The sequence below is a fragment of the Cricetulus griseus genome, unplaced genomic scaffold, assembly GCF_003668045.3.
Source record: "Cricetulus griseus strain 17A/GY unplaced genomic scaffold, alternate assembly CriGri-PICRH-1.0 unplaced_scaffold_198, whole genome shotgun sequence".
Classification (NCBI taxonomy): Eukaryota; Metazoa; Chordata; class Mammalia; order Rodentia; family Cricetidae; genus Cricetulus; species Cricetulus griseus.
Window position 1 is genome coordinate 1 of NW_023276917.1, and position 60,315 is coordinate 60,315.

The 60,315-nt window shown below is 40.9% G+C and overlaps 1 protein-coding gene across 1 annotated transcript; it reads right to left on the reverse strand.

The window, feature by feature from the left end:
• Positions 1-24,539: 24,539 nt before the first annotated feature.
• Positions 24,540-25,057, reverse strand: LOC100768500 (centrin-1). Its single transcript, XM_027397977.1, is given in 2 exon segments — positions 24,540-24,802; positions 24,805-25,057. Coding segments are annotated over 2 exon segments (516 nt in total).
• Positions 25,058-60,315: the final 35,258 nt, after the last annotated feature.

The window sequence follows — 60,315 nt, forward strand, 5'->3', positions numbered from 1 at the left end:
ACCATAGAGCAATGCCCAGATTTTTATACGGGGAACAGATCCAAACTCAGGGCCTGATGTTTGTGCAACAAGTTCTGTTCCCTACTGAGCCATCTCCCTATCCACACCTTCACTCTTTTTAACTCAAAAATTGCATATGTTTGGTATTTGTGTGTAGGCACTTGAGTGTTGTGGGGTGTCTGTGGAGGTCATAGGACTTGTGGGAGTCAGTTCTCTTATTCCATTATGTGAGATTCGGGGATTGAACTCAAGTCATAAGCCTTGGTGGTAAGTTTCCTTACCCACAGAGCAATCTCACTGACCTCTTATTATCTCTTAACCAGCAAAATACAGTGAAATTATATAGAGAAAATTAACACAGTTATCAAATTTGCTTTTAAATGCCTCTAAGTGTTTTTTGTGTTTAAGGTAAGAATGCGATGTGATAGAAGTAGCAGAGAGTTCAGAGTTAGGTAGGGTTCTGTGTCTCATCCTTAACAGCTTTGTCATATTGGACATATTAACTTCCTTGGTCCTTGGTGATTTATTACATTGTTGTTTATTTTTATTTTACTCCATTCTGGAGAACAGGATGCTGGAGGTCAAATCCAAGCCTTTGAGTGTATTTTAAACATTTAGGAAAATTAGTGGCAGCAAGATGGCCTAATATGTAAAAGTGCTTGCCATCAAGCCTGATGATCTCAGTTTGAGTACTCCGACCCACATACTGGAAGGAGAGAGAACACCAACTCCTTCAAGTTGTTCCCTGTCTTCCACATGGGTACTATGGCATGCAGGGAATGTAGTTCAGGGATAAGTGCTTGCCTGGCATACATAAGGCTGTTGCTCTGATCTCTTACTGCAGCAAACAAACACCCCTAAATAACTATGTATTATCATGATTTCATGACCAACTTCTGTTTCTATCACAGTACATTCAAGTATCGTAAATGTGCATGAAAAGTGACAGAACATGACGCTTTTATCTGCAAATGAGAGGGATCTCTCTCCAATAAATTAAATACATCCATAGAAAGTGATTTGTGTTTTCCTAGTCTCCTGTGTTGAAAGCTCAGTTTCTAGTTGGTGGTACTGTTTAGGGAGGTTGTTAGACTTTGAAGCTTAAAAAAGTGAATGACTGACAGACAGGCCTTGAGATTTATACTGTAGCCTTGCATCTGACTCTCTCCCTGCTTCCTAGTATCCCCAGATGTGAGCAAGCTCTGGCTGTCATGCCTTCCGTGGTGGTTTGAAAGAAAATGGTGCCTAAAGGGAGTGGCACTATTAGGGAGTGTGGCATTGTTGGAGGAAGTATATCGCTGTGACAGTGGGCTTTAAGGTCTCTTTTCTCAAGCTTCATTCAGTGTGACAGTCAGCTGGCTTTCTGATGCCTTCTAGCCAAGATGTAGGGCTCTGAGCTCCAGCCCCACATCTGCCTGCAGGCCTCCATGCTCCCCGTCATGATGACAATGGACTGAACCTCTGAAAGTGTAAGTGAGCCAACCCCAATTAAATGTTTTCTTTAAGAGTTGTCCACACTCTTCACAGTATCTCTTCACAGCAAGAAAAATCTGAACTAAGAGGTAACCCATGTTTGGTATCGGGCTTTTTAATAGCCTATGATGTCTTGGGGAAATCTTGTCCCCTGTTATAGGGGGACTCTCTTTATAGATGTGTATCACATATCACACCACTCCCCCCAGGCTCATTGATCATTGTGGAAGAAGGGTGGAAAGATTGTAAGAGCCGGAAGTAGTGGACATCTGTAGCAAAACATTTTCTGAACACTAAGCTCAGCCAGTCACAAAACAAAGAAAAAGATATGAAAATCAGTGGGGAACTCTTGGGGAGGAAATAATCATCCAGTAGGACTGGAAAGGTGGTGAAGAAGGTAATGAGGATGGAAACTAGCAAATACCTTATGTACACATGTGACACTCACAATGACTAAAGAATCTCTGATATGATTAAATAAATATCTTGTTTATATTTTCTCAACTATTGAATTTAAATATAGTAGCTGCTCAAGGGATTTTTTTATGGTTATACAAAGATGCATTGGATCAAAACTCTTCTAGGTGCTGGAGCACCAAGGATACAGAAGAAATGGGCCTGCTCCAGCAACCTCCTACCTATAGAAATATGTGTGTGCTGGTTTGCCTCTTTGCCACCTTCCCCCAGATCAGCTATTTACATTTCTCTGCCCTGGTGCCTGCCTCAAGGACTGGAACCTTGTAAGCTGCATGACTGAATCCTTACTCTGTGGTTTTTGAGTGAGTTCAGCCAACACAAAGCATTATTTTAATATGTCAGCTCCTCTACCACTACAGTACCTTCCTCGAAGGTTCCTGCACTCATTGGGATCCCGTATCTAAATAACTGATATTAATTCCACCCATCACTGACAATAGTCTCTTTATAAAATTATTTGCCTAATTTTCTCTGAATGTATCTTCTGTTTCCTGCACAGAAGGCTCTGACAGTTTCAGTAGGAAAATAAATTAGGTAAGTATGAGAGTGAAAGTGTATACAAGTAGAGTGATGCAATAAACTAACACTATTAAGACTGCCCAGAGAATGCAGATACATAGGTTCTTCTTGAGTTGCACACTGAAGGAAAAATGACTTGGAGAAGGCTTGGAAGGGGGAGTGCTTAGCACAGAGAGGGAGTGAGCCTTGCAACTGCCAGAGGTTTGGATCTGAAGCATCAAGTATAGATGCTCCTTGACTTATGATGGGTTAGATTCTAATAAGCCCATTATCAGTTGAAAATATTAGGAAGAAGATGTAGTGAAAGCACCTACCCAACATCCAAGCTTAACTTAGCCTTCCTAGAATGTTCTCAGAATACTTTCATTGGCCTGCTGTGTAATAAAGCCGATGACTGTCTCGTGTATTTTGTAGAATTAATTGAATGTGAAAGATAATTTCATATAGGTGAACTTCTGCATCATTGTAAAATCAAAACACAAGGCCAGGCATAATAGTGCAAGATGGTAATCCTAATGCTTGTGTGGTAGGAGCAGGAGTAGGATCAGGAATTCAAAGTCATTGTCAGCTATATAGTGAGTTGTAGGCCAGCCTGTGGGAAATGAAATCCTATTTCAAGAAACAAAATCTGAAATAAACAAAAAGTAAAGAAGTAGCTATTTTGGGAAGTATAAATTAGGAACTTAGTTTTTGTCACTGTGACAAAACACCTGAACAGAACAACTTAAGAGAGGTCAACTTTATTTGGGGGTCATGGTTTCAGAATCTTCAGTCAATCTTGGTGAAGAGATGTTCACTTTACCATGCTAGGAAGTGGAGACAGAGAGAAAGATGGGACAATAAGTTTTTTCCTTTTCACATTGTATCCATCTGAGCTCCCAGGCCTGCTACTCTAGGATACACTAAGCAGTGGGTTTCAGTAGCATTGTTAGGCCTCTATTAATCTAGTCAAGTGGACCAATACAAGAACCACCTATATTTGGAAAAAAGTTGCAGAAGGCAGTGTGAGAGAAGTGGGCCAGTCTCAGGAATGTATGAATCTTGTTCACCTTATGTATATACAGATGAGCATGTGCATACAAACAAAGCATACTGCAGGCCAACCACGTTCTAGGCACTGACAGTCATTAGTTAAGAGTTAAAAAAAACCAAAAAACAAAAAACAACACACCTGTCCTAGGGGTTCTAGAGCTGTGAAGAGATGCCATGACCACAGCAACTTTTATAAAATAAATCATGTATTGGGGCTGGCTTACAGTTTCAGAGGTTTAGTCCATTATGAGAGAAGCATGATGGCATACAGGAAGGCATGGTGCTGGAGAATAAGCTGAGAATTCTGCATCTTGATCTGTAGGCAGCAGGAGACTGCCATACTAGGCCTAGCTTAAGCATATGAGATCTCAAAGCCTGCCACCTACTCCCGACAATAAGGACACCCCTCCTAATAATGCTACTCCTTATGGGCCATGCAAAGGCATGAGTCTATGAGGGTTATTACTATTCAAACCACCACAATGCCCACATGAAAACATAAATAATAATCAATAGATTTAAGACTTAGATGGATTACACATTGTGTAAGAAGGTGGTACACTTATGGTGATGAAAATATTGAGAGTAGAGAAGGGTGATAGAGGGCTGTACTCTTAGAGAAGGAAATGGACCTTACTGTAGAGGTCACATTGAGAATATGACTTGCTCAGAGTCGAAGTAATTGAAGGAGCTAAGGATACAAGCATTCCTGGCAGGAGTTAGCCAGTGTGTAGCCCCCACGAGAAAGCATCTATGGTGAATTTTATGTACATCAATGTAATCTGATAAACTGGAGCTGTCGTGGGAAAGGAGAAAGTAGTAGGAAATGAAATTAGAGTTTCAGGGTAGAAAAGATGTTGATGGTGTTATGATAAAAGCCAGGGGACAGGGGCAAGCCAGCAGAATGCCTGAACCCCTACAGATGGGCCTGTGGGTCCTTATGAAGCCTTTCTCTGAGGTCATGAGAAGCTACAGGAGATTTCTGGCTACACTTTATTCTATGGACAAGGATTAAGTTTGGGTGCAAATAAACAAATAAGAAAGTACTAAGATCTTTGTGTGATATTTTGTTTGCATTGTGACAAATAAAGTTTGCCTGGTGGAATTAGTTACTAGTTAACCATAGAAACCGGTGGTAGTGGCTCATGCCTTTAATCCCAGCACTTGGGAGGTGGAGACAGAAAGTGATAAGATGGGGTGGAGACAGGATCTTGGCCCTTTTGGATGGAGGAGGGAGACAGGTAGGAAGCAACTGGCAGCTGTTCCTGGTTTTCTGATCTTCCAGGTCTTTACCCAATATCTGACTCTTGGTTTTTATAGATTAAGATTAATTAGATTAATGCTTCAGATCCTTGCTAATCAAAATGTAGTTTGGGACCAGTGCCACAGTCATGACTCAAGAACTTTCTCCTAATACAGTAGTTTTCATTTCAATCTTTTAAAATATTTAAGCAAATTTAAAATAACACTTATGATTCCACATTTTAAAATATTTATGTCTTATAGATTTTGTTGTTTCTGCTAAGTTTTGGAGGACAGGGTCTCATGTAACCCAGGCTAACCTTGAACTCAGCTTTGGCTCTCAATCCCCTTGCATCTATTTCCTGAATACTGGTATTATAGATATGCACTACCTAGCTATAATTGTTTTACTTGTTGACTTAATTCATATTGTCTGGTTGTTTTCAGACACAGTCTTATGTAGCCCAGGATAAACTCAAACTTACTTTGTGGTTGAGGATGACCTTGAACTCCTAATCCCCAACTAACCTCCACTTGTACCACCAAGTGCTGGAATTACAGGTATCTACAACAGTGCCCTGCTTCATTTTGTTTCCTAAGGCCAATTCTGTAGCCTTGGGTTGCTGAAACTCTTTATGTGGCAGAGGCTATCTCTGAGAGCTCATAGAAAGCCTCCTGTCTAAGTCACTTAAGTGCTAGGATTACAGGTATGTGTAGCCACAACTAACTTGAACTCTTGTTCTGAAAAGTGCTGTTAAGATCACTTACAATTCCACAACATTTCTAACTACTGTAAGAAAAAAAAAATTATCAAGGTTACGTCAGGAAACAGTCATGATATTTTTATTGTGTACAATTAGAATAATTCTATACCCCTGTGGATGTATCTGATCTTATCTAATCCAACAGTGTCTTGGTTATTATTTTTCTATGTTTAATGTATTTGCATGGCATCCGAATGTTCTCCTGGCTCATACTTCGCTTTAATATTCAAATAAGCATGATTTCAGCCCTTACCTTGTAGATGGCAGAGATGCCAGGTTTTTCCACAGTTGGCATTGTCTTGGACTGTGAACTAATCAGAATCCTCTTGGAAATTATTTGACTTCTACTCTGCTTATGTAGAGGCAGGGAACAGGAACAAAAGAAGGAAGAAAGCCACCACACCCCTTGCCTCTGTTCCAAGGATTCCCACAATCTTACACCCAACCCCATGCTTCTGTGCTTCATTAAGGGTACACATCACAGAAAGGCAATGACTTATAGCATCACTTTTCATGTCTCCTTGTAGGGAACCTGATGATTAACTCTTCTTAGGCCCAGACCACTACTCACGGTACAAGATCGCTTTCAACCAGAGATCTTTCTTCATGATACTCCTTTCTAAGCTCTTAGGGTTCATAGCTCTGAGTCTCTGGCTATCTGCCCAGTCTCTCATTTTTCCCCATCTTCCTCCCCTGGTCAGGAGAAGCCAAGCAGGGTACCCACAAACTGCATAGAAACCCCACTTGATAGCTTTTCATTTCATTTCATTTCTTCCTTTCTTTCTTCCTTTCTTTCCTTTTTTTATACTTTATTTTATTTTATTTTATTATTTTTTTTCAAGACAGGGTTTCTCTGTGTAATAGTGCTGGCTGTCCTGGAACTCACTTTGTAGACAAGGCTGTCCTTGAACTCACTTCCTCTGCCTCCCAAGTGTTGAGACTAAAGCCACAGCCTGGCTTTTTTGTTTGTTTTTAGAGACTACTCTGTAGCTTTTCATCTTGGGATTCTTAACAGACTAGCTGCATGCCTGTTTTTTAAATTGTTGTGTTTTTTGCTTGTATATTTGAAACAGGATCTTGCTCTGTAGCCAGGCTAGCAACCAACTCTTGTTCATCATGCCTTAGTTTTCTGAGTAGAGGGGACTACAAGAATGTGCTATCACAACCAGCTTAGTTTGTTTTGGAAAGAGGGCCCCACTCTTAGGAGCACTTACAGAGGACCTTGGAGATGCTATTAACTATTTAGATTACAAGATCGACTTACAAAGGATAGGACCTCAAAAGGTACAAATTAGAGGGATAGTTATCAAACTTAATTCTCTTCAGAAATTATTAGGGGAAATTACTCAATTACAGACGATTATTTGTGTAGAAGGACATGACTTAAAGCATTTAAAATGGCCCTTAAAGGTGACAAGGACCTAAACAGTCTGAGAATATTATCTGCTGAGGCAGAAAAAAAGGGTTGCAATGGGTAGAAAACAGACTATTGGATGCGCATGTAGATGGGAAAAACCTTAATTTAGACTGTATTCTGGTTATCTTGCCATCCAGAGAATAGTCTTCTGGGATTCTGATGCAGAGGGAAGACACCATATTAGAATGGATATTTCTGCCACATAAACAGAATAAAAACTTAAAGACGTATATAGAAAAGATTTCTGATTTGATTTTAAAGGGAAAATTAAGACTTTGTCAACTGACTGGAAAAGATCCAGCAGAAATTATAGTACCTTTAACTTGTGGAAGGATAATGAATATTGGCAAACAGCTCTTACTGACTTTTTGGGAATGATTAGCAACAATTATCCCAAAACTAACAGAATTAAATTCATAAAAAAAAGACAGTCTGGATTCTTCCACGTATTGTAAGACAAACTCCCATTTCTGGAGTTCTTACCTTCTACACTGATGCCAAAAAATCAGGAAAGGCAGGTTTTAAAGCAGGTGAGGTAAGTAAAGTAGCTCAAAGTCCATATACATCTGTACAGAAGGCAGAATTATATGAAATTCTCATGGTACTTATGGATTTTATGGAACCTCTTAATATAGTTACTGATTCCCAATATGCAGAGAGAGTTGTGTTACACACTGAGACTGCAGAATTCATTCCTGATAACACAGAATTAACTTCTCTGTTTTTACAATTACAGGAAACTATCAGAAACAGAAGTAATCCTACATACATTACACATATCAGATCCCATACGGGTCTGTCTGGCCCACTAGCACAGGGCAACGAGGAGATTGATCATTTATTAATTGGAAGTGTGCTAGAAGCCTCAGAATTTCATAAGAAACATCATGTAAATAGCAAAAGTTTGAAAAAGGCCTCCTCCTTCACTTGGCAACAAGCCAAGGAGATAGTGAGAAACTGTCTTACTTGTTCCTTTTATAATCAAACTCCATTGCCAGCAGGTTGTAATGCTAAGGACATTCGGAGAAACGAGATTTGGCAGGTGGATATCTTTAACTTTGCAGAATTTGGAAATTTGAAATATGTGCATCATACTATAGACACATTCTCAGGGTTCCAATGGGCTTCTGCTCTTAACTTTGAAAAAGCTGATTCTGTTATTACACAGCTGCTAGAGGTGATGGCAGTTATGGGTATACCTGCACAAATAAAAACTGACAATTCTCCAGCATATGTCTCCACAAAATTGGAACAGTTTTTCAAATATTATAACATAAAGCATGTCACCGGTATACCACACAATCCTACTGGATCAGCAGTGGTTGAGAGATGTAATAGAACACTTAAGGAGCTGCTCAACAAACAGGCTTGGAAGACTAAACCCCCCAAACATAGGTTGCATAATGCTTTATTAACACTAAACTTTCTTAAGGCCAATGAAAAAGGACAAACAGCTGCGGAAAGACACTGGACTACAGAAAAAACTGCTGAACTGAATCGCCGGTATACTTCAAAGATGTACTAACCTCTGTATGAAAACCAGGACATGTGTTCCGATGGGGTAGGGGTTTTGCATTGGTTTCCACAGGAGAAGATAAACTTTGGATACCATCAATGTTGATCAATATTCGAGCTGAAAAGGAAAAACCTCTCGACAAGTAGAAATGACGGGTATTCTACTAAGGTATATCTTATAAACTAAATAGAAACCTCCCAAAGGAAAGGAAAGTGTTTTGCTTTTATCTTCACAGGAAAACTCATCTCCAGAAGGCAAAGGACACTCCATGGGTAGACACTTTAGAAGAGAAGGTAGCTACAACCATCAAACAAAAGGAATGTGCCATACGGTAAACTTTACAGCTGTCTCTCAGAGAACTCTATTTCTCTTTTCTAGTTCCTATTCAATTAAACCATTGCTGGATTTAGAGGTGGATTTGGCATTCCTCCTCTAAAATCCAAGCACATTATTTAACTAAACTTTAGAGTTTCTGTATTGTATCAAGAAGCCAATTGAGGTAATACAGAATAAAAGAAGAATTTGGGGACTGTCTTTGTCTTTTCTTGGATCTTTCTTTCAAGGTGTACACCCTCTCATAATTGTTATTCTCCCATGGTTGCCTTTCCCAGTATGTGTACATCATAAACAAACATTTCTCTGCTGTTTATGTTTGAGTCCCACACAGCCAATTAAGACCTGCCTGACAGCAATCCCTGGACACCCCGGAAAGAAAATGGGCCACACCTCCTTGACTGCACTGGATCCAATTTGCTCCATTTCAACTGACCCTCCCCTCAGAGCTTTGGAATATGTCCACAACATGGGTATGGCTAATATAAGGGTGAATCCTCAAGGACTGCTCCTCAACTATTTATGGCGAATGGATGTGACTCACATCACGGAGTTTGGCAAGTTAAAAATGTGCACGTGGCAATTGACACATATTTAGGTTTCTTAATGGCCACTCCACAAACAGGAAAAGCCACCAGACATGTTATAAGTCACTGTTTAAGATGTTTTGCTTACATGGGAATGCCTAAAGTTATAAAAAACAGATAATTGAATAGGAACTAGAAAAGAGAAATAGAGTTCTCTGAGAGACAGCTGTAAAGTTTACCGTATGGCACATTCCTTTTGTTTGATGGTTGTAGCTACCTTCTCTTCTAAAGTGTCTACCCATGGAGTGTCCTTTGCCTTCTGGAGATGAGTTTTCCTGTGAAGATAAAAGCAAAACACTTTCCTTTCCTTTGGGAGGTTTCTATTTAGTTTATAAGATATACCTTAGTAGAATACCCGTCATTTCTACTTGTCGAGAGGTTTTTCCTTTTCAGCTCGAATATTGATCAACATTGATGGTATCCAAAGTTTATCTTCTCCTGTGGAAACCAATGCAAAACCCCTACCCCATCGGAACACATGTCCTGGTTTTCATACAGAGGTTAGTACATCTTTGAAGTATACCGGCGATTCAGTTCAGCAGTTTTTTCTGTAGTCCAGTGTCTTTCCGCAGCTGTTTGTCCTTTTTCATTGGCCTTAAGAAAGTTTAGTGTTAATAAAGCATTATGCAACCTATGTTTGGGGGGTTTAGTCTTCCAAGCCTGTTTGTTGAGCAGCTCCTTAAGTGTTCTATTACATCTCTCAACCACTGCTGATCCAGTAGGATTGTGTGGTATACCGGTGACATGCTTTATGTTATAATATTTGAAAAACTGTTCCAATTTTGTGGAGACATATGCTGGAGAATTGTCAGTTTTTATTTGTGCAGGTATACCCATAACTGCCATCACCTCTAGCAGCTGTGTAATAACAGAATCAGCTTTTTCAAAGTTAAGAGCAGAAGCCCATTGGAACCCTGAGAATGTGTCTATAGTATGATGCACATATTTCAAATTTCCAAATTCTGCAAAGTTAAAGATATCCACCTGCCAAATCTCGTTTCTCCGAATGTCCTTAGCATTACAACCTGCTGGCAATGGAGTTTGATTATAAAAGGAACAAGTAAGACAGTTTCTCACTATCTCCTTGGCTTGTTGCCAAGTGAAGGAGGAGGCCTTTTTCAAACTTTTGCTATTTACATGATGTTTCTTATGAAATTCTGAGGCTTCTAGCACACTTCCAATTAATAAATGATCAATCTCCTCGTTGCCCTGTGCTAGTGGGCCAGACAGACCCGTATGGGATCTGATATGTGTAATGTATGTAGGATTACTTCTGTTTCTGATAGTTTCCTGTAATTGTAAAAACAGAGAAGTTAATTCTGTGTTATCAGGAATGAATTCTGCAGTCTCAGTGTGTAACACAACTCTCTCTGCATATTGGGAATCAGTAACTATATTAAGAGGTTCCATAAAATCCATAAGTACCATGAGAATTTCATATAATTCTGCCTTCTGTACAGATGTATATGGACTTTGAGCTACTTTACTTACCTCACCTGCTTTAAAACCTGCCTTTCCTGATTTTTTGGCATCAGTGTAGAAGGTAAGAACTCCAGAAATGGGAGTTTGTCTTACAATACGTGGAAGAATCCAGACTGTCTTTTTTTTATGAATTTAATTCTGTTAGTTTTGGGATAATTGTTGCTAATCATTCCCAAAAAGTCAGTAAGAGCTGTTTGCCAATATTCATTATCCTTCCACAAGTTAAAGGTACTATAATTTCTGCTGGATCTTTTCCAGTCAGTTGACAAAGTCTTAATTTTCCCTTTAAAATCAAATCAGAAATCTTTTCTATATACGTCTTTAAGTTTTTATTCTGTTTATGTGGCAGAAATATCCATTCTAATATGGTGTCTTCCCTCTGCATCAGAATCCCAGAAGACTATTCTCTGGATGGCAAGATAACCAGAATACAGTCTAAATTAAGGTTTTTCCCATCTACATGCGCATCCAATAGTCTGTTTTCTACCCATTGCAACCCTTTTTTTCTGCCTCAGCAGATAATATTCTCAGACTGTTTAGGTCCTTGTCACCTTTAAGGGCCATTTTAAATGCTTTAAGTCATGTCCTTCTACACAAATAATCGTCTGTAATTGAGTAATTTCCCCTAATAATTTCTGAAGAGAATTAAGTTTGATAACTATCCCTCTAATTTGTACCTTTTGAGGTCCTATCCTTTGTAAGTCGATCTTGTAATCTAAATAGTTAATAGCATCTCCAAGGTCCTCTGTAAGTGCTCCTAAGAGTGGGGCCCTCTTTCCAAAACAAACTAAGCTGGTTGTGATAGCACATTCTTGTAGTCCCCTCTACTCAGAAAACTAAGGCATGATGAACAAGAGTTGGTTGCTAGCCTGGCTACAGAGCAAGATCCTGTTTCAAATATACAAGCAAAAAACACAACAATTTAAAAAACAGGCATGCAGCTAGTCTGTTAAGAATCCCAAGATGAAAAGCTACAGAGTAGTCTCTAAAAACAAACAAAAAAGCCAGGCTGTGGCTTTAGTCTCAACACTTGGGAGGCAGAGGAAGTGAGTTCAAGGACAGCCTTGTCTACAAAGTGAGTTCCAGGACAGCCAGCACTATTACACAGAGAAACCCTGTCTTGAAAAAAAATAATAAAATAAAATAAAATAAAGTATAAAAAAAGGAAAGAAAGGAAGAAAGAAAGGAAGAAATGAAATGAAATGAAAAGCTATCAAGTGGGGTTTCTATGCAGTTTGTGGGTACCCTGCTTGGCTTCTCCTGACCAGGGGAGGAAGATGGGGAAAAATGAGAGACTGGGCAGATAGCCAGAGACTCAGAGCTATGAACCCTAAGAGCTTAGAAAGGAGTATCATGAAGAAAGATCTCTGGTTGAAAGCGATCTTGTACCGTGAGTAGTGGTCTGGGCCTAAGAAGAGTTAATCATCAGGTTCCCTACAAGGAGACATGAAAAGTGATGCTATAAGTCATTGCCTTTCTGTGATGTGTACCCTTAATGAAGCACAGAAGCATGGGGTTGGGTGTAAGATTGTGGGAATCCTTGGAACAGAGGCAAGGGGTGTGGTGGCTTTCTTCCTTCTTTTGTTCCTGTTCCCTGCCTCTACATAAGCAGAGTAGAAGTCAAATAATTTCCAAGAGGATTCTGATTAGTTCACAGTCCAAGACAATGCCAACTGTGGAAAAACCTGGCATCTCTGCCATCTACAAGGTAAGGGCTGAAATCATGCTTATTTGAATATTAAAGCGAAGTATGAGCCAGGAGAACATTCGGATGCCATGCAAATACATTAAACATAGAAAAATAATAACCAAGACACTGTTGGATTAGATAAGATCAGATACATCCACAGGGGTATAGAATTATTCTAATTGTACACAATAAAAATATCATGACTGTTTCCTGACGTAACCTTGATAATTTTTTTTTTCTTACAGTAGTTAGAAATGTTGTGGAATTGTAAGTGATCTTAACAGCACTTTTCAGAACAAGAGTTCAAGTTAGTTGTGGCTACACATACCTGTAATCCTAGCACTTAAGTGACTTAGACAGGAGGCTTTCTATGAGCTCTCAGAGATAGCCTCTGCCACATAAAGAGTTTCAGCAACCCAAGGCTACAGAATTGGCCTTAGGAAACAAAATGAAGCAGGGCACTGTTGTAGATACCTGTAATTCCAGCACTTGGTGGTACAAGTGGAGGTTAGTTGGGGATTAGGAGTTCAAGGTCATCCTCAACCACAAAGTAAGTTTGAGTTTATCCTGGGCTACATAAGACTGTGTCTGAAAACAACCAGACAATATGAATTAAGTCAACAAGTAAAACAATTATAGCTAGGTAGTGCATATCTATAATACCAGTATTCAGGAAATAGATGCAAGGGGATTGAGAGCCAAAGCTGAGTTCAAGGTTAGCCTGGGTTACATGAGACCCTGTCCTCCAAAACTTAGCAGAAACAACAAAATCTATAAGACATAAATATTTTAAAATGTGGAATCATAAGTGTTATTTTAAATTTGCTTAAATATTTTAAAAGATTGAAATGAAAACTACTGTATTAGGAGAAAGTTCTTGAGTCATGACTGTGGCACTGGTCCCAAACTACATTTTGATTAGCAAGGATCTGAAGCATTAATCTAATTAATCTTAATCTATAAAAACCAAGAGTCAGATATTGGGTAAAGACCTGGAAGATCAGAAAACCAGGAACAGCTGCCAGTTGCTTCCTACCTGTCTCCCTCCTCCATCCAAAAGGGCCAAGATCCTGTCTCCACCCCATCTTATCACTTTCTGTCTCCACCTCCCAAGTGCTGGGATTAAAGGCATGAGCCACTACCACCGGTTTCTATGGTTAACTAGTAACTAATTCCACCAGGCAAACTTTATTTGTCACAATGCAAACAAAATATCACACAAAGATCTTAGTACTTTCTTATTTGTTTATTTGCACCCAAACTTAATCCTTGTCCATAGAATAAAGTGTAGCCAGAAATCTCCTGTAGCTTCTCATGACCTCAGAGAAAGGCTTCATAAGGACCCACAGGCCCATCTGTAGGGGTTCAGGCATTCTGCTGGCTTGCCCCTGTCCCCTGGCTTTTATCATAACACCATCAACATCTTTTCTACCCTGAAACTCTAATTTCATTTCCTACTACTTTCTCCTTTCCCACGACAGCTCCAGTTTATCAGATTACATTGATGTACATAAAATTCACCATAGATGCTTTCTCGTGGGGGCTACACACTGGCTAACTCCTGCCAGGAATGCTTGTATCCTTAGCTCCTTCAATTACTTCGACTCTGAGCAAGTCATATTCTCAATGTGACCTCTACAGTAAGGTCCATTTCCTTCTCTAAGAGTACAGCCCTCTATCACCCTTCTCTACTCTCAATATTTTCATCACCATAAGTGTACCACCTTCTTACACAATGTGTAATCCATCTAAGTCTTAAATCTATTGATTATTATTTATGTTTTCATGTGGGCATTGTGGTGGTTTGAATAGTAATAACCCTCATAGACTCATGCCTTTGCATGGCCCATAAGGAGTAGCATTATTAGGAGGGGTGTCCTTATTGTCGGGAGTAGGTGGCAGGCTTTGAGATCTCATATGCTTAAGCTAGGCCTAGTATGGCAGTCTCCTGCTGCCTACAGATCAAGATGCAGAATTCTCAGCTTATTCTCCAGCACCATGCCTTCCTGTATGCCATCATGCTTCTCTCATAATGGACTAAACCTCTGAAACTGTAAGCCAGCCCCAATACATGATTTATTTTATAAAAGTTGCTGTGGTCATGGCATCTCTTCACAGCTCTAGAACCCCTAGGACAGGTGTGTTGTTTTTTGTTTTTTGGTTTTTTTTAACTCTTAACTAATGACTGTCAGTGCCTAGAACGTGGTTGGCCTGCAGTATGCTTTGTTTGTATGCACATGCTCATCTGTATATACATAAGGTGAACAAGATTCATACATTCCTGAGACTGGCCCACTTCTCTCACACTGCCTTCTGCAACTTTTTTCCAAATATAGGTGGTTCTTGTATTGGTCCACTTGACTAGATTAATAGAGGCCTAACAATGCTACTGAAACCCACTGCTTAGTGTATCCTAGAGTAGCAGGCCTGGGAGCTCAGATGGATACAATGTGAAAAGGAAAAAACTTATTGTCCCATCTTTCTCTCTGTCTCCACTTCCTAGCATGGTAAAGTGAACATCTCTTCACCAAGATTGACTGAAGATTCTGAAACCATGACCCCCAAATAAAGTTGACCTCTCTTAAGTTGTTCTGTTCAGGTGTTTTGTCACAGTGACAAAAACTAAGTTCCTAATTTATACTTCCCAAAATAGCTACTTCTTTACTTTTTGTTTATTTCAGATTTTGTTTCTTGAAATAGGATTTCATTTCCCACAGGCTGGCCTACAACTCACTATATAGCTGACAATGACTTTGAATTCCTGATCCTACTCCTGCTCCTACCACACAAGCATTAGGATTACCATCTTGCACTATTATGCCTGGCCTTGTGTTTTGATTTTACAATGATGCAGAAGTTCACCTATATGAAATTATCTTTCACATTCAATTAATTCTACAAAATACACGAGACAGTCATCGGCTTTATTACACAGCAGGCCAATGAAAGTATTCTGAGAACATTCTAGGAAGGCTAAGTTAAGCTTGGATGTTGGGTAGGTGCTTTCACTACATCTTCTTCCTAATATTTTCAACTGATAATGGGCTTATTAGAATCTAACCCATCATAAGTCAAGGAGCATCTATACTTGATGCTTCAGATCCAAACCTCTGGCAGTTGCAAGGCTCACTCCCTCTCTGTGCTAAGCACTCCCCCTTCCAAGCCTTCTCCAAGTCATTTTTCCTTCAGTGTGCAACTCAAGAAGAACCTATGTATCTGCATTCTCTGGGCAGTCTTAATAGTGTTAGTTTATTGCATCACTCTACTTGTATACACTTTCACTCTCATACTTACCTAATTTATTTTCCTACTGAAACTGTCAGAGCCTTCTGTGCAGGAAACAGAAGATACATTCAGAGAAAATTAGGCAAATAATTTTATAAAGAGACTATTGTCAGTGATGGGTGGAATTAATATCAGTTATTTAGATACGGGATCCCAATGAGTGCAGGAACCTTCGAGGAAGGTACTGTAGTGGTAGAGGAGCTGACATATTAAAATAATGCTTTGTGTTGGCTGAACTCACTCAAAAACCACAGAGTAAGGATTCAGTCATGCAGCTTACAAGGTTCCAGTCCTTGAGGCAGGCACCAGGGCAGAGAAATGTAAATAGCTGATCTGGGGGAAGGTGGCAAAGAGGCAAACCAGCACACACATATTTCTATAGGTAGGAGGTTGCTGGAGCAGGCCCATTTCTTCTGTATCCTTGGTGCTCCAGCACCTAGAAGAGTTTTGATCCAATGCATCTTTGTATAACCATAAAAAAATCCCTTGAGCAGCTACTATATTTAAATTCAATAGTTGAGAAAATATAAACAAGATATTTATTTAATCATATCAGAGATTCTTTAGTCATTGTGAGTGTCACATGTGTACATAAGGTATTTGCTAGTTTCCATCCTCATTACCTTCTTCACCACCTTTCCAGTCCTACTGGATGATTATTTCCTCCCCAAGAGTTCCCCACTGATTTTCATATCTTTTTCTTTGTTTTGTGACTGGCTGAGCTTAGTGTTCAGAAAATGTTTTGCTACAGATGTCCACTACTTCCGGCTCTTACAATCTTTCCACCCTTCTTCCACAATGATCAATGAGCCTGGGGGGAGTGGTGTGATATGTGATACACATCTATAAAGAGAGTCCCCCTATAACAGGGGACAAGATTTCCCCAAGACATCATAGGCTATTAAAAAGCCCGATACCAAACATGGGTTACCTCTTAGTTCAGATTTTTCTTGCTGTGAAGAGATACTGTGAAGAGTGTGGACAACTCTTAAAGAAAACATTTAATTGGGGTTGGCTCACTTACACTTTCAGAGGTTCAGTCCATTGTCATCATGACGGGGAGCATGGAGGCCTGCAGGCAGATGTGGGGCTGGAGCTCAGAGCCCTACATCTTGGCTAGAAGGCATCAGAAAGCCAGCTGACTGTCACACTGAATGAAGCTTGAGAAAAGAGACCTTAAAGCCCACTGTCACAGCGATATACTTCCTCCAACAATGCCACACTCCCTAATAGTGCCACTCCCTTTAGGCACCATTTTCTTTCAAACCACCACGGAAGGCATGACAGCCAGAGCTTGCTCACATCTGGGGATACTAGGAAGCAGGGAGAGAGTCAGATGCAAGGCTACAGTATAAATCTCAAGGCCTGTCTGTCAGTCATTCACTTTTTTAAGCTTCAAAGTCTAACAACCTCCCTAAACAGTACCACCAACTAGAAACTGAGCTTTCAACACAGGAGACTAGGAAAACACAAATCACTTTCTATGGATGTATTTAATTTATTGGAGAGAGATCCCTCTCATTTGCAGATAAAAGCGTCATGTTCTGTCACTTTTCATGCACATTTACGATACTTGAATGTACTGTGATAGAAACAGAAGTTGGTCATGAAATCATGATAATACATAGTTATTTAGGGGTGTTTGTTTGCTGCAGTAAGAGATCAGAGCAACAGCCTTATGTATGCCAGGCAAGCACTTATCCCTGAACTACATTCCCTGCATGCCATAGTACCCATGTGGAAGACAGGGAACAACTTGAAGGAGTTGGTGTTCTCTCTCCTTCCAGTATGTGGGTCGGAGTACTCAAACTGAGATCATCAGGCTTGATGGCAAGCACTTTTACATATTAGGCCATCTTGCTGCCACTAATTTTCCTAAATGTTTAAAATACACTCAAAGGCTTGGATTTGACCTCCAGCATCCTGTTCTCCAGAATGGAGTAAAATAAAAATAAACAACAATGTAATAAATCACCAAGGACCAAGGAAGTTAATATGTCCAATATGACAAAGCTGTTAAGGATGAGACACAGAACCCTACCTAACTCTGATCTCTCTGCTACTTCTATCACATCGCATTCTTACCTTAAACACAAAAAACACTTAGAGGCATTTAAAAGCAAATTTGATAACTGTGTTAATTTTCTCTATATAATTTCACTGTATTTTGCTGGTTAAGAGATAATAAGAGGTCAGTGAGATTGCTCTGTGGGTAAGGAAACTTACCACCAAGGCTTATGACTTGAGTTCAATCCCCGAATCTCACATAATGGAATAAGAGAACTGACTCCCACAAGTCCTATGACCTCCACAGACACCCCACAACACTCAAGTGCCTACACACAAATACCAAACATATGCAATTTTTGAGTTAAAAAGAGTGAAGGTGTGGATAGGGAGATGGCTCAGTAGGGAACAGAACTTGTTGCACAAACATCAGGCCCTGAGTTTGGATCTGTTCCCCGTATAAAAATCTGGGCATTGCTCTATGGGCCTGTGACCTCAGCACTGAGGGAGATAGAGAGAGAATTGCTGGAGCTTGCTGAATGCCAGCCTAGCTCCAGGTTCAGCAAATGACCCTGTCTCAAAGGACTAAGGTGGAGAGAAAAAGAAAACAAGACACTAACATTCTCCTCTGATCCTCTCCACAAACAATACCTGGGATTAGACCATATACAGATATACTACACACACACACACACACACACACACACACACACACACACAGACACACACAGAGAGAGAGAGAGAGAGAGAGAGAGAGAGAGAGAGAGAGAGAAATATGAAACTTTATACATCATCACAAAGCATCTCATTTTACTTGTATTTTGTTGAGATACTTATGCCTTTAGCACTTGTTGAATGGCATTTAGTAATTATGCTCACTTTGCTAATGCATTTCAAATTCTGAAACAGTTGCCAAAAGCTGTTAAAAGAGAACGATATATTTTAAAATATAGTAAATTGAAACAACATGGGCACATGCTAAAGATTAATTTGGGGTAATTTACATATGTGGCATTCTGGGGTGGAGTGGGAAAAATAGTTGTTGGGTTTTGTTTTTGTTTTTTGTTTGTTTGCTTGTTTTGTTTCTTGGCTGTTTTGTTTGTTTGTTTGTTTGTTTGTTTGTTTTAGTGTGGAAAAGGGAAAGCAACCTGTTGCTTGCAAGGGCGTAGAAGTGAATCTCGCATTCTCACACATGGCTTTGTTTTCCAATTCTTGAAATTGCAAATATTCTTTTAATTTAAAGGTGAGCCCATGGAAAATTGGGAGCAGCTGTAGAAAACTATTTGGGAATGTAATCACAACCCTGTTTTGGTGACCTGACCCTCTTGCCTACCACTGATTGAAATTATCACAGAGCTGTTTCTGTACCTACCACCACCAAGGAAGTGACTTAATGAAAGGAGTTGCCTTATTAGCTGGTACTCCAGGGAGGGTGCTGAAGGGTCAGGGACCTGGCAGAGAGGCCTAAAGACTCCCAGGAAGGATGACAGCCTTACTTCAGTTCAGCCCACAGAAAGACTTGGGAAATAACCACAGCTCAATTGGTTAGTTGAGGGACCTGGGGAAATAGATCACTCTGACTTTTTCAAGGTCATACAAAGTTGAAGTCAGTTATACTCTTTCACATTCCTGAGTGTCCTTCTCTGTCATTTCCCATGTAGTTCATCATTCTGCACTTACAGCATTTTTATTAGGCAACGATGTCTGTTGGTAACAGTGCTGCCACGTATTTTTGGAAACTTTCCTACTTATCATTGTCAGGGACGAAAAGGCTTTATTACTATTTAGAAAGGAGTTTGAAAATCCTGCAGCAAGACAAGTGAGAATGGCCATTTGTTTGCATTTGTGGTTTCATTGTGGAGACAAAAGTCCCAGGGAGTGAAAAGAAGGAACATCCTTTTTGGGCACAGGTGAGGACTGAGTATGCAAAGTAGGCTAAGCCACTTTGAGTATTCAGAAGTACTATGCATAGATCTCAGCTTCAGTGGCTTGGGTACTCAGGATTCACCAGGATACAAGCAGCAATTGGCAATCTAGTCTCCTGGCTTGAAAAAGGGTGCCAGCTGAGCTGAGAGTTCTGTGTGGTCCACCTTTTTATTTGGACATGCTGTTCATTCTTGACTGTGAGACTTTCAGGAGTAGTTTTGTAGGTATGGTGGGTTCATCTCTTGCGTCAGCCTCTTCTAGCCCCTTTAAAAATGTAAAGATGTGAACAGGGATATCCCAACAGGTCACTTGAAGTTTGTGTGCAGCCCCTGAGGCCACCAACTGTAGTATGGCGTTCCCCAGAATAAAACATGAAGTTCTCTCACCTCCCAGGAAGTGCAGCACCCATGAAGTGTACTTACCTGATCTTTATCTTGGGCACAGTAACAGCAGCAGGAAAAAGACAAATTTCTGTTCCCAAGGATTGTCACTGGGCTGCTGCAGTGGAGTCCTGCCCCCTAGGTATATGTGGTCCTTTGTTGCTAGCTAATAGTGTGGCACATAGGAAACTGGAGGCTATGAATTGCTGTGACCAGAGCAGGAGCAGATTTCCTGTGGTCTGAGTGTGAAGCCAGAAGAGGTCGTGTCTCTCCAGCTAAGTGAAAAACCAGGAGGGACTCCTGATCCATCTGAGGAGAAGTGTCCACTTATTTATTATTTATTTATTTGTTTGCTAGCTTTGTTTCTATGTACACCCACAGGAGTGACTTGTGGAGGTCAGAAGACAACTCAGCAGAATCAGTTCTCTCCCTCTAGACCAAGTGGGAGGTTTTGGGGATTGAACTCAGGTGATCAGCCTTGACTGCAAGCTCCTTTACCTGCTGTGCTCTCTCGACAACCAATACCCAGTTGTTGTTGAACCAGAAATAGAGATATTCATGTAAAATTGGAAGTCTTCTATAATGGAAAGTGGAAGTCTTCTATGATCTGGAGGAGTGTTCCCCAAGCATTCTTGTGTTAAAGGACTGGACTCCATGATAGAGCTATTTGTGGTGAAACACTGGGGATAAAGTCTAGAGAGCTGAAGGATGGGGACCTCAGGTCATTGCCAGAGTCCTCAAATGAGATTGTAGAACTCTACTTCTGTCTGGTCTTGGTCAGAGAAATACTATCTGGCCAGCTCCCATGCTGACACCATTGTTCTTTCCTGTTTTGGTACAACTGAGAATGGAGTCAATGCCAATGACATGCACGTGAACCTCCAACACCGGGCTAAATGAACATTATCTCAGTAACCTACCTCTGGGGTTTCATTGTAGTAACTCAAAGGTGACTGATATGCAACCTAGCTCAATTTAAAGAAAAAAAATGGGTCTTGAGACGAAGTGCAGTGGTAAAGCACTTGCCTAGCATGTGGTTCAATCCCCAGCACCTCAAAATTTAAACAAAAAAGAAAAGAATACTCAACAGTGTCATGGCAAGATCTCCAGAAAGATGAATGGTTAGGGGAAAAATACCTCCATGGGCAGACAGAGCAGGAGGCTGGGAAGCAGTACCAAATAAACATTAGCAGGGCTCTATGCAGGGCCCTGGACTCATGACAGGATTTCACCCTTTTTTTGTGGTTTGGCTGCGCATTTCAGATAGGGACACCTGCTCAGCTGCAGCCCTGATGTAGCTGTCAAGTGGTTCTGTACAAGCCAGATTCTGTCCCTGGACCTCAGGCTCACAAATTTCCCAATGATGCAACTTCAGAGTTGAGAATTTCAGGATAAATTGCAAGCCTACCACTATCGAGCCAAACATTTTAAATATCTCCCTTACTGAAACCTAAATTTTTTTTCTCTTCATTTTGGATGAGTGAAGGTGAGGAAATGTGCTTATTTTGATGTGTTGGTGAATTCAGGTGCAGAGGTGTGCTTATTTTGATCAGTGTCCTGAGCCTGCTGTGTTCTGTGTGGGAGAGGAATGTGCTTGCTCTCACCTTCTCCACTTTGCTACATTTTACTTATTTTAATAGCCCCTTTCCTCATATATTTGTACCAGATTAATTCATATAAGCGTTTACAATTGTGACACTATCTTGACAAAGTAATTTTTTATTTTATAGAAGTAATTTTATTTCAAGAAGTAATTTCCCCAAGTTTAGCCAGAAAAATAGTTGTGGGTAACTTAGCATGGATCTCCACCACTACACAGCAGTAAACAGTTCAGTAGCAAAGTCAGTGGCTTTTCTAAGCAAAGGCTTGTGTTGAGCATTTAATACACAAGAGTATTCTACTGGTTTGCCTTGTCTTTACCTCAGGTAACTTCTTTAGAAATGCAGTTGCAGATCATTACAGTTCTTCTACAAAGCAAATGCTACATTTCTAAAGAATTTCTAAAACGGCATCACAATGCAGGCATGGTGGGACATGTTTGCAGTCTCAGCACATTGAAGGCTGGGACAGAACAATGAGGTGTTCAGAGCTACTCTTGAGTTAGAGATTAGCCTGGGCTACATGAGATCCCATCTCAAAACCAAAACCCCAAACTGCTCTCCCCTCAAAAAAGGACAGAAAGAAAAGAATATCACCAGTTATAAAGTCAGGTAAGTTTCATGCCTTCAAAGCAACTGTTGCCTTAAAGAACAGAGACTTATCCCAAAGAGCCTATTATCAGCTACTCCCTTCCTGGTTCCAAAATTTCTTCGAACATTATAAAGAGACACATGTTTTCCATTGAAACTAGACTTTATTTTTAAAAGACAAACTCTAGTTGTTTGTGGTCAAATCAGATAAAGAGAATGGCGTGAAAAGTTGGAACTTGTCATCTGGTGTGTAAACCAGTTAATGGCCTGACCTGCCTTGCCTATTTCCTCCAATGGTCTGAAGACTGGCGGCATTGGTTAGCCAGTGAGCTTGGGATCTGTCTCTCCCATTCCTTCCCCCAGCTCCTAGCACTGGAGCTACAGAGGCATGCTTGACTTCTTATGTAGATTATGCAGACCCAGACTCAGGTCCTCATGGCTAAGCAGCAAGTAGTCTACCCACTAACCCATGTCCTCAGTCACATGCATCAGATAAAAAACAAAAAACAACAAAAAAACAAAAACCAAAACAAAAAAAACCTGAACTAAGAACATGCATTTGTAAATATTCATTTCATCTAAAAAATCAAACTGAACATGGTGTTGAATGCACATGATCCCCAGTACTAGGAAGGCTAAGGCAGGAGAAATTTGAAGCTAGCCTGGGATACAAATGAAACCTTGTTCAACAAACCCAGACTCAGTTGGTAGAGTGCTTGCCTAGCATGAAGAGGAGGCCCTGAGTTTATCCCCAACACTGCATAAACTGGGTATGGTGGTGGTGAATTCCTTATAACCGCAGCATTTGGGAAGTAGAGGCAGGAAGATTAGAAATTCAAGGTCATCTTTGGCTACATAATGAATATAGGGTCAGTCCAGGACAAAGAAATCCTGTCTCGACAAACTAGGGGAATAGTTAGCTTAATTTCTTTAAAAACTTATACTTTGCTTAGGCCACAATTAAATTCCAATTTTATTCTGTGTTAGCTTTGCATATCCTCTCTCCATACCCCTCAGTAGATAATTTAGGCTTGTTAAAGGAAGACTGGCATGCAATTAAGCTAGAAAACAGCAACCATTGCAGTTAACCACCTCCCAAAGGGAAGCCTATAGACAAGTAACCTAGTACAGAGAGCTAAAGTCTCAGTTCTGTGTGTATGGACATATATGTTTGTGTGGATATGCGCATGTATGTGAGCAGGTACCATCATGCATGCGTGTGTACCACCTTTTTGATTTTGAGGCAAGTGTCTCACTACACAGCCCAGGCTGGCTTGAAACTCATTATATAAACCAAATTATCCTTGAACTCATAGAAATCCATCTGCATCTGCCTTCCTAGTGCTGGGATTAAAGACAAGTGCCACCACACCCAGCCCACTATACTGAGTCAGGGTTTCTCGCTTAGCCTATGACTCACTGATTAGCGAAAGCTGGATAGCCAATAACTTCTAGACATCTCCAAGCCTTGGAGATAGCACGGGACTTTACATGGATGTTGGGGATTCAATCTCAGGTATTCAAGCTTACACAGCAGACACCTTACCATGTGAGTTATCTCCCCAATACCCTTTTGGTTTTTGAGACGTGATCCCTCTCTATAGTTTTCAGGTGACCTGGAGCTATATAGCCCAGGCAGGCCTTATACATTGATCCCAAGTGCTGGGATTATACCTGTATGTCACCACACTCAGCAAACCTAAAGTTTATATTTTATTTTTGAAGAGAAAGCAAGGTTTTATTGAGGAGTATCTGTCCATAATTTAAATAGTTCTTAAGTAGTTTTTCCTTATTTAAAATAGTTCTACAGTAGCCTCATTATTATCCTTCAGAGCGGTATCCACTTAAGTGAAAAGCAATGGCTTGAATGACCTGAATTCTAACTCACCATACTAGGACACTGACCTGAAGGAATCACCAATGTATTTATGTTATTTAAAATCACAGAAGTGAGCAGAAAGCTAGTTTTGTTTGACCTAGAAAGCTGTCTTGTGTTCAATTTAATGAATGGTTGTGAGCAGGCTCCAGATTGGGCACATTTAATTGAGGATTTTGCTCTTGAAAATTAAACAACAGAACTCACATAGTAAGTATCCTAAAATTATAATTGATCTAGAGGTTTAGAAGCCAACCAAAGACAAATGAGGCAGGAAGAGGAAGCAGACCACACTGTTCTGTTATACTTTCACAGAAGTGGAAGCAGGAACCCCAGGCAGTCACTTAATAAAGATTGGTCTTTTTCATGATCTTAAGAAACTCTTCCTCGTTCACTTCTCCATCGCCGTCACGATCAGCTTCGTCGATCATTTCCTGCAGCTCCTCGTCCGTGAGGTTTTCCCCCAGCTCATTGGCCACACGCTTGAGGTTTCTGAACGAGATTTTCCCGGTTTCATCATCATCAAACAACCTGAAAGCCTTCAGAATTTCTTCTTTGGTATCTTTCTCTGCCATCTTCTGAGTCATTACAGCCAAGAAGTCATTGAGCTGATCTTTCCTGTGGCCTCTTTGTCTACTTCTGAAATCATTTTCGTCATCTCTTCCTTCCTAGGTTCAAAGCCTAGTGCTCTCAGGGCCACCTTCAACTCTTTCACGTCGATGGTTCCGCTCCCATCAGAATCAAAGAGGTCAAAGGCTTCCCGAACTTCTTGCTTCTGGTCTTCAGTGAGCTCAGGCTTAGGACCCACCTTTCTCTTGTAGCTGGTGGAGGCCACATTTGGCTTCCTTAAGTTGGACGCCATCTTCCACCACGATTGGGTCCTTAACGGCGCCCTGCCACCCGCGTGTGTGCTAGGTACCCCCGCTATTGCGCCTGCGCCAGCCCCTATGCACCTAGTGTCTGCACCATAGAGCCCTGCCCCATCTTAGATGTTATTGACATTATAATCCACAGTTTCCTCACTTTGACATTCACTTTCTGCAAGTTGATACCAGCAGGCAAGAACCTTGCTGTAGCTACTGTTGTCTCTACAATGCAGTTCTTTCCAAGGCGTTGGTTTGTGTCTGCAGCACCTTGTGTGTATTTATTTGAAAGTCTGAAGCTCCTTTTTCATACTAATTAAAATAACTTCCTTAATCTGAAGCTACCTAAGGACAAAGGTGGGGTAATCAAGATTGAGTTGATAACTTGGTATTAAATTCTAAAAAGAAGGAGGGAATACTCAGGTCACACCATAAGATGGAAGCAATTACATGGAAAATTTAAAGAAGTTTGTCTCCTGACATTATGTTTAACTGTAGTAAGAGTTTTCTGGCAGTTTCTCAACTCTGAAATGTAATACCCAGTAGGATTCACTTTAGTACCCGGGTTTGAGGTACATGATGCATTTTTGACTCGGACAGACAAGGGCGGAAGTGTTATATTTCTGGTATGCTGGCATGTATTTTAGAAACCCTAGCACTATACTTACTCTCAGAGCTTATCATACAATCTGGCTGTAAAGAATCCACACTCTGGTAATAAAAGTCACTCAGAAGGAAGGTAGATTTAGGGTCAAACTCTCTTTATTAGCAGAAATCTACTGTCCCTTTAGAAGTCTATGAGTGCACTGTCAAAGTTGTTCTTTCTTTTAGGTCCACCTGAACACTCATAGGGAAAATCTTTAAGGAAACAGTCAAGGTAACCTAAAGAGTACTCTACTCTTAAAGTCCTCAACACAAAAGCCTGGAAGTTTCATGCCTATCATCTTTCTTTCCTTTTAATGAGATATATGACCTTAAATCAAATAAACCCAGTGAAAGACATCTTACACCAAGCAAGCTCAGAAGTGCCTCTATTATGTCCTTTCTTATATGTGTAGGCTTCTGAAATAAAACTCCTACACTTTATGGTGAGAGCATTGATTTGTAGATAATGCCAATGCTCTCCTTAGGTACTGCAAGTAATAAGTCTGCATACTTTCATTTGGTCATGCTAGTTGGTTCCACCCTCATCTAGAGGATAGCCCGTTGTATTCAGTTACTGTGATCCCTCTTTGATTGTGGACATGGGAAGTGATTACACAGCACATATGGAGACTTAAACTTGTCTTTTAGAAATAAAGGGATAGTTACTAAGTAATAAAGAAAAAAGTTACTAAGTAAGCGAATACAGGTGATCAACTTTTAATTTTTACCCATCTACATTTACCAGTACTTGATGTGTGCAACAGATTACAGCTGGCAGAAGTTTTGTTGCAAAGCTTCTGTATCCCAGGAACACAGAAGAGTGCTTGACATATTGAAGGAATATTGATATCCATTGACTTCATGCATGACAGTTAATATTGGTCCTCAAATACCTTCTAAGTCATCAAAAGAATGGAGGTATTCAAAAGATCCAAAAATACTAGGAGTATTTTGCAAAATGTCTTTTGTTTTGTTTTTAAATTATGATCCAATATTGATTATATGGAGGGTTTAGAAAATTTGTTTAGTTATTTAGTTTTTTAGAATTAAATCCAGGGTTGCACCCATGCTATGAAAGTACTCTCCACTGAACTAAAACCTAGTCTCTTATGCATGTTGAGTTGGCTAAATCTTAATACCTACCTCAGTGACAATAGACAGAGGGCTTAGGTATAGGCTGTTGAAGGTAAAAAAAAAAAAAAAAAAAAAAAAAAAAAAAGCATGTAAGGTACCCCCCCTCATGTTTCTTGAACTTATTGTATTTACTTTCAATTCTACATCTTACTATTTTCATGAATTTGGGGAAATCAGCTCACCCCTTATTCCCCATGGACATACACACACACACCCTCACATTTGAAGTACCATACTAAAATTCCCTAATGTATTTTTAATTTTCAAAAAATCCCAAAGAGGCCCCAGGGACAGTTCTCTAATAGGACCATACAGAACTAGGTATCAACCAGTCAGACCTCAGTTCCTCCCAGACATGCATTTCCTTTGACAGCCACCCTTCTGATGTGTTGAGGAAAACTAAAGGCTAGAGGCTGCCTTATGTAGAGCAATATTGGGGTCAAGATGAACTGAAAGCAAACTGGTTGTCATAGTTTCCAGATGTGTGCAATCAGCAGTCACAACAAAGGGCCACCAAGAGCTTTCTTTGTAGAAAACAGTGCCCTCAAAGGCAGTTGTTGATGAGCATTCTATGTTTGTCGTCTCAATCCTGACTTCAAAAGGAGGCATTAATTATATTCCGAGTGTTGGGTCTGCGCCTCCCATTGTTGCCTCATTTGATCCCTTCGTTCATTTCCCATCTTGCTTATGGAAAAAAGCAAGGCCTAGAAGATATCTTCAATGTATATTTAGCAGTATACAGCCAATAAATGCATTTTGAGGCTACACCTTGGCCTTACCAGAGCTCAACATTTAGGCCTTGCTCATTACACCATGCTGCCTTCCCCCAAAATTAAAATTATTAGTAAAACATAGGATGGCTAGAAAGAGAGGAAATGATCATCTTCTATGCAGCTAGTAGTAGGTAAGCAACCTCCCTAGAAAGATTCCACAGGAATTTGTGTCATTTATCTGAATCTGGGGCACTCTCCTAGCAGGTAAATGAGGAAGGGACAAAGGGTAGGGGACTTTGGACACTAAATGACTCTTTAGCTGGGCTGCACCTGTGGGGAATGCCTGTAATCCCAGTGTTTTGCAGGTGAAGGCAAGAAAATCAGAAGTTTGGGACCAGCCTGAGCTATATAAAAATAATCCTTTCCACCTCACCCCCAAGTTCTTAAAGTTGTTCTTGTTTCTTTTTTTTTTTCAACTAGAGCTCTTTGGAGAAATTTGAGAGGAAGCAGCAGAGGCCACCAAGTCTCTCTGACTCATTCTTTTAGGTGACCTCAGTCATTACGATATGAAATTCTCTACCCAGAAGTATTAACTTCTGCTTCTTTCTATTTTGAATATGTGCTGAATGGTCATGAGTGGAGCAGGCTCAAAATGTGCATCTAAACTGAGAAAGCCTGGGTGTATGAATGTGCATCACATGCATTCCCAGTGCACAGAGAGGGTGTCAAACACCCTGGAAGTAGGATTACAGGCAGGTATGAGTCACTGTGTGGGTGCTAGGAACTGAACTGGGTTGGAAGAACAACAAATACTCCTTACCACTGAGGTATCTCTCCAGAAATGTGCATTCTTACATGAACATGATGCAGTAAAGTTTCCTGAAAAAAAAATAAAAAAACTGCATCTGCATTTTTTAAAGATTCTACACAGCTGGTTGTCTGACTGGAAGTTTGTGTTGGTAGAGAGCTGGAATATAGCAGACCTAGAGCCAAAGTATTATGTGTTTTTTTTTTTTAAGCATTTATTCTCATTCATATCTGTTGTTGTGATAAAAAATACCTTGACAAAAAGCAAGTTGGAGAGAAATGTTTTAGCTTCTAATTCCAGGTTACAGCCCACCATTTCAAGGAAGTTAAGGCTTCAGGAAGTTGAAACAGCTAGTCACATCCACAGTGAAAAGAGAGGGAGGATGAATACCTGCATACTTACTAGCATTTGTACAGTGCAAGATGCTCACCCAGGAAATGGCTGCCACCCACAATGGCAAGGTCTTTCTACTTCAAATATGGTGTATTAGGCAATCCCCCATAACATGTCAGTTGGCCTACCTTACCTAGACAAACCCTCCATGAGATTCTTCCCAGGTGGCTCTAAATTGTGCCAAGCTGACAGAATTAATCATAGCAATACCTTTAGTAGCCCATCATTGGCCACCTTTGTGTCTGAACTTCCCTGTGACTGTCAGTTAAAACCTTCTGGGATGTATTAACAGACAGCTAACTTCTACCAACCCAAGAGCTAAAAGTGCCACCAGGTGGTGTCTAAAGCCTGAATCCAGATAGTTCCCTGCTGCACTGTAACCTCTACCTGCTTCATTCTGAAGGGACCAGCTCCCCATTTTGGGAGCCATAACAGCCTAACACATGCTTGCCTGACCTTGCCTTGGTCACTAGGAGGACAGATGCCTGCCTTGTGGCAGGAACCAATCAGAAGTTAGCTGGTAGTGCTATGCTTTATGGCTCTGGGTGTGCTTTACAGACAAGTGCACAGCAATGACGTGCAGAGCATAGTAACCACCCTGGGAGGGCCTATGGGCCATAACAACCAGTTGACCAATCAACACAGGGCAAGTCCTCCATGCCTGGAGGCACACCAATCCTGAGCCTGTGCATACCCCTAGACACTCCCTTTATGCTGCCCTATGCAGTGGCTTCTCTGAATCCCCCCCCCCACCATCCGCCCTGGTAGATGGATGAAAGGCCAGAGCTAACAAGGAGTTAGCTCTTTAAACAACTGCAATAAAAGACTCATTGATTTTGCATCGAAATGGGCCTCTTGGTGATTGGGGATTCAGAATTTGGGCACAACACACCTGTATTTGAAAATACCTTGATTTCGGACCTCATTTTGTTCTATAGCTATGGAAATTTCATGATACCATTTCTACACTGGAACATGTCATTTAGATCAATCTAAACTCATGGTCACCTGTTTCTTGTTCAGGAATCAATTCTTATTCCCTTTGAGGTGAGAGCTGTGTTTTGCATGTATCATATGGATAGTTTTCCCTGTGAAAATACCCTCTCAATATTTATTTAAGAACACCATGCTTTCTAGACTACCCCACTGCCAGTAATAGATGCCTCTCCATTCTTTTATGTCCTGGTTGGTTTGTTCTTGTTTTGGCTTTATACTCACCAAGATGCGAAACCATTGGGTTCAATTGCACAATCACTAGAAGAAAGCAACTTTCTTAGTTGGGTTTTCTATTGCTGGTGTGAAATACCTGACTAAAAAGAAAGTTGGGAAGGAAAGAGTTTATTTGCGTTTCACTTTTACACTGTATTCCATCATTGAAGGAAGTCAGGACAGAAACTCAAAGTAGAAACCTGGAGGTGGGAGCTGATGCAGAAGCCACAGAGATCCCCATAGCTTGCTCAACCTGCTTTATTATAGACCTCAGGACCACCAACCCAGGGATGGCATCACCAAATGGGGCCATCCCACATGATCACTAATTTATAAATGTCTTACAGCTGGATCTTATGGAGCATTTTCTCAATTGAGGTTCCTTTCTTTCAGATAACTCTACCTTGTGTCAAGTTGACATAAAACTAGTCAGAACAGAGCCCATATGTTTGGCATTTACCTTTGTCCTTAGAAAAATATATATATTAGTAGTATATGTGGTATTTTGAAAAGTAATGGCCACTAGAAATTCATGTGTTTGAATTTGTGGCCCTTAGGGAGTGGCACTCTTTGGAGGTGTGGTCTTGTTGGAGGAAGTGTAGGCCTAGTGTTTTGGACTGGTGTTTGTGGGGCTTCCATCAGGACCAGCAGAATAACCCTGGGTCTGGTCCTGAGTGGGGGAGTTCGGATGAGGGAAGGCTAGCTACAGGCGTTAAAAGATGGAGACATAGGATCATATCAGGAGGGCAGTGTCAGTTAATACTGAACGTGCCCAGTTTATTTATGCATCATCTTAAATAACCAACCAAAGTTGGGACAATGGCAGAAGATTTCTATTATGTATAAAGGGCAGATAACAGTTACTTCCCTTAATCCTAAAGGCACTCTGTAGCTGCCCTTTAGCAGCACATACTGTTATTATTTTGTCTGAAGAAGAGGCTCAAGATGATACATGAGACTAAATGACATATTAACCAGTTTGTTATAGGCCTGGCAGAGGAGAGAGACTAAGAGAGAAGAGGAACAGGGTTAATGGGTGACCACCATGACCAGTCTCGAGAGAAAGAGGCAGAGAGAAGAGAGGAGGGGCAGAGAGAGCGTAAGTGGGCAGGGGTCTGTCTTTTAAAGGGGTCCTCTACACCTGCGTGCAGACTTAGTTCCCATGGAACCCTGGTCTGAGCCTGAATGGATTCTGCCATGTAACAGGGGCAGGCCAGCATAATGCCTGAACCTTTCACCTACTATTCGGCCATCAGGTGCTCCATAGCTGCACATATCATCTTGTGTTCAAGATGAGTGTAGGGAGGGGTTGGGGGATCTGGGGGGAACATGGGAGGATGAGCGGGTGAGGGGAAGGGGGTGATGGATATGTAAATATGAGTGGTAATTAAGGAATTTAAATAAAAAATAAATTAAAAAATAAAAGACAAAAAAGATGAGTGTAAACTTGCCTGGGCCTAGGTCTATTGTTATTTAGATAGGAGCCATTTACCACCTAAGACAGAAAGCATAAATAGTAAAGTGCCTAGGGGCTGCTTGCTTGCCTTCCTACAAGTGCAGACCAGAGCTGCTCTGAAAATAAGCAGGATGACTGTACCAGACCCTGAGGGTGCACTCCAAAATCAGCAATATCAAACTAAATTATGTGTTCCTAATATGTGGAGCTATTTACAAGAAATGGATTCAACAGCAAGCATTTACAGTCCCAGTGGTCTCTTGAGTGGGACTATGAAGTCAAGACCACAGACTCAACCTCAATCCTTTTGGCAAGCTCAGGAACAGATTTTAGTGTCCAACCAACAGCTGCATGAGTTCTTCTTCTGTAACCCCAGGAATAAAGAAGTATTCCTTTCAGAAACAGGCTGTATTTTATTTACAAAAAAAAAAAGAATCTGCCAGACTTTCACAGTTCCTGTAACTTTCACCCAAATATTCCCAGTACCAAAGGATAGCTTGAGGCAGTCAGTTCCCTGGGCGCCAAGGAAGCTTGTGGAAGATGCCTACAGCAGCATAAAATGTCTGTTTTGTCTTTTCCAAAAGCAAATTTTACTTTGTGATTCACAGCAAATTTTGCTGGCTTTGTTGTGGCCTCCTTCTGCCCCCTGTCAAGACTGGAGTCACTGATCCCAGATCTTCAGGAATGGTAGGTGAGTATTCTACCATTAAGCTTCACCCCATCCCATTATTATGGCTTTAAGTAACTAACCATTGAGCAAAATAATCCCCTCACAAACAAACAACACATACTCACAAACATATATCCCTCTGAAGGAACCAGTTTCCCTTTCGGCAGCCATAACAGCCGAACATGTGCTTCTATGACCTTGACCTAGTCAATAGAAGGTCAGATGCCTGTCTTGTGACAAGGAGCCAATCAGAAATTAGCTGGTGGCGCTATGCTTTATGGCTCTGGGTGTGCTTTACGGAAAAGCGCACAGCAATGATGTAGAAAGCATAGCAACCACCCTGGGAGGGCCTATGAGCCATAACAACCAGACCTTTAATGCTTCAGAGATCTTCAGAATATGGCATTTAAATTGTTATCTCAGATCTCTGAAATATTACTGGTTGTCAGCTTGACAGCATCAGGCAGTCAGATCCACTATAGACTAGTCAGTGTGTTAGTTGATAAAATAATGACTATATACTGTTCAGGCACAAGTTCAAGGTTTTTAAGTTTATATTGTTGTCATCTAAGTACAAACTTAAAGGGCTTTTCATCAGGCCAAAGGCGGCACCGCTGTCCAATCCATACCTGGCTCTCTGGACAGAAGAAAAATGTACATGCTTATAGCCCAAATCTGTAGTTTTTGCTAGGACTCAAAGTTATAAATATGTTCCTGCTTTTTAAACAGATATCCAAATATCTGCTTTTTCTATAAGTTTTAACCTCTGTTCCTAGTTTAAACATGTCTTAAACAGGTTTCTGCTTCTGGCAGACATCTGAGTATCAGTTGCTGACTACAGGCTGTTCCAAGTAGACTGCGAGCCCTAGACTTGCTGTGGATGTGAACCAGTCCAGCTGATATGGACACCCCTGTCTCTGCAAACCAGAAGCCCCTGATGAATTCCCCATTGCCTAAATTCCTTTTTGCTTTTGACTAGCATTTCAACCTTCTGGGGTCCCTAACTTCGTCCCAAAGTCAGCAGGAAGCAGTTTGGAAAAGAATTTCAGCGTCCATTTTCCCTGGTTAAAATGCTAAGTCAAAAGGAACTCCCTTGCATGGGGATGCCAATATCTATCACTCCGTGATGGGGATACTAGAGAGACAGCAATTCCATGATTGGAGTTTCCAAAAAAGAAAATGGGGGAATGAAGGAAACAGTTTCCCTTTCGGCAGCCATAACAGCCGAACATGTGCTTCTATGACCTTGACCTAGTCAATAGAAGGTCAGATGCCTGTCTTGTGACAAGGAGCCAATCAGAAGTTAGCTGGTGGCGCTATGCTTTATGGCTCTGGGTGTGCTTTACGGACAAGCGCACAGCAATGACGTAGAAAGCATAGCAACCACCCTGGGAGGGCCTATGAGCCATAACAACCAGTTGACCAATCAACACAGGGCAAGCCCTCCAAGCCTGGAGGCACACCAATCGTGAGCCTGTGCGTACCCCTAGACACTCCCCTTACGCTGCCCTATAAAGATCTGTACACAGCGGCTTCAAACCGTCTTTTCTAGCTGTCCGCCATGGCGGGTGGGTGAAAGACCCGAGCTAACATGGGGTTAGCTCATTAAATTACAATAAAGCCTCGTGCAGTTTGCAGCACGCTCTCGAATCTGCCTGGTGATTGGGGTGACCGCGAACGTGGCCTGGGAACCCGGATACTTGAGTTTTCGGGGGTCTAACACCTCCCCCCAAATCAAATCTACAATTAACCCACAAAAAGTATACATCTTCTTTTGCGGCTTTCAAAGGATGGAGTCAAGGCCTGTGGAAATGTGTATGTTTTAGCAAAGAGACAGACATGATATTCATGGTGAAGCCTGGTCTACGATGTAACTCTACTAACCAAGGTTTCTACTTCATACATCATTTGGGTTTGGAGTCAACAAAGCAAGGAAAAGGAGAAATGTGACTGATCATTCAAAGCATTTTGAATGTGGTAGATGAGTATGGGGTGCACGCCTGATAACTCAACATCTGGGAAGCTGAATCGAGGCAGGGGAATTGCAAGTTTCAGCCCAGTTTGGGATATATAATGAGACCCTGTCTCAAAAATAAAAATAAAATCTCAATCTCTCGCTCTCTCTCTCTCTCTCTCTCTCTCTCTTCTCTCTCTCTCTCTCTCTCTCTCTCTCTCTCTCTCTCTCTCTCTCTCTCTTTCTCTTTTCTTCCCTCACTCTCTTCCTTTCTTTTTTCCTGAGACCCACTACATAACCTTGGCTAACCTGGAACTCACTATGTAGATCAAGCAAATATTGAAGTCACCTGGGTGAACAAAAATTCCTAGAAAGAAGCTGTGCTTGCAAGACAGAGCATCTGATTAGAGCTGCAGTTCCATAAAGAGCTTGGGATGGAGCAGGTCTGAGCTTGATTACCTAAACTAGAGCCAGCTTTAGCCCCCTGAAGAGCCATTCCTAGTCAACCTCCCTGTCAGAATTAGCATCCTGTGACCAATACATTAAAAGCCCTTTGTAATCTGTTAACAGACTACTAAGTTCCACCAAACCAAAAGCTAAGAATGTCATTAGAAATCATCTGAGGCCTGTAGGAGAAATTTCTTCATCTTTGTGTGACACACATCTCTGGTATTTTCAGTGTGTGTGTCTGTGTGTGTGTGTCTGTGTGTGTGTGTGTGTGTGTGTGTGTGTGTTTATTTTTTAACTTCCTTGATTAATGACTTTCTTTGCCCTGTTACTATAAAACTCCATGGAATTCTTCCACATTGCAGCCTGGGATGACCTGGCTTCACATTTTCTGGGCCTTGGTCACTAAAATTTGACTCCATAATAAACTCTCTCTTACTCCCTTTGAAGAAAGAGATGTGATTTTTTTGTTGTTTGTTTTTTATTTTGTTTTTGTTTGCATTAAGGCCTGCCTCTGCCTTTGTCTCTTGGGTGCTGAGATTAAAGGCTTGGACCACCACACCCAGCCAGCCCTTCCTCTATGATTCTTGAACAGAATCTCAGTTCTTCCCAAACTAAGATTACTTTGGTGGGAAGACTCTGCAGAAAACAAAACAGGACCAATATTGACACCAACTCAGCACAGACACTTATGGACTATAATTCTACAGTCCACAGAGGCAGGGATCTGACCAGATCAGAAATGAAACGAAAGGCCCAAAAGTGGCTGGGTTGGATTTTTATTTATTTTATTTTATTGAGAGCTGTTGTGATGTACTTGCTTTCGTTCTCCAAGCGCCTTGGAGCTTCAGCTTGAAAGCCTGACTGAGGCTGTTAATAGAAGAGAATTTTCACTCAGCAGAGGTTGAAAGGTCAGAGGTACACTGTGGAATCAGGTAACACAGAAGGAGCCATGTAGTTTGCTGATAAGGACTTTTTTAGGGATTAGCAGTGACCTGGAGAGTATGTGACCTTTTGAAAGACACTGAAAAATCCAAATTAAAAAACTCAAAGGAAATCTCTTTGCAGATGAGAAAACAGGGCAGGCTGAGTTGGGCCTGTGGGTGTGTGCTTGCCCAGTCTTTGTGGTGCTCACTTCTGCTATGGTTCAGTTAGGCTTCTCAGAAACAAGCCTATAGACTGGGAAATCAGCTTAAAGTCTGTGATGCTTAGACCCTTTGTTGCTCAAAAATATCTTCATTAAAAGAGAGACATACTGGGGCCAATTGGATGGGGAAAGTAAACTATGCAGACATAAAATTGCTCTATTTGGTTTTCACCCTTGAAGCAGCTTGAAGAGAGAGACGGACACACCCTGGCTTCTTTGTCCCTGTGTCCTTTCTTCTTGGACCTCTTTGTTCCTGTCAGGCTTGGAAGTAGGGCTGATCTAGGTACAGTCTTCCTGGCCACTCACAAAGACCCATGCATAACACAGTGAAGGGACAGATAGCTAGAGATTAGGACTATTGCTTAATAGTCCTTCTCAACAACATACTCAAGCCTGCTTCCAGCTCCCAGGGAATTGGGAAAAATAAAGAGATTTAGGAAGAACACTGGGAACTTTGACCTTTGGGGAAAAAAAGGTTTTTCAAAAAGAAATTCTGGAACACATTTTGTATAGAAATCAATTCTGTGACTGAGCTGGGCACACGATTTTAATCCTAGAATTTGGAAAGAGAGGAAAGTTAATCTGTGAGTTCTAGGCCAGCCTGGTCTACATAACAGGTTCTAGGCCAGCTAGAGACACACAGTGAGACTCTGTCTGACAAAAAAAAAAAAATGACTTATATATGAGTGACAATAGTCTCATCATATATTCTCATCAAGAATCACGTATATCCTCATAATACATGTGATTCTTGATTCCCATTATATGAGTCCAAGAGACAAAAGTACATTCCCTCTCCCCATCAGTAACTTAAACTTTCAATTGTGTAAAAATAGTTAAGGAATCCTCCAGGGCTAGTATAAAGAGCAAATTTCTTAGTTCTATAGTATCTTGTAATCCTGAGGCATTTAGGGAAACTACATTCTTTGCATTCTGAACCCTAGCTATTTCCTCCCTTTCTGCCAGCAACTTCAAACACTGCAGCTTTTGCTGACAGGACACTTCTTGGGCCAGCACTGTTAAATTATAAGTAAATAAACTCAAGACAAATCTGTGGTTGACACACTGTCACTTTATGTCCCCTGCTCCAGAGACAGGCATTTATTTTAAGAATATTGAAAATTTTTATTGCCATTTGGGGGAAGTTACAATTGGGATCATCCATAAATTAAAATGGTCACTCTCTATATGATAGCTAGGATCATAAACACATGCACATGTCCTCAAGTGTCATATGTGAAAACAATGCTGAATAAAATATATAGCTAGTACTACTATATAAATAAAAACAGACACTGTGAATGGGACAGACATTGAAACTGACACATTTGGTTCTAGCTAGCTTCTTTCTCCTCCCAGGGAAAATAAACATGAGAGCTCTAAACTGGAACAAACACCTAAGCAACCAGACTGTAACCTGTTTTATTTTCATTGTAATATTTATTTTTTCCTGTATTTTCCAGACTGAGTCTCACACTGTAGCTCAAGTTAGCCTATCAATATTTAGCTCAGGCTGGCCTTGAACTCAAGATAATCTTCCTTCCTACTCCAGGCTCTGAGTGCTGGAATTACAGTTATATGCTACCACACCTGGCAAATTTGTTGATAACAAAGTATTATCTAATGAGCCAAATATCTTCTTAAAGATTTGATTATTTTTAATTATGTGTCAGGGCCAGAGGGAGGCATTTGCACATGAGTACTGCTGTTTGTGGAGGTCAGAGGCTTTATATCCCCTTGGAACTGGAGTTGTAGGTTGTAAGCCATGTGATATGGGTGCTGGGAACTGACCCCATATACACAAATAAAAAAGTTTAAACCAGGAGATGGTTGCACACACCTTTCATCCCAACACTCAGGAGGCAGAGGCAGGTATATCTCTGTGAGTTCAAGGGCAGCCTGATCTACAGAGCTAATTCCATGACAGCCAAGTCTATAAACCCTGATTGAAAAAATAAATGTAACAACAACAAAAACATAAGGTGGAGAATGACTGATGGAAGCACTCAATGTCAACCTCTGTGCAGCACAGGTGTGGTCGAGCATGCGTGCACGCTCACGCGAGCGCGCGCGCACGCGCGCGCGCACACACACACTACCACACACACACACACACACACACACACACACACACTTGGTGAACTTGGTGATTATCTGCCCTATGTTCACTACTGGAAATAGTTTGCTATACATTGTTTAGGGTTCTTACATATAAATTCACAGTTCATCTATACTTTTCTTTGAATGTCCTCATCATATTTTGGTATTAACATTGAGCAAGTATTATAATATGAATTCAAGAGTATTCTTTGTATATAATCCAAAAATGTTATTAAATTTGGAGTTATTTAATCCTTGAATGTTTAGTATTCATTATAGTAAAAATATATTTTTGTATTTTTAGAAAAATCTTTAGATTACTTCAGTTTATTTTGTGAATTTAACTTTTATGATTTCCATCTTTAATGTCTTTTAAGATTCAGTTTCTTTAAATAGTTGGGATTTTGTTGTTGTTCTTGTTTTGTCTTTTTTTCTCTGAATAAATAGATCTCACTTTGCAGCCTAGACTAGCCGAGAACTCATTATGTAATCAGGTGGGCCTTGAAATTTTGGCAGTCCTCCTGCCTCAACCTACCCAGTGCTGAGATTACAGATATAACCCACCATGCCTTTCTAATCTGTTAGGATTTCCTGTTCCATTTTGAGACAGTTTTGATCACTTGCATTTGGTAATTTGAATGTTTCACTTAGGAATTGAAATTTACTGTCATAAAATTTTTGCATAGTGCTTTTAAATCATGTTTTTCTACTGAAGGACCAGATCCAATTTATTTTGCTTCTTTCCCACTGGTCCTTCAGTCCTAAACCAAAGTTAAATGTTTTATTTAATGTCTCAGTAAGGTAAGAAGAAAGATTCATAACAGTAGTAACTGTTAAAATTATTAAATGTTTCAAAAAGGTGTAACAGAGATTTATAGCTATAAATGCTCACAGTGATGAAGAATAAAGCTTGAAATTTTGTGAGTTAAAAGGTTTTGCTTAAAACACTAAAATGTCATGGGGACAATATAAAGAAGAAAATAATAAACATAGTAGAAATTAACAAGGGAAAATATGCCAATAAGGATGATCAACAAAAATTAACTGTTTGACAACAATAGAATCATCAAATCTCTGGCAAGACTGACCAAGAAAACAAACTAAGGTATTCATTAACATCAGGAGAGAAGATGAAACATCAGTCATTGCAGAGGGGCTGGGATGTAACTGAGTTGATGAAGTACTTACTTAGTATTCATGAAGTCCTAGGTTGATCCCAGTATCACATAAGCCCATAGTGGGGGCACACATCTGTAATCCCAGCACTGGGGAGGTGGAGGCAGGAGGATCAGAAGTTAAAAGTTATGCTTGGCCTGGCCTGGTGACAGATGCCTTTAAACTGTATGAGAAGTAGAGATGAGGCAGATGTCTACGAATTCAAGGCCAACCTACTCTCTTTTTGAGAGTCCCTATCTCAAAAATAAAAGTAGAAAAATTAAAAACATCATTTAAAAGCACTATGCAAAAATTTTATAAAGTATTTGGTGAGTCTGGTTCTAACCAGTTTATTTTGATACTTGATATAATGGCTAGTATAATAGAAAAACATATACCCCTCAGAAGTAAATAAGAAATGGAAGAGATGGTGACTGGGCATGGTGGTTCAACAACTGTGATTCCAGCATTGGGGAAGCTAAAGTAGGAGGATTCCTGGGAATTGGACTCCTGCCTGGGATGCATAATAATTTCCACACCTGCCCCCCAACAGAAAAACAAACAAACAAACACTATGCTCCACAGCTTTCCATATATACTTAAGACAAATGTGTCAAAATCCACTGAGATTATGCATTCAGAAGAGTTAAAAGAAACTAATCTCCATTTCATGTGTAAGCAGACAAAAACAGGATTTCTAACACAGAAATATTTCTAAATATTCTTGTAGAAAACATTTTTTAATTCTTGTCTTTGATATAAAACATCCCATCCATTCAACTGATAATCTCTAGTGTCCATGCTGGTTGGTTCTAAATGACAATTTGACAATCTATATATTCACCTGAGAAGAGAGCCTCAGTTGCAGAAATACCTCCATCAGTTAGTCTGTAAACTTGTGTAAGGAGGAGAAATTGTCTAATTGATGTAGGAAGACCCAGCCCATTGTGGGCAGCACCATTCTCTAGGCAGGAAGTCCTAAACAATATAAGAAAGGAGAAACAGGTTAAAAGGAAGCAAAGAAGCAATTAATTTTTCTTTTCTTGCTTTTCTTGATGTGATACTTTAAGTTCCTGTCTTGACTTGCCCACAGTAATAGACTGTAACCAGGAATTATAAGCCAAAACAAACTATTGCTACCTAAATTGCTTTGTTCATGATACTTCACAGCAAAATGATAAAAATTAGGACAATGCGTTATGAGCACTTTATTACATTTTATATTTAATCACAAAGGTGACAGAGAATATTAAACATTTTCATTTTCCTTATATATTTCAAATCATAGGCAAGTAGAGAAACAAGAGGACACAAATATCCCTTTTTGTGATTCTAAAAGCTCTTTTATAGCACATATTAATTGTATGCAACAAAAGACTTCATAACATGTATGTTTATAAAATATGTATGTAAGATTTACATACAGGTAACTATAAAATCATATTCTCTATGTACTTTTATATGCATATAAAGCACTTATAGTATTTACTCCTCCTTTTTACTCTCAAGTCTATTTGTTGCTGTTCAATTCCATACATGAGAGATAATATATGGTATTTAATTTCATGAGTCTGGTGTTTCTCACTTAATAGGGTGTTCTCTAACTCCATCCTTTTTTCTGAAGACATGATCTCATTCTTCTTCCACTCATTGGTGGAGTGTGTGCACCAATTTTTTTTTCAAATATCCCTTTTTATTTTTGACCCCACAGTACCAACAAGCACTTGGGGTCCTAGGTAGCTAGGGGTTTATTGTAGTTGCAAGGCAGGACACATGCAGTAAGAACTCCATAGGCTCCATCCACTCAGGGAATGGAATAAGTGATTAATTTCAGTATTTGTCCTTTCCACAAAATGTGGAAACTACCCCAAGTATTTAATATAAATATTGCACATAGTAGATGCTAAATGTTTTGGGCAAGAAGGGAAGAATGGAGAAAAAAACAGGCAAAAAGTAGAAACATAGAGAGTTGTATGTGCTCTTACCCAGAGTCTAAATTGAAAGGAATGCCTGATGAGCTTGGCCAGTTCCACTTTGACCTTATTTTAAGCCTTTGTTTTATCTATCTATCTATCTATCTATCTATCTATCTATCTATCTAAATGAGTGCAGTCCTTAAAAGAATCTTAGAATAGCCATCGCCTGTCTATATGTGAGAATGTTTTCACAAGGGACAGGAGAAATAGTGAATTCTATTTCCATGGAATCTTGAGGCTATTAATTTCTTGTGAGCTGGGAAATATTATTCTTTACTGTCTTTCAAAACTATAAACATTCAGCAGAGGTTTGTGCCTGGTGTATGCACCTCTTACCTTGACCCTGAAAGCCTTGTGGTGGACCTGGGGTGGTGTAAAAGAGCACTTCAGTTTCTCAGAAGTGAAACAGAAAGATGCTTCGAATATTCAGTGTTGCATTCCTAAGTGGGGAACACACATTTTACCTCATACCAGGTTGTTTAATCAATGAAGCCATGGTTACCTGCAGGGACTCCAGTACTATTTTGAGAAACCATCCCACTGGGAGCTCTTGCTGTGAAAATATTTAAATAATTAAAAACATTCCACTATCAAAAGAGACTCCTTCTGACTGTGGAATCCATAACTTCTGTAGCTTTCCTTTCAAAACAAGTAGATGAAAGAGATAGTTGTGTTTGTGTCCATTTTTTTTTTAAATGAGGCTAAACTTGGTTCAAAAGCTTATGTGGTAAGAATTTTAATAATCATAAATTATGGGGCTCAGTGACTAATGGGAATATTCCAACTGTTCTTTCGGAAAGAATGAATGGTATAGGCTATGGGAGATGTTTGTGTTTTTTGCTGGGACTTGGATGAGCTGTTTTTGTTTACACAGGAAATCATTGGGCAGGAAGTCTCAGCAGTTAGTTTCAGGCTCCAACCTCTAGTCATCATACACACACACACACACACACACACACACACACACAAGATCACCATGCCTTCCTCACTGTGGAGGAAATGCAAATAGGCTGTCAAGAGCTCTGGGATGGGACACATCTGGAGAGGAAGCCAAAAGAATATACAGCACCCAAATACAGAAAGGACCAACCCTGAAGATTTTTGTTTTTCCAATGAAAACTTCCACAATATCAGTACTTCTGAAATCAAAGTATTGAAATTCACCCCAACAAGTCCAAAGGTCTGAAGTCCTTTCAGAATGCAAGGGCCCTGCTGTGGGGTTAGAGCACGTCTGATGAGATTACCATGCTTCTGTGGTTATCAAAGCAGTGGATACCTTCTCTGTTAAGGTTTTCTCTCTAGATTTTCACCCATAGTGAAGACTGGATTATATGGAGAAGGGGTGTTGTCATGATAACAGAAAGAAGTATTCCTAGGAAGCCTAAAAAAGGATGTGTGTGGCAAGAGGTTCCTGAGGCAGAGATAAATAAATAAATAATAAATAAATAAATAAATAAATAAATAAATAGTCAAGAAGCAATGACATTCCTTGCAAATCAAGACCAGTTGGCCAAGAGAGGTAATCACAGCAGGCACTTTGGTGATCACAATGGGAAGTACTAACACTTCTAAATTGATTTCCAAGTCAACTTGGAACTTTGAGAACATTACCCCAGGCTCCAACACTCCTGAATGAGTTAATTAAATCTGAAGATAAAATCGTACCCCCTCCCCTTCCAGGACTCTGTGACTCTGTGACCTCAGTTTTGATAAAGCCCCAACTGACTGAGAGGGTCAGGAGGCTGACTTCCATCCTCATCAAACATACAGGGGAGTGTGAGGGTCAGTATGCTAAACTACTATGCTACCGCAGCAGTCAGTTGTGCACTTTCTTTTGTGACATGGCTTCCAGCTTTAGTTAGGCATGGGTTCCATAGACACAACTGATAAAAGGGCATGTCCAGACACCATATGGGGTGCTGTAGCTGGATGTGAAGGTGGAAAAAACTTTGGCAATGGAAAAGATCTCTGAACTCACAACCACCACAAATTAACTCAGAACCAAACGTGTAACACATCCAGGGGGATCTGAATACAGCGTGGGTTAAATGGCTGGACTTCCCAGAAGCCTTGGAACTGCACAATAATGTCCATACTAGGCACCAGGTATGCTGTCACTCAACAATGTCAGCAAATGCAGCCTCAGGGTCAAGACCTCAGTACAGAGTGCATTGCTGGTTTTATTGTACATATGAAATTTTCTGTCCTTAATAAAACAGGATTTCCAATAATTCCTGAAATACTGCAAACATATTTTTTCTGTTTATTTAAGAAAACTGGTGCTTTTCATCACCAATGCTTATAAAAAAATTAAAGTATCAAACCAAGGCTGGGACTCAGGGGCTGAGAATATTTGCCTAACTTGCATGAAGCCCTGGATTTGATACCAGCACCATGTGAAGCAAACATAATGTGGCCCCATTTCATGGTAGAATTTATACATATAACAAAGGATTGTTTGAAGATAAATTTCTTTATGATTTATTCTCAGTTAAATTCTTTTGATTTGTGTATCAATTTTTCCTGCCTGGTACCACACACACTTTTATTAGATGAGAAGAGATTACAAGTGGAAAAAATGAAGGAAACCTATAGCTGACATCTGATCTTTGTGGGTCTGGATTCCTGCTCATCTTCTATTGGCACATTTGGCTGATAGGAGAAGCTTTCCATATTCCTGATGTCACTAGGCCAACAGTGTGAGACTGAGCAGTGATAGCACCACTATCCTCATTTGATGAATGGGAAACCAAAGTTCAGAAAAGGAGGGTGACCTCTGCAAGCTCAGATAAAGGAGATGTTGGTTTCCTGGAGCTGGTCCAGTGCAAAAGCTCTATACACTCTTAACAGCTGAGGCACCTCTCCGGTCCGTATTTTTTTTTCTTTGTTTAGACAAAGTCTCCACACTGTAGCCCACACTGGAATAGGCAGGACTTATTATGTATTACCTAAGCTGTTTTTAGTCTTCATGCTGTTAGTGATAGTATCAAGTTTAGAGTTTTGTAATTCAGTATTTATGACAATGTTGGTTTTTGTTGGCACTCAGAAATCTGAGGCAGGAGGATCAGTGTGGATACATAGTGAGTTCTAGGTCAGCCTGAGCTTCTGGGCAGAGTCTGGCTCAAAAACAAAAATGAGGTTTGGCCCTCAGTTCAATGTACAAGACAAATTGTTTTTAATAGTTTTAGATTTATAAGACACTGCAAAGCAAGCTGGGAGTGACAATGCACTGGGAGGGTAAGGCAGGAGCATCCAGTCTGAGGTTAGCCTCAGCATCATAGGTCCAGCCTAGACAAACCAAGCTATAAAGAAAGTGAAGAACTGGGTCTCCTGCTCATGCAGGTCTCCCCATTGTTAATGTCTTACAAGACTGAGTCATGTTTGGAACCAAGGGATTGACACTGGGGAATTAATGATAACCAAATTCTAGATATATTTTTATTTCTCCATGTTTTCCCATTAGGTTCCCCTCTACTGCCCACCAGGACCTTTACAACTGCTTTTATTTGCCATGCTTGCCTTTGTCTACTCTTTTGTTTTGTTTTGTTTTGTGTATTGAGTCAGGGTTTCTCTGTTTAGCTTTGGAGGTTGTCCTAGCACTCACTCTGTAGACCAGGCTGGCCTGGCACTCACAGAGGCCTGTCGCTGCCTCTCGAGTGATGAGGCTGGGATTAAAGTCCTGCACCACTACTTCCTGGCCACCTTTGTCTACTCTTATATGTCATGGTTTCTCTATTTTTGTTGCTTTTTGTGACTTTGAAAGTCTTGAGAAGGGTTAGCAAAATTGCCTTCGAAACACACTTATGTCTCTTTAATGTTTCTCTCATCTCTAGCCTGGGGTTCTGTCCCTGTGTGGTCCCACAGAGGCTGCATGGTAGTCCCCTGATAGAGTGCAGGACATCAATAACCACACACTGAAGGTAGGGACAGGCTTCTCCACTGTTCTTTGGACTCCAGGGTCCATGTCTAGCCTTTCTCAAGGCAGAGGAGAGGGTTTCAGAATTGAGCTGCAACTTCTGGATAGGACTTGTCTACTTACACTAGGAGCAGAGGTGGCAGTCTGCAGTCCCAACATTCCAAGAACAGAGGCAGGAGGTTTAAGAGTTCAAGACCAGCCTGGGCCACATGAGATACTGTCACAACAAACAACCAACATGAATTATCTGCACGTTGTTTGGCAATCTATAAAGAAAGCTCATTATTGGATAAGGTAGCCCATGGCTGTGATCCCAGCACTTTGCAGGATGAAGCAGGAAGATCAGGAGATCAAGGCCAGCCTCAACTGCATAGTAAAATCAGGGTTAGCCTAGAATACACAAGGCTGTTCTCAGAAAACAAGACAAAATGAAAACAAATTTTATTAACATCAGTTTATGTGTATTAACTTTATAATTTGTTTGTTTTATAATCCAACATTACCCTTTTCCTAAAAATTTTACAGCATTGGCCATTGTGATTTCTTTTTTATTCATCCCCTCTCCCTTTGACAGCCATCACTTTCTATCAGTTCTATTCATCTACCTGTTTCCTTGCTGGAATTACAAAATACTCAAGGCCATACTGTATTTTCAGGTCCTGTATCAGTCATTGCTTATTGGAGTCTTGGGCCCCTTTATTAGACAATAATATTCAGAAGCCATGTTGCCAACACTCGTATGTTCATGGCTATTTGGGTGCCATTGCTTTTAGACTACCTCAGTAGACAGAATTAAGATGCTTTTAGTGCATATACACTAACTCATGATTCACCTGACACTTGGCTTTTAATGGGCAATATTGAAAGATATTGTGAAATTTATTTTTAGTCCTTATTTATGTGCCTGTGTGCCATGTGCACTTTGGTGCTTCTGGAAGCCAGAAAAGAGTATCAAGTGTCCTGGAACCAGAGTTACTTGCTGTTGTGAGTGACCTGGTATGGAATTCGGGAACTGAATTAGAGACCTCTGGAAGAACAGGAAATGCTTTTAACCCCTGAGCCATTTCTCCAGAACCATGAAAATATTTTTTAGAAAAATAATTAGATGAAGCCAGGTATGGTGGTATAGTCGTATAATCCCAGTGTTTGGGAGGCAGAGACCAGAGCATCAGAAGTACACAAGGATTTTTGGCTACATAAGAAATTTGACACCAGCCTGGGCCATGTGATATCTGAAAGATCCCCGAGGCTCAGGCCTTCAGGATCTTCGTTCAGGACCGAGGCCACCCCAATCACCATGTAGTGGCAAAAGCTTGATGCAAACAGCAAGAGGCTTTATTGCAGTTGTTTAACAAGCTAACTCCATGTTAGCTCTGGCCTTTCATCTATCCACCAAGGTGGGTGGCTAGTAAATACGCTGTGAAGCCACTATATAGAGATCTTATAGGGCAGCATAAGGTGAGTGTCTAGGGGTACGCACAGGCTCAGAATTGGTGTGCCTCCAGGCTTGGAGATTTGCCCTGTGTTGATTGCTCAACTGGTTGTTATGGCCCATAGGCCCTCTCAGTGCACTTGTCTGTAAAGCACACCCTGAGCTGTAAAGCATAGCACTACCAGCTAACTTCTGATTGGTTCCTTGCCATGAGGCAGGCATCTGACCTCCTAGTGACCAAGACAAGGTCAGGCAAGTACGTATTCGGCTGTTATGGCTCCCGAAATGGGGAGCTAGTCCCTTCAATCTCCAGTCCACAAAAACCAACAAAACAAAACAACTTGACAGTGGCTGGACAGTCTAGTGAATGATATCTGAGTTTTACTTGTGTCCATTTTAATTGTCAACATGACACAATCCAGAATCGCCCGAGAAGAGAGTCTCAATCAGGAGTCTCACTTTTTATTCCAGTAAGACCTCAAACCTGAAATCCTCCTGCCTCAGCCTTTTAGTTTCCCCCAGAACTAGGATTACAATTGTGAGCCACCAAACTTGGCTTCTAAGTTTTGCCTTAGTTTAAAATTATATTTATTTATTTGTGGACAGGGGAGCTCATGCATACCATAGCACATGTGTGAACATGAAAGAGCAACTTAAAAGAGTTGGTTCATTCCCACCATATAATTCCCAAATCAAACAAGGGTCATGAGGCTTAGCAGCAAGCTCCTTTACCTGATGTGATGATGTGACATTTTACTGGCTTCAGGTTTTTATTTTTTGTTTCTTTTCCTTTTTTTTTTTCTTAAGACCAGGTTTCCTGGAAATCACTGTGTATCTGAGGATGACCTTGAACTTCTGATTCTACTGCCTCCACCTCCCAAGTGCTTAATTGGTCTAGATAATAGAAAACTGGAGTTAAATATAGAGGAAAATGCTGAGAGATTAGAGAAGGCCAAGCTACTGCCACACCTTACCTCCTTGGGTCTCAGCAGACAAGAGAGTTCCTGTTTCTCCCTGCTTATATTCTGTTTCCCCACTGAAGGTCCCCTCCTGCTGGATTCTACTGCATACCAACACACTGTCCATGCTTTTCTTGTGATAGGGCCCACTGGGATACATCTCAGCTTTGATTTCTCTGCAGATCAACACTGATACTCTTCTGGTTGGGGGGAAAAAGTTACATTTCTCATGTAAATATAGTTGTTTGGCAGAAACACCATATTGCCATGACAAGTCAAATAGAAAAGAAAGAAAGGGGCGTAAGAAAAGGGGAAAGGGACTAGAAGTATTTTCCAATTAATGAAGACACTGTATCAGAGCTTCATTTTTTTTTTACCCCCTAGACCAGCACTGAAATTTATATCTTCCAATACAGTAAAAGGAAAATAAAACTCTGAAATCAAGTGGAAAACAAACTTGAACCTTGATTATTGCTATCTGCTAAAGAACATGGTCCAACACAGTAACTCTATTTGTTTGTTTGTTTGTTTGTTTTTAAAACAGGATTCTCTTGACTCAGGCCAATGTAAATTCATGATTCTCCTGCCTCAACCTCCCATTGCTGGGACTGCAGTTGTGTATCACATGCTCAACGGTTAAAGGTTACATGGGTTCACAAAATTCTGTCTTGGCAGCTTTTCTCAAGTATAAAGCAGGATTTTTTTTCCCAAAATACTGTTATTGTTTCTATGGCGATAACATTCCCATTTCTTCCATGAAAAAGGTAATCTGTGATAATGCAACAACAGTATCTAGCCATGACAAGGTCTTGCCTGTCTCAGAAAGAGAGGGGATTGCAAAGGAGAAGAGGGCAGTTTAGGCCAGAGAATCAGGGAGATTGTCAGGAGGAAGGGCATGTGTGCTGTGACATGGAAAAAAGAATGGTTGAAGAGAGCCTGGTGGTGATGGGGGATGTCCTTCTGTATATATGTTGCTTATTGGTTTATGAATAAAACACTGATAAGTCAATACCCAGGCAGGAAGTATGAGCAGGTCTACAAAACAAAGAGAATGCTGGGTAAAGATAAAGGAGGGAGAGGCTACCAGGGAAAGATACTGTGTAGAGACTAGGAAAATGGTTTACTCTAGGCCTTCTCTGGTAAGACAAGGCCATGTAGAAATACATAGATTAGCCCTTTCCGTCGACTCATCGAAGCCCTTGCTTTTACCCAATTCTTGTCCTAAGCGCCATTCACCCAGATCCCTACAGGCTTGTCCCTGCTTGAAACAGACACGCCCAGGCAGGGAGGAGCTCCCTGAATCTGGCTTAGTACAGGCCACTCTTCCTTCCCTTTCCGTCGACTCATCGCAGACCAGGATGCCTAATTCCTTCAGAGTGAGGAGGCTACGAGGAGAGTTAAGACCATCCAGAGCTTCGGACATTGAATTCCTGGCCCACACACACTACAGAGTAACATGAGGAGATAGAGAGATCCTACCTGCACTCACTGGAAAAAGATATGGGAAGAAGACAGAATAAGAACTCTCTCAACAACAGAAAGACCAATATGACACCACCAGAATCTAGGGACTCCACTCCAGCAAGACCTAAAAGCCCAACATAGTGCAAGAAGAAGAGATGGACCTCAAAAATTATATCAGCCAGATGATAGAGACCTTCAAAGAGGAAATAAGAAAATCCCTTAAAGAAATAGAAGAAAAAGCAAGCAAAAAATGACACGATATGGAGGAAAAGACAAACCAAAAAATTCAAGAAATAAACAAATCTCTTAAAGAAGCTAAAGAAACCCAAGATAAAACAACCAAACAAGTGAAGGAAGCTCTTGAAACAGTTCAAAGCATGAAAGCTGAATTAGACACATTAAAGAAAACATAGAATGAAGCGATGCTGGAAATGGAAAGGTTGGATAAACGATCAGGATCTAAAGATGTGAGTATAACTAATTGAATCCAAGAGACAGAAGAGAGAATCTCAGCTATTGAAGACTCGCTAGAGGATATACATTCATCAACCAAAGAAACCTCAAGACCAACAAATCCCTAACACAAAATATCCAGGAAATATGGGACACCATGAAAAGACCAAACCTAAGAATAATAGGTGTAGAAGAAGGTGAAGAAACACTGCTCAAAGGTACAGAAAACATATTCAACAAAATCATAGAAGAAAACTTCCCCAACCTACAGAAAGATATGCCTATGAAAATACAAGAAGCTTACAGGACACCAAACAGACTGGACCACAAAAAGAAGTCCCCCCACACACATAATAATCAAATCTACAAATCTCCAAATCTACAAAAATACAAATATTAAGAGCTGCAAAGGAAAAAGGCCAAGTAACATATAAAGGCAAACCAATCAGAATCACACCCGACTTCTCAATGGAAACTATGAAAGCCAGAAGGTCTTGGATAGATACACTACAAGCACTAAGGGAGCATGGATGTCAACCCAGACTACTGTACCCAGCAAAACTTTCAATCACTATAGATGGAGAAAACAAGATTTTCCATGACAAAAACAGATTTAAACAATACATATCCACAAATCCAGCACTACAGAAGGTTCTGGAAGGAAAACTCCAACCCAAGGAACATAACTACATGCACAAAAACACAGGCAATAGATAATCTAATATTGCCAAACACAAAAAGAAGCAGGAGGGCAAAATCCACACACAATGACACCACAAACAATAAATCCAAACCAAACAAGAACCAACGAACAATGGACATTAATATCCCTAAATATCAATTGTCTTAACTTACTCATAAAAAGATATAGGCTAACAGAATGGATATGAAGACAGAATCCATCCTTCTGCTGCTTACAAGAAACACACCTCAACTTCAAAGACAGGCAATACCTCAGAGTAAAAGGATGGAAAAGATTTTCCAATCAAATGGCCTCAAGAAACAAGCCGGTGTAGCAATCCTAATATCTAACAAAATGGACTTTAAACTAAAATCAATCAAAAGAGATGAAGAAGGGCATTTCATACTCATCACAGGAAAAGTCCATCAAGATGAAATCTCAATCCTGAACATCTATGCTCCAAATACGAAGGCACCCACATTTGTGAAAGAAACATTACTAAAGCTCAAACCACACATAAAACCACACACACTTATAGTAGGAGACTTCAACACCCCCCTTACACCACTAGACAGGACCACCAGACAAAAACTTAACAAAGAAACAAAAGAGCTGAAAGAAGTTATGGCCCAACTGGGGTTAACGGATATCTATATAGCATTCCATCCAAACTCAAAAGAATATACCTTCTTCTCAGCACCACATGGCACCTTCTCTAAAATTGACCACATAGTAGGCAACAAAGCAAACCTCCACTGTAGGGAGCTGCAGAAATCCGCACCCGAAAGATGGCGCCGGTTTCCGCCCTCCGCCAGCCCGACGGCGAGCGCTCTCTGTGGTAAACAACTCCAAATATGGTAAAGGTCATGTATCCTCTTAATTCTGCTTGGAGACAACCTATCCTGGCGCGCCACGTAGGGTTAGGTGATTGGTAGATGTAGACTATATCAGGCCCCGTCTCCCTCGGCCCGGGGCCGCCGCCTCCATTATACATTGTACAAAGCAAAGAGGTTCCCGATTAAACTGTGTTTGAAGAAGATTCCTCGGTGTGGCGTCTTTCTTGCTGGTCAAGGGTGGACGCCGCAAGTGGTGGCCTGTACGGGGAATTCAGAACTTCTCACAGTCGGGGCGGCGCCGGTAAGTTCCCAAGGTAAGTGGAACTGTAAAGTCCGCGGTGAATGCGGAGATAGGTCTCCGGTAAAGGAGCACCAAGGTCCTCAGGAAAGAGGAGATAGGTCTCAGTAAAAGAGTACCAAAGCCCTCGGGGAAGAGGCAGTAAAGTCTCCGGAAAGGAGCAACACTGTTCGCGACAAAAGCGAACCGAAAGTAAAAAACCTCGCTTCTGCTTTAACTTGCAGAGTGAGAGTAAGTTAATGGACCCCACTATTATAGTGGTGATTTGGCTGCTTTTTAACATAGCAGTGTGGGCTTTTGTTTTCTGGTGGTGTTATCCTACTTGCACACCTTCGGAGCGTGCTAACTAAGACAAAAGCACAATGGGATCGTCACAATCACATCCAATTTTTCTGGCTCTTCAAGAGCTACTTCATTCTAACAATTTAAGGTTAACTAAAGCCACATTACAGAGGTTCCTGAGTGAATGCGACACCATTGCACCCTGGTTTGCGGCCTCGGGCAATCTCACTGTGGATAGTTGGGATAAATTAGGGAAAGACCTGGATTTTGCCTGGGAGCAAGGAACGTTGAAGCCGAGTGTTCGCCCGGTTTGGCGTCTGGTGCGCAGCTGTCTAGAGGACAAAGGGGGAAATAAGAAAGCTATAGCGAATGGACAGGCTGCTCTTGAAATGCTCCAAGAAGAAAGGTCAGAACAGTCAGAAAGTGAGAGAACAAAGGAGAAACAGAAAAGGGATAAGAAGCGAGTCTATCCTTCTCTAGGAAGGTTGAGGAAGGAATTAAAAGAACCAGGAGAGGATTCAGAATCAGAGGAGGATATATGTGAGGATGAGGACATCATGGAGGAAGAGGAGGAAGAGATTATTGAGCTCATGGAAAAACATTCATTAAAAGTATCAGAAAAACAGCGTCCTAAAATGGCGACTGTAAAACAAGGGCACCGCCCTATCGCTCCTCCCCCCTACTGCTCGAAAGAGGAAGTAGGAGGTCCTGGTTGCTCCACCTTCTGTCCGGAAGTGTGGCGTACGGTTCGCACTGAGTTTCGGGTTACTCGACCACTGGCTTATCCAGTTTTTACAGACGGTAACCAACAGAGATATCATGAACCAATTGACTTTAAAATAGTCAAAGCTCTGACAAAATCGGTACACACCTATGGGGTGACGGCAGCTTTTACAATTGCTCAGGTAGAGGCGCTCGGTCGCTACTGTATGACACCCAGTGATTGGACAAATTTGGTAAGAGCTTGCTTATCACCAGGACAATATTTGGATTGGAGAGCTTTTCAAATTGAGTTTGCCAATGATCAAGGTGCGATTAATCGCGCAGCTGGTGATCAATATTGGGATGTGGACATGCTTCTTGGTCAAGGACGTTTTGCACAGCAACAAACAGGATATCCTCCTCAAGTGTATGATCAGATTAACCAAATAGCCATTAGGGCTTGGAGGTCTCTGCCTAACAAAGGTGAGGTCAGTGGAAATCTTACAAAGATATTACAAGGTCCTATGGAACCCTTTTCAGACTTTGTGACAAAAATGGTAAAAGCTGCAGGAAGAATGTTTGGGGATCCAGATGCTGCTATGCCTTTGATCAAACAGCTGATTTATAAACAGTGTACAAAAGAGTGCAGAGCTGCCATAACTCCATATAAGGGTAAAGGCCTTAAAGTCTAGATGAAAGTCTGTAGGGAATTAGGGGGTCCGCTGACTAATGCTGGACTAGCAGCTGCTGTGATACAATTAACTAAGAAAGGTGGAGGTTCAGGAGCTTGCTTTAAATGCGGCAAGCAAGGGCATTTGAAAAAGCAATTCCCCGAGGGAGGAAACACTAAAGTCAATAACTTTGCTCCCCGCCCTAAGCAACCTGGCTTATGTCCTAGATGTAGAAAAGGAAATCATTGGGCTAAGGATTGTAGATCAGTAAAAGACATCAGTGGACAGCCTCTTGTTTAGGGGTATGGAGGAGCCCGTCCAAAAAATGGACGACGGGGCCCACGACCCCAGGGCCCACAAATATATGGGGCCATGGAGGATCAGAACCAGGAACAGAGTCCCAAAACCTGGCCCTCTCTTCGTCATCCGAGGGACCGAGGAGAGCCACCACATGCTCCGTGGGGCTGGACTTACGATCCACCACCAGACTCGTATTAACTCCCAGAATGGGGGTCCAGCTTGTTGACACGGATTTTAAGGGACCCCTTGAGCCTGGCACAGTAGGTTTGCTTATAGGAAGATCATCTGCAGCATTGAAAGGTTTACGAGTACATCCTGGAGTTATAGATCCTGATTACATGGGTGTAGTAAAGATCATGGTAGAATCTCCTAGAGGGATTACAGCCATTTCTCCTGGAGACAGGATAGCACAGTTACTGCTTTTGCCAAGCTTGCATGACAAGTTTCCAGCACAAGCCAGAGAGAGAGGAGAGGGAAACTTTGGCTCCACTGGATCAAACTTAACTTTCCTAGCTTTAGACCTTGATCAACGTCCAACCCTTGAGTTAATAGTGAATGGTAAGAAAATCTTAGGCTTACTAGATTCTGGAGCTGATAAGAGCATCATAGCCACTAAAGATTGGCCCTCTGGCTGGCCTACATGCTTATATCCCATCCTACAAAGGCATTTTCTCAATTGAGGTTCCCTCCTGTCCAATGACTTTAGCTTGTGTTACAGACCTTGTCTCCAAATTCGAATAAATAAATAAATAAATAAATAAATAAATAGGCTGGATGTAGACCAGTGTTAGAGTGCTTACTTAGCATGTTCAAGCCCTTCCTTTTGTCACTTATAAAGGTTAGCTATCATGGTTAGCATAAAGGGTGGCAAGGGTAGAGCAGCATATAATGATTGAGCCGAGATTTGGGGTGTGCAACACCCAATAATAAGGGCAGTGATTTGGGGGCAGGGTCTGTTATACAGTTTTGAGCAGAAGTGAAAATTTATTTCTCCTTCTGGCTGGGCTTTATCAATAGAGGAAATCTGAAATGAAGAACCTTCATTCTATAGTGCCAGGTGTTATCAAGGCAATTTTTAAGCTTATAAAGCAGTGTGGCAACGTATCACTTGTAATTGGATCCCTACTGTGTGTTTGAGAGTCTATTCTCAGCTCAGCAGCTCATCAGTGTGAAAAGAGACGGAGAAGAGGTCCAAGCTCACTCATCAGTCCTTTCCCCCAATGTTCGCCTCTGCAGGCTCCGCTCTAGGAATGGTTGACTCTTTCGCTTCACATCTCAAATCATGTCTGGAACTAGCACTCCTAACATCCTGTAACATCTTGGTACCAGGCTATTGATAGGGGCCAATTTGTTTTCCCCAGTTTCAGCTTCATAATTCAAGGTCAGACAAAATGGAAATAAAGCAGCAACCTTCCAAGACAGAATTTAAAAGTGTCACCCCCCAGTAGCTCTGGTCATGGAGATTCTGGGTAATATGTTTATCTTCACATATCTATTCTCATTTACATTGGATCTATCCTAATTTTAATTTAAAAAATCCACCAAATTCAGGTTTATGTGCCCCCCACCTTTGAGATAAAATCTTACTTTGTAACCTAAGCTGTCTCAAACTAGTGGCACCTCTCCTGCCTCAGCCTCTTGAGTTCACAACAATACTCCTGCCTTAGCCTTGTGCATGCTGAGATTATCTGAATAGACCACTGTACCCAATGATATCTAGAGACATAACCTCCAGCCACCATTCCAGGCCAGGGACTGTCACTGGTCCTGAGGTCTTCGGGGAGTACTTCTGGAAGAACTGGTCAGATCCAAAACAGAAAATCAAGATGAAGTAAAATTTTCAAAGTCCATTTTTATTCTTTGTCTCCGTGGGTGGTGTGTGCTTGTCATGTCCACAGGACCATGATGCTCCCCTCAGGTCTCACAGAACAAAGAGGATATGCAAGTAAAGAGATGTTGGCAGCACAGTGCAGTCAGAGAGATTAATTATAGTAAGTACAGAGCCTTGTGAGATGACTCAATAATTCAGGGACCAGGGAAAATTTCTGCTTCCTGCTGGGATGAGTGTGAAATCAGGGTTAGCACTTGTCCTATTAACTTCTGTTGCTGTGATAAAACACCATGACCAAAAGCTGGAAGAAGAGTTTATCTTGGTGGAGGAGGCATGGCAGCAGGCAGCCAAAGGAAGAAGCTCAGTGATCTCATCTTTCTCTACCTAAAGGAAGCAGAATGAGTGAGCTGGAAGTGGGGTAAGGCTATAAACTCTCACAGGCTGCCCCCATGGACATACTCCTACAGTAAGGACACAAATCCTGAGCCTACCCAAACAGTACATCAACTAGGGATCCAATAGCCAAATGGCTAAGACTACAGGAGACATCACATGCAAACCACCACACCCTTCATCTAGGCTTCCAAGTCCATAGTCACTTATATTTGCACTGAATAAATTATTTTTTAGGGGTTGGGGAAGTAGTTCCATTGGTAGGGTGCTTATATCTAGCATGCAGGAATCCCTACGGTCAACTCCCAGAACCAAATAAGCCAAGGGTGATGTGACATACCTCTAATACAGCACCCAGGAGGAGGATGGGGAGTTCAAAGTCAGCTACATAACTTCCAGGCCAGGATGGGGAATGTGAGACCCTGCCTCAAGTCTGCAGAGTACTTTCTAATTTCCTTTACAGCACAACTGTATGAGTGTCAACACTAACAGTTCAGCACATCTAAGTCACATGCTCTCCTTTGCCCCCTTGGAAAGATGGGGGGAGAAGTATTGCTGATGTCTGTAAAGTGCCTCCTGTGTATCAATACTGTTAGGCGTTTTCTGTGGTTTGTCTCATTTAATTGTTATGTTGATTCTTATAAAGAAGATACATTTGAAGCGGCCTGGCTTGGGATAACAAGCTTAGAGTATTCCATGCCATGGCTTCCAATAACATGCCAGGGCAGTCCAGCAAGTGGGAGGAGGGGTCTGCACTGGGATCATTCTGGCCTCAAAGCTCAGCTCCATACTACATTCTGTTACGTATCATCAGTGTGAAACTGGTTTGAATTAAACCACTTAGTGTTAATTAAGGCAGAAACTGAAATGCTATTTGAAATACTTTGGACTACTACTCTCTGGAGAGTACATTAAATATCTAAAAGTGAAGCAAAGATGTGTGTTAATAAGATCAGCCGTCCAGCAGGCTTTCGGCCATCGGTACCAAAGGGAAGAGAATGGAATTTAACTCCCTCATTTTCCAGCCCTTTCTCTGGCTCAGGGCTTCTCTCTACTCTCTACACATTTCCTCCACCTCCTCTCCTTACACATCACATGACATGGCTCCATTCCATAAGAAGGATATAAGTGGTATTTGTAGGGAACACTGGCCACTATCAACAAGGGAACACACAAAGCACAATCAAAAACAACTTTCTTTCCAGTTGTTTATAATAACCTCTTGGAATTTACAGTCTATCCCATGCAGCCTTTTCTTTTCTTTCTCACTTTTTTTTTCTCTTTTTTTTACATATTGCATGAAGCCAAGAATTTTGCCTTGAACACACTTCAGTTCCCTGGCCCACTATCTACATGCTTTGTCGATAATTATCTCAACTCTAAATGCTAGTCCCTTGTCTTGTCTTCTCTGGTTTCCTGGATGTCATTCATTGTCCCTGTGTATGTCATTGTTTATGTCAGTAAGCAAAAATCTTTGTCTCCCAAACATACTCTTTCCTTTTTCCTTAGGCTATCTTCCCTCAACACCTTTTTTGTTGTTATTGTTATTGTTGTTTTTTTAATGTGCTTAGATTTTTCTCTTCCTTCACAGGAAAAGACTGAAAAGCTGAAATAACCGAAACCCATGGTATATACAAGGCTTTAGAAACTCAGAAAGATCTGCAACTCACCCAGTCACACAGCTAAAAAGAGACAGTGTCAAGTCAAGAAAGTTGGATCCAAGCTGGGGTAATAGCTCAATGGAGCAGGACCACTTTCATGGTGAGCATATGGCTCTGGGTTCCACCCTCAGCATTGTGGGAGAGTATGAATACCCCCCTGTATTATGCACTTCTGTGCCTTTCATCCAAGAAAGTGTTAAAGGACAAGTTTTAGCCTAAATATTTCAGAGGGAACTATGAAGCCCAAGTATGACAGGATGGATGGGCTGGCTGGGACTTCTAAGGTAGTACCCTGAACTTTTAATCTGTACACTTTTGCTATGAGGAATTTGGAAGGGACATGGCACACACAGTTTCTATTCATTCTTACTTGAAGGTCTTTAAAGAGACTACAGCAAACCACTTAAAGAAAGGGACCATAGAAGCCAGACTTCCCATCATTGTGGCTGTGGGCCTATGACAGCTGCCCTTGTACCCTCTCCCATGTTCTGAGTCTTTCATTTTATTCATGTTATTTAGTGTCTGTGTGTGTGAAAGAGAGAGAGAGAAAGACAGACAGACAGAAAGAGAGAGAGGCAGAGAGACGGGCAGGGGCAGGCGGGGGAACAGCCTGTGAGTGTGCCTGTATATGTCACAGAGCATGTGTGGACCTCAAGGAACAACTTATGGGAGCTTGCTCTTTCCTTTTCACTATGTGGATTCCGAGGATCAGGTGGTCAGGGATGGCCTTTCCTCACTAAGTAGCTTGATGTTTTTGTTTGTTTGTTTGTTTTGAGGCAGGATTGCACTCCACGGCATGGCCTGGAATTTACCATGTCCAACTTGGTGCTCCAGTCCTGGATGCTGGGATTATAGTTATAACCCACTGAGTTGAAATAATGTCTTTGATTTCCCTGTAAATTCTGTTACACTTATGAAGGCTGCAGCACCTGTGGAGAGAGAGGGCAGTGTTAGCCTCCAGGGCTAGCCTCATAGGTTTTCAACTTTTGCTGGATGTAATGCTCACCTGTTCCTGATCCTAAAGTTCCTGAATTTCTTGAGTCTCACTCCATTCTTCACTGGACTCCACAACTCATACATTCTTTACCCTACCCTTTCCCTGTTAAATTCTCTCTAGTGCCTTCTCTGATTTATACCTATAGGACTCTTGTGTGTTCTTATTCATATCTCTAATAAGACTGTATCAATTCATTGGACTCATTTTTTTCACTCCCTGATAAATGTCCAGTTTTATTAGTGCCTCAGAATTTTAATATAAACCTTTAGGGAGGCCTGTGCTATTTCAGAGATTTTCTAACTTTAAGATCCTCAAAGGACTGCAGAGACGGCCCCATTGGAAGAGCGCTTGCCTAGTAGACCTGGCTTTGAACACCAGCACTGCATAAACCCACTGGGATGGTGCAGGCCTCTACTCCCAGCATGTAGGAGGACCAGGAGTTGAAGGACATCCTCGGCTATCTTGTGTATTCAGGAGGGTCTACAATGCAAAAGATGTGAATAAATGAAAGAATAATTCTCTCACTTTAATTTTCTTGTTTGAGCACTAAGTAATTAGCTAACCACTATGTATAGCAAATTCAAAAAATTACTTGTAGAAAACTTTTAAGGCTAGTGTCTTTCATTGTAAATTAAAATGAAAATGTCTTGTAAGAATACTCTTGAGAAAGTTGTTCAGAATCCAGATGGTGAGGGTGAGGCAGAGGGAGCACAATTTCAATGCCAACCTGAGTTACATGGCAAGATCATTTCAGGAATAAAACCATAAATGACCTGAGTACAGTGGCTCATGCAAGCCATCCCAGTCCTCAAGAGGCTGAGGGAGGAGGATCAATGAGTTTCAAGCCAATTTGTATTACATATTGATTTCTAAACCAGTATGGATAACAGAGTGAAATTCCGATATCAATTGCAATAATAAAATGTATAAATTAATGAAAATATCAGAAAACTGTTTAAATTTCAATTGACTAACTAAAAAATCTTTCTACTATTTATTAGCTTTTGGATAATCTTCATGGACAAAAACAATAGATTTAACCTACCCAGTTAATTCCCTCCCCACTCCACGCTTCAGCACTATCTAATAGCTTAACATTTGCCAAGATTTTATTAATTGATTTCTGATGTTTTACCTTCTTTTGATGCTGTACATTGTATGCTATTGCACTACCACTGACTGAACTTCTAAACTTTCATTTCCAGCTAGGTTTTTTTTTTTTTTTTTTTTTATCTCTGTGAGCTGCTGGGAATTGAACTCAAGGTCTCATGTGTGGTAGACCAGTGTATTACCACTAAGCTAAAGCCCTTCTCATTTATACCAAAGGGCTGAATAGCTAATAGCTGTTGCCATGAGTGTACACGAGCCAGAACAAATAATAAAGGGAATAAGTGAATAAAAAGAAAAACTACTTCCACAGTTTCCCTGGAAACCTCATACTGTCTCTTCTGAAGCAGGAATGAAACAGATTCCTCTCACTCATACAATCCTAGGTTCTTTCTTCCATGACTCCAGACAATTATTGGAAGTCAAATTCCCTCTGTAGCATGTGGTGGGTATCACTGGCATATGGACTGTGTCAACAAAGAAGAGGTGGGCTTCATACATTTCTCTAAGTAGCTCGGCACTGTAAGAGAAGACTGAGGAGCCCATTAGTGCTTCCTCAGGAGACTGGAAGCTTTGACCACAGCATGAGTCTGTTGGAAACCTTTGGCTAGTATGGAGCTGGCATAGCAGACATCTATATCTGTATGTAACAAATGTTTCACAAGGGCCTGAATGAGTCATTCATTCATGACTGGCTTCTCTTACTCATTAATACCAGCTTTCTTTAGATGACAGCAGTCAAGAAGTTGAATAGTTGAGATATTTTTCAGAAGAAATGTGCATGTCTAACATCAGAGCCCATCAATATAGCTTCCTAATGTTCTTTTTCCTAGCATCGGTACAAATAACTTATATATTATTAATGATTTTATTAGTGTCATGAGAAGTTTCAACCACCAAGGACTGACTAGAGGTAACATAGTACAAACAATAAATCAGAATTCTAAGCATTGATTACATGTTTGATTATAGAAATATATTTGTCCTCACTGATAACATTCATAACATAGCACTCAGTGGAAAGACGGACCTGATGCTGAATGCCTCCAAAGGGCTGTCATTGAGTGTCATCAGGATTTTGTATGCTGAGCAGGGTATGGGCACTTTTAATCCCAGCCTTCTGGAGCCAAAGACAAGTGGATGTCTATGAATTAAGGGTCAGAATGATCTACAAAGAGAGTTCCAGGTCACCCAGGCTATACAGTGAGATCCTGTTTCAAAAACAAACAAAGATTATGGATCTGGGTTGGGGTGTAGTTCAGTTGATAGAATGCTTGCCTAGCATACACAAAGCCCTGAATTTGGTCTCCACTTCCACTATAAATTGTGTGTAGCAGAATATACCTGTAGTCCCAGGACTTTGCATATGGAGGCAAAAGGTCAGGATTTCAGGGTAATCCTCAGTTACATAGAGAGGTCAAGGATAGTGTATGGTACATGAAACCCTGTCTCAAAATAAAAATTGT